Source organism: Cygnus atratus, chromosome 6 (assembly GCF_013377495.2).
Source record: "Cygnus atratus isolate AKBS03 ecotype Queensland, Australia chromosome 6, CAtr_DNAZoo_HiC_assembly, whole genome shotgun sequence".
NCBI classification, from domain to species: Eukaryota; Metazoa; Chordata; class Aves; order Anseriformes; family Anatidae; genus Cygnus; species Cygnus atratus.
The window spans coordinates 2,611,812-2,683,900 of NC_066367.1; positions in this window are offsets into that span (position 1 = coordinate 2,611,812).

Here is a 72,089-nt window from a genome sequence, read left to right on the forward strand (position 1 = left end):
GTGCTGAACCAAAGACAGAAGGCTAAGCAGCTGTGTAATCCACCACTTTTGAAAACTCTTCTTGTTAGGCTCAATTGTAGATATAATCCTTTTGATTTATGACCTCCATGGCAGAAGTCTTGCAAAAAGTCAAACACAGTAGAGCAGAGTAATCACTAACAAATTTCATTCTGATTTCTTAGACAACAAACCTGCTAATTTCCTATGGCCAAATGCAGCTCAAAGGATGAAGCTGTTTTATCCCCTTTCCTTATTATTCCTTAATAATATGATCTGCAGCCTGGAGTTCTGTTGTTAGTTTATCCCTACTTGCTAGCTCCCAAACTCACCAAACCGAACACTGTACTACGTCACCAGGCAGGCCTGCCACAGACTTACATTCAAGAAACAGACTACTGTCACCTTATTTGAACCTTTCTTGTGATGCTCAAACTCTCTGGAAACCAGGTCTGTAATAAAGGTGTTTGCATTTTTATTTCTGAAGTGACAGAAAACAGCTCTTTCTTTATGTCTTTTTCATGTCACTGTGACACAATTAATAAATGAAAGACAGATTATTAACTACATCCTTGCGTAAGCAATCATGGGCCTTCTGGAGCCCAGGTTCTCCTTTCCATTTTCAGCTGGGAAGGAGCAAAAAAGACAGTAGTTGTTTAATGATGGTCTGGAAAACAACTGAGCAAAGGAGGTAGTTTAAAGGACAGAACCAAGATAATACAAATACTACTTTGCTGTTTAGATACTGAACTGTATGACCATCAGTATGAAAATATGAAAATTGACTGATGCCATATTTTTCTCAGTCTACATATTTCTCAATTATATCCACTGTTCTCATTTGTCTGAAGCTAACCTTGAAAAAATTGATCTGCATGTACACCTTCTAATGTTATCTGTCTACCTGGCAGATGGAAGCCTGAGTTATGAACTGCCTTATTTATTTTGACGGATTTTTTTTTTTTTTTTAGTTTGAGACTTGTAACACACAATATCTCTGTTAGAAATGTCAAGACTTCATGGTTGATTACTTAAAAGGGAAAAATCAGGAAATAGTTTTGTCTTGTGGTCTAGATTATTTTTCTCAGCTTTCCACTACTCTAAATGCGATATCAGATTTATTCAAAAAGGCACTTTTAGAACAAACAAACAGCACTGTATTTATGAAGAACAAATATTCAAGAGAGCTTGCAGGAGAATTAGGTCCAGCTTCACCATAGGAGATAGTCCTTTATCACCCTGAAATACTGGTCATAGGCTTTTAGCCTATGGAGACTTCAAGGGCTTTAGAAGAAGAAACTCAGGCACGAATAAGGCTAGTACAATAGAAAATAAAAGGTTGAAGAGAAAATGAAGAGCCACTCAATTGCTAAGCATAAATCGTGATGTTTCCAGCATGCTTCCATTGGCCACATTGGCACCTCCCTGGATCAGAGGAGCTAACTAGACACTAACACTTTTCATAATTCAAAACCAGCTAAAGTGGCCAGGACAAGCATGTGCAATCTTGCCACTAAAACTACACAATGCATTTCCGTGCAGAGAATATTATCCTACAAATAGAAGACTGAAACAAAAATTTTAAGAATTGGTGGCAACTTTAAACTAAGAACAATGTGAAATCTCTTTTTTATGTGATTACTTACTAGATTTCTATTTCTATTTATAGTAGAAAATAAATATCAGTCTAGACAGTAGTTAGTGACAACATATGTAATTGTATTGGTTTCTGAGGGTTTCTAATTTGATCTTTCACTGTTTAAAAAGATTGTGTTGAAACTGTAACATCAGTTGTTACTATCATTCAATATAATACAAACTTCATAATACATTTAAATGATCTCACAGCCCTCAGCATGATACATGAAAAGTCAATGAAGTGTTACGAATCAGAGGCCGGTTCTTCACAGATGCACAATGAATACATTCATATTCAAACAGTAAAATTAAATTGCAGGTTACCAGGGGAATTAATCTTGATTTACAGCTATTTATCATGAATAGGATTTGGGATGCTGTTGTCAATGCACTTGCCCTTTACTAAAGGAAGAAGTGAATAGCAGCAGCAGGACTTCAGGAAAATTAGATATGACTAATTAGATATTAGATGAGACTTGTTAAAATAACTAAATAATGAGAGGCACCAATTAATAATTTAGGAAGTTCACATACAGTTAACCCACTAGAAGACCAGAGATACCTCAGCATTGTAGGTGTATTTCATCTCATTGAGGTATGTGATAATTAAAATGACCATTAATGATAATGGGAATTATCCACACAAATCTTTCCATTACTTTATTTGATGCAATAGATTCTGAAGTCTATTAGTTATTAGAAAGAAAATAGTTCACAAATGGTGAGGAAGGCTGCATGGGGACGTGGATGTGTCTGTGTACATATCTGTGTGTATAAATGCACCTGTCTGGAAAACAGCACCAAATTCTCTAATATTGTTCTCTGTTATCTAAAATAATTGAATGGCTTAATTAGGATCTTCTTACAGGAGATCAAGTTATTGACAATCACAGAGCTCTGTGCCTACCAGGAAGACAGTATGTTTCTTTTGAACAACCCCACAGTGGAAAGAAATCTGCTTCATTTTATGAACCAAATATTACAGTACCAAAGTTGTAGGCCAAGTTTAGATAAACATGCATTAATGAATAATATCTTAAAACAAGAAGCTGTAATAACTATTAATAGACAGAAGTATTTCAAAGAGATCTTGGTAAGGATGGCAGGCCTGAAAGCTTACTTTCATGCTTGAGTAAACAATATATATGTCTTCCATTTATGCCAAGATATTTTCTCTAGTCTAGAACCTATGACAGTGTTTGCCCCTCAGTATGACTATGGACAATATTTTACCATAATGCCATAAAGCTGAGGAATTCAAGAACAATCATAAAAATGTTCACCAGATTTTCTCCCATTTGTCTTTAGTTTTTGTGGAACAGGAAGAAAGCAGAAGCTGATGGATATATCATCACTAAACTAGCATCTTTAATTCCAAAGAACAATTTTAGCAAAACACATAAGGGCTGGAGGGTCAAGAATCTGTTTTATAGCAGAAAAAGTGTAAGCCATTTTCAGAAAAACTAACAGTGGTAAAACAACAGGAGAAAAAAAGGTAAATTCTCACATGAAGGAGAAAAGAATAACCTACAGATATTCCACTACGGAAATCCTTTCCACATTAAAATTAAAAAGCAACAATTAGTGAGCTGCCAGGCACCTGCCAAATGACAGTTACTGAAATTGCTTCCAGAATTGAGGTCTGTTGGACAAATACTTGGAAAATAAAGTTTGAATGATCACAGAATCACAGAATTGTAGGGGTTGGAAGGGACCTCGAAAGATCATCGGGTCCAACCCCCCTGCCAAAGCAGGTTCCTTAGAGTAGGATCTGAGGTTTGAATGAAGACCAAAATTTTGCATAGCATTTTCATTATAATCCACACCAAGAGACAATCTTTCCATAGTAACTGAGTTAATTCAGAAGTACGCTTAGGCAGGGCTGAAGGAACAGTGTCATACTGTATGTTTGTGGGTGCACTGTGTGTCCATATATGCTCAGGAACATTGTCATAAGACATATGGCTATATTTTAAAACTAAGCCCTTTATTCAGGCATCTAAGCAAGTTCCTAATATTGCCGAGTCCCCTTAAAATAACACTTTATTATTGCATCCCCTCTATAATTTTATTCTGAGTCCTTCTACCTCTGGTAGCTTTTTTGCAGGTATGCTAAGAAGAAAGAGAATTGCCTGTACAGAGTTTCATGGCAGAGCTCAGCCTGTGAATGCTGTGGCCTTTTGAACATTCACTAATTGCATGACAAAACTTGAAGTCTTTCTTCACAGGCGAACGGCTGACAGTTGCTTAAAGGCTACTTGAAAATACTAGTGGAGGGTTTGCAACTGAGTTAGCAAAGAAACACCCTTTACTTCCTTTACAATCAATAAAAAAAAATCTTCATTGGCAGTCTTTCCCTCTTCAAAACACACTTTGAAATACAGATAAAGTAGAAGTTAAAAATATGCAAGCATCAACAAAATCCAGAGGTAAATGAATCTTTGTTTAAAATGTGAAAGACCAAAGGGGAAATGCTGGGGCTATAGTCAAACTTTGTGCTCGTAATAAAGTAACGTTTAATAAATATAAACAACTTGAAGCAAATATTGGTGGTTCATGCTAAACTGCAGAGACGATTTTGTGGGGTCTAAGAGAATTATGCATAGAAAATAACCATTAAAGTAAGAGTAAGTCTTATGTAATGTGGAATTCAGAATAACTTTCCTGTGGGAGAAATCGTTGCCTTGATTTTGCATGTACCTTGAAAGACAACATGAAAATTTCAAAGTTAAATTTTTAAAACAGTTTTTATATAAAACTTGCCTCCACTATGCTTGTCACATGAACAAGATGCCACAAAGAACAAAGCAGATCCTGACAATTTGCAAAAATATATGTGCTTATTATACCCTTATTACATAAAGCTGTTAGTGAAAGGCTTTGGAATGTAGGTGGTGCTCTGCAGATGTTTGTACCAATAAAGCTGCCACTCAAAGGGAAGCTGATGTCCTAGTATGACACTAGGACTTTGTAGCATATGTAAAGTAAATCAAAACTTCTATATTATCTTGCTAGAGTTTAACAAAGAAACTGATTTCTCCAGGTAGGGAATATTTGACAAATCTGATGTCACAAATCATGGTCTTTTCTAGTCTGGTCACAAATCTACTCTTCTTTTAACAGCATGTACCCCAAATTAGATTTTTCAGAAGACCAATAGGCACCTCCCCTCATCAGAAACGGCAACAACTTGTCCCCTCTATTCCCTTTACAAAAAAGCCATGAAGATCAGAGGACTGGGTTGATTACAGGTCATTAAGGGATTTGTTTAGGTCAACTCCTCTCTCCTCTGCTTTGTATAATAAGACTGAAATATTTCTTACAAAAAACTGTATGTGGATAATTTGTTTTGAGACTTATGAGTATTTAAAACTGTCAGATCAATCCTTTATTGATTGATCCTATAATTCCTTTGTAAACTCGAATTTCACCAGTAAAACTCATATCAATTACAAATCTTCACTGTTTTTTTAACTTGTGCTAGAAAGCTCCTACCTCCTGCAAAAGTATTCCAGAGAATTTTGATGCTGCTGGCAACAAATACGTATAAAAGGATTCTAAACTATGAATTATGTCAGTGATATCTCCCAGTAATATGCAGCATAGACAAGAGACAATACAAAAGAATGTAATAATCCTAAAATAGTTTTGTTATTTTTTTGGTTTTATTCCTCACATACCATGATAATACTGCAAGCATCATTGTTGTTGTGTACAGTTGCCGCAAAGCTCTTTGGCTTCTGTGTGTTTGCATGCAGTGTAGTAGGCTTTTAACTTATCATACAGAGTCCAGTTTACATATTCTCTTCAAATCCTCATAAATATTTGGTGAAGGTATTAATTAAAAAAAATATATGTTTGTGGTGAACATAGTTACTAAACCAGAACCTCACGTTGCAACAACATAACAACAAGAAACTACCACCAACAACAAAACATGAAGAAAAACTTAAGTGTTATAAAAAATTACTATGTAAATATGGTCTCTAAGAAAACCAGGGAATTTCTGAGACTTGGGTTTGATGCTTCCCTCTGCTGCAAATTGTATTTTTTTTTATTCATTCCATGTATATAAGTCCAGTTTTGCATTATACCTCTCCAAAAAAAAAAAAAAAAGCTGAATTCTACATGGCATATGCACAGTTCTGAGGTACAAAAGTAAAATACTGTATCATGCTTCCATAAGCATATGGCAGAAACACCAACTCTGCCCAGATAATGCCCTTCTATGAGACAATGCCATGAGAACATGCCAGTCAAAACAAATCATTTAGTATATGCATGGTGTTGAACTTGGATGGGAATCTGTTAAGCATGGTCATATATATGTAACGTTAAGCACATGCACACTTTTTTTTTTTTTTTCCCCTTAGGCAAGATCTGATTAACAGGAAAGATTCATCCCTAATGCCCATAAGGGCATTACTGTTAGCAACAAGCAGTTGGTGAGGAATAGGTTGTCACCTGTGTTTCAATAATAGTTGTGCTTAAAGATCCAAGCTACAAAGAACTCTCCCTGATAAATGTCCTGTCTTTCCTGGAAACTTTTGTGTAAAGATCATGTAGCAACAGTATGGAAGTTTCTTGCAAGTGTACCACATCTACCTAAGCACATTGTTTCTGTACACTCACATAAACCAGTTACTGCAAAATGATCTGTTTCTGTTAAGTATGTCTCTTCAACAGACCGGATTTACAGTCAGGATAAATTGCAATTTTTTTATAGCTAGCATAAATACATAATGTAGATAATCACAGAACAACAAAGGCAAAGGAACATATATATGTATAGATTAATTATTTTCTTTAGTGTGGTTTTATCGACACAACCAGAGAAGAGAAAAAAATTGCATTTGAGTGACTTCATCAATATTGCAATGCCATGCCCCTAATGGTTATATATTTTAAAGATATTAATCATTAGTTATTCATCTAAAACAAAAAAGGAATAATTCCATTAAAACAACAGAAATACATAACCTGAAGAAAACAAGTGAAGAAACATGGACGTATTCCGTGTTCTGTTATAGAGTTACAAATACAGGATAAAATTTTAGTGGTCAAAAGTGCTTATATTAACTTAGCAGAGGTTGAATCTGTATCATAAAGACTATCAAGGTCTTTTTTTATGTGTATAATATATACACATACGTGTATATACATACATACATATATGTATATTTATATACACGTACATGAATATATAAAACTTTTAGGGAGTGAAGCCCTGTGAAGGAAATAGAGTATTTTTTATTCATGACATAAATGAGATCCTTTCCCAGGAGAAACAAGACTGGGGAGGCAACTCAGGAATAGGATGAGGTGTGCTTTGGATAAATTAACTTCCGATTAAAACCAACCAAGGAAAGCACAGGAAGGCACATAAAGCATACTAATATATCATTTCCATACATTTTTTTAGTTGAATTCATCACTTGTGAGTAGCAAAGTGCACTCTATTTTCTAATACATTCTGGTTAAACTCAAGAATCCCCCACCTTACATAATGTAATTTTATACATCTGCTTTAGGACTGCTTTAGTCATAAGCAGCAGCTTACCTACACATCCCATATCCCTAAATCTATAATAGGTATCTCAGCTACAAGGAGCCTGGCTGCACTGGAGCTCAGAAAGACCCAATGGAAAGCTCTAGGAAGAAAAAGAAATATTTATGTTTTACTTAGATTAAAAACAGAATAGTCTTATCTATACAGTAAGAAAATCAAGTATGTTTGCAAAGAATCTTATTCTCCTGCCAAAAAAAAAGGTTACACAGAACAACATGTACCACACCCATGTGTATATGAAGACACACAAGAAACATCAGTTTATGTACAGTGGTATAAACATTCTTCAAACCATTTTAGAACAAGTTTAGTGTAACACTTGAACTGGTACTACAAGACTCTGGTAATAGCACTGAATAAAGCACTACTGGTCATTAGAAGACAACAGAGAAACTTTCACCATGCAGCTAATCTCTTGCTCTAAATAGCAGTTAGGAGTGAGATCATCATGTTATTTTGTTGTGGTAGAAATGAAAGCTCAGGGTATGCATGCTGCATGTTAAATTGGATATATATAATCAGATTTCATAAACATAAATAGAAGATATGCAAATTTTAAAACAAACCTGCATCTGAATAAACCAAAATAAAAATGGAATGTTACTCAGTGCTCATCCGTTAAAACTGCATGTTAATATTGCTTTTCAGACATACTGAAATATGAATTGTAGCTAATGGTCAGACAGCATTCATTTTACTAATCTACTTCTATCCTGCATTCCCTCATTGAAATCTGAAGTGCGGAAAAGGTAACTCAATGTAACTTTGAGCTTTGGATGTGTTTCTGTGACAGACACTCGGTTCAGGGCAATTCCCAATGAACATTAAATCCTGAAGGACAGAAACAAAAGGGCTGCTAGTCCTTGTGGTTTTACTACATCAGCAAGAGACCCATTCTGAAACTGAATTAATACTGATTGCTGATTGGATTAACTGCTAACTCATCTCATCTTCTGTATTTAAGAGATGATTTCTTTAGAGGGAAATGAAAAGGTCCGTATTTTGCTATGGCTAGGGAAGCATGTGAGGGCCTTGCACAAAAGACAGGGAACTAATATTTTTTTCCATGTAGTGGATTTGTAAAGATGGGCCCCCACTCACAGCCAGGATGAATCCTCCTACTTTGACAGGGCCATGGCCATGGCTCTTTGCTACTGACTGTGCTTGTCTGGGCTCTGTCCTAGGTGATTTGATTGAATTTGCAGAAGAACGTTCTCTAATTCTTCCCTGTGGGACTTATTCTGGGTTTCTCATGTATATGCCCTGGAGAGAAATAATCTTTTTAAGGAACTGAGACTTTTTTTTTTTAAACAAAAACAAAAACAAAACAAACAAACAAACAAAAAAAAAACAGGAAAAAATACTGAGCAGGAATAATCTGCTAGGTGAAGTGATTGCCTGCATGAGTGCTGTTTTCATTACAGATGAGATATAGGATTTGGTCAGCCTTTGTCATGGTAGCAACACTGTTAGTTTACATCCAATCATGTTTTTAATTCTCGGTACTTGAGATTCATTCATTCCTGTTGTGAAAAGGAAGAATTAAATAGCCATAATCCCATTATCACCATAAAATGTAATCACACAAGAAGGGTCAGAGAGAATAATGAATTACTTGGAATTACTCCATGTAGAGGTAGACTCTTAAGGTGACCAGAAGCAATAGATTTATTAGAAAGTTATTTTAATATATGGGCGGTAGGCACTGGGAAGCTGAACTTATATTTAAAAAGTAAATCCACCAAATTAAATGTCCTGGCACTGATCATGACAGTGAGTGGGGGAAAAAAAAAAAAAAGGACAGAAAATAACTGTGGGCAACATTTTAAGTAAAAAAACATGCATTCATATTCTTACTATCATCTTCAGAGGCAACTTGCATCAGTAATGGCAAAGCAATAGGTAGAGAGTGCCAAAGTAGCACAGACAGTGTATTCAAATACAGACAGTATGCTTATATTTAATAAGCACAGCAGGTGAACAATTGGATTTGAAAAGGAAATTAAATGGGCTGACCTAAGAGCAGACACATTTATTGTCTAGCTCTGTGCTTTCTATTCCATGATTACTGCAAAGCTCTTTTGTAAACCAATATGAAGGAACACATTACTGTGATTGTACATCAGCTAAGCATGGTAGCCACAGTAGGAAATAGAAAAACATTTTAAAAAGTCAAATTCAATCAGCATTTACCTCCAAGCTTTCATATTCTCTTTTATTTTAATCTCCTTTCCTGTGTGATGCCTGCTTTGTGCCTAACATTGTTTGCATTAATGCTATTTCTAGATGCCTGATAACACAATAAGGTAGAAAAATTAGCAAAGACTAAGAGAGAGATGGAACTCATATTCAAGCCCTCTCTGAGCTGAACAAGAAACAACTCTTTACTTGGAACCGCAAACAACTGGTTAGTCTCACACTGCAAGATCAACTCAAAAGGATAATGCAAGGAACAAAAATATTCATGAAAGTTCTACAATTCTTTATTAATTAGAAATGAAAATTACCTTCATGAGTTGAGACCACCCCCATAACACTGAATATGAGATGTAGCCAAAGAAAACAGGTATGAAGTTTCCCCATCCTGGTGAACAGACTCCAGAAGCCAAGCAAATAAAAATAATTGATCTGGGAAAATAATTGTCAAAGTTCTTGTAAAAGTACTAGTGACTAGTTTCATTTTCTCTCCTGAAAAAATGATTTGCAGCATTTAACCAATGAACCTCACAAATTTTTACTACCTCTAAAGCAGTTGTTAGAGACTTTCGAGAAGCTTCCCAGACATCAGACCAGGTTTCAAAAGAGAATGCAAATCACTCAAACCACAAGTAAAATAAAACAGATTATCTAAGTGAGGAGCAGAGGATATGAAAGCAGGACAAAGGGTGTCACAGGTAATTATAAAGATGCATCTGGTCTCTAGTTACTTTTGACAAAGCAGTTTTTGTGATTTATGGCAGGTGCTTGTTTATAAACCTATTTCAGCACAGGCATACTGAAGCACATTCATCATTCTGCCTGGTCTTCATTATTGGATAAACGTCATTTAAACAGAACCTGAATTCAGACTTCTGCTACCTTGACATAAAAATCAGGATCTTCTATTTGCCTGCATTTATTTATTTATTTCTATTGACCTAAGGAGCTGGGTTGTGTTTGACAAAGATTCTTCTCTTACCCCACACTTAATTCAGCAAGAAAAACAAACGTAAGCATGCTACATTCAGGAAAAAAAAATCTGGCAAGCAGTACCCCCTATAATATTGACATCTATTTAGTTGTTATCTATGCAGGTTTTTTTTTGTTTGTTTGTTTGTTTGAAATGCAGGATAACCAATACATGAGTCTGATCAGTGAAACCAGAAATATGCTGTCTTACCTTTTGTGCATTTTCTATAGTCCATAGACTACAGTCCATTTACATAGTCCAAGAGTTTTCTCATCCCATACCAGGAAAACCCTGACCTGAGGAATCAGTCACTTGGGCACAAAGGTGTGCAGTCAGTTCCTGTCATGATCCATGACCCTTTTCCCCCATTTCATTTTTTTTTTCATTTTATCTTCACTGAATATTTCTTTAAAACAAAAACCAACCAAACAAACAAAAAAACACACAAAGAAACAAATGAACAAACGAACAAAGCCCACCAGAGGACAGAATGGTTAAAATACCTAAAAACTATTTTGCTAGGCAAGGTAAAGCTGCAGAATTCTACTGCCTGTTTTTTAAGTCTGTAGTGTCAACAAGCAGGTTGACGTAGGAAAAGGAAGTTACATGATTTAGAGATTGTGCACAACACGAAGGATAAATAGAGTGTTTTAGGAAAAGGTATGGTAGTAGAAAACTTTATTTTAATTGGAGCTGTAAGTTAAATACAGCAATCACAGGATTCTGCAAGAAAAAGAGGCATTAAACACTTTTACTGTCTTAGCATCATCTGTCAACAGCCGTCAGAGGCAAGTACACAGATTGCAAGTTTGAGTTGGCCACTATACATGCGGAGCAAGGAAAAGGAGGGTTTCTACTCTTCACTAAACTGCTACACATCCTTGAGATTGCTGGATACGCCAGCCAAATTTTACTGACAAATTCTACGTACCGAGCTCACTTTGACATTAATGGAAGCATAGGAAGGGATGATCTGATTTTTATGTTACAAACTAAAACTGTACACCCTCTGCAACATTTTAAGTACAGAACAGTAGCAGGATGACCCATTTTCTAGAATATATAAAATAAGCCCCAGAACCATACAGTTAGCATTCTCACCATGAAATTCTGGTATGCAAGCAATTTAGCTTTATGTTAAGAGTTTATAAATCCTGTTATATTTTTCAAAGACATATAGAGAGACAGTTATTTTCAATCATGAAAAAAACATCTCCAAACAGAATTCCTCAGTACAAAGGGCCACATGTGCTAAGAGCCATAGACCAAAGTCTCTATCTATTATTCCTACTTTATTTGTAATTATTCATTTTTAGGAAGCCTACTCTGCTTATTTTGCCGCATTTTTAAATTTCTTTTCACATCCTAATGTAGTGGGTACTTCTTCAGGGATTTCAGTTTCTAGGTTACAGAGCGAGCACTCCCCTTTCCTTAAGGTCTCGTGTCTATTTTTAAACCTAACCTCTTTCCAAATATCACATTTTTCACTTTCTGATATAGAAAGAACACTCTTCCTCCCAGCTTTTGCAATGAAAAACAATTCAAAAGGAAATTCTCTCATCTTTTAGTCATATTTGTGGTCAGAATCAAAGGTTAACTGAATTTTCAACTCCTACCTTTGAAAGCAGACTATTTGGCTTTTCACAGATAAGCTCATCTATATATACTTATTTCACTGATTACTTAATTTATGGACAAATTCACCAGTGGGTAATAGAGTAGGGTATTACAGTTTACCTTCAGTAGAGGAAGTTATTTAAAAACATTAATGCAATATAGAATAGAAACTCCATCTTGGCTTCCTAGTTTACCTTGTTTAAGAATTGAAAGGGACACAGAGAAGAATTAGAAGGTAGCTTGCCTGGAACTAACCTTACCAGATACTTGACATATGGACACATCTCCGTGCGGAAATAGAAAACAAAAGCAGGGCGCAGCACTGTAACTTTGATGTTTATAAACAAATGTTTTTCTTGTGCTTTTCAGAACTTTCAGCAAAGCAGAAATACTGTACAATATAACCAAATTTAACTCAGGTGTCTGCTTTAACAAGGAATCATCACTGTTGTAGAAGTTGATAGCTATCCATAAAGGAACTAAAGCAAAAAAAAAAGTGCCAGTAATTGAAATCGAAAATAGCCTGGAGTGTCTGATAAGAACAATGTTGCACATGAAAGCAGGGTTTTGTTCCCTGTCAAACATGGTAAACACAATGTTTCCTATTATTTCTTCTGTCTTTTCCCACCTTCTCACTTCCCGTTTACAATGAAGCCTTTATCTTTGAAATAAAGTACATTCAACACCCTCCATGCAGTCAAGAGGGATTCAGGTAGGAAGTTGATGAAAGAAGACAGTGGATAGGTGCTAAAATGGCCTTATATTGATTTAAATATTGCTGACTCAAAGAATGTTGTCTCTTTTCTCTGTTTTGTGAGTTTTCAGCTGCATACGCTTTCCATTGATCCTGACCTTGTGTTTCTGAACTCAATGGGGAGAATTATATCTGGCACCATCAGCAGTAGGTAACTGACTTCGCTGCTGCAGTGATGGACATGAAAGGACCTGATGTGGGTTGCCCTGCTGTTGCTTAGTTGAGTTCTGAGTGATAGAAGGTGGTTTAATACAGATACAGCCTGGACATACCACAGGGAATGGCCTGTAGCAGGTTTACGTGGCAAGGTTTTGGTAGCAGGGAGACATAGGGATGGCTTCTGTGAGAAGGATCTAGAAGCTGCCCCATGTTAGGTAAGGGCCCCACTGCTAATCAGAGCTGAGCCAATAAGCGATGTTGTTTTGCGCCTCTGCAAGAGCATATTTAAGACAGGGAAAAAAAAATGCTGTGCCACACAGCAGCTGGGAGAGTGAGAAGAGTGAGAAACAGCCTTGCAGGCGCCAAGATCAGGGAAGGAGGAGGGGGAGAGATGCTCCAGGCACCGGAGCAGAAGTCCCCTGCGGCCTGTGGTGAGGACCATGGTGAAGCAGGCTGTCCCCCTGCAGCCCATGGAGTACCACGGTGGAGCAGGGTTCCACGCTGCAGCCTGTGGAGGAGACCACGGTGGAGCAGGTGGACCTGCACTGACGGAGGCTGCAGCCTGTGGAAGACCCCTGCCGGAGCAGATTCTGGGCTGGAGCTGCAGCCCGTGGAGAGGAGCCCATGCAGGAGCAGGTGACCTGGCAGGAGCTGCTGCCTGTGGGGGACCCAGGTTGGAGCAGTTTGCTCCTGAGGGATGGACCCCATGGTACGGACCCATATCTGGAGCAGTTCTTGAAGAGCTGCTGCCTGTGGGAAGCCCACGCCGGATCAGTTCAGCAAGGACTGCATCCCGTGGGAGGGACCCCACAGCACAGGGGACGAGAGTGACCGAGAAGGAGCGGCAGAGAAGAAGCACTATAGACTGACAATAACCCCCATTCCCCCATTCTCCTGCACTGCTCGGGGGGAGGAGGTGGAAGAGGGTGGATGGGGGGGAAGGTGCTTTTGGTTTCTTTCCTTTGTTTCTCACTTCTCTAGCTTGTTAGAAATAAGCAATAAATCTTACTATCTCCCTATGCTGAGTCTGTTTTGCCTGTCATGATAATTCCTGTGTGATCTCCTCATCCTTATCTCAACCCTCGAGCCCTTTTCATCGTATTTTCTCCCCATTCCTCTTTGAGGAGGGGGAGTGAGAGAGCAGTTGTGGTGGAGCTCAGTCGCCCACCTGAGTAAAACCACCACACGGCCACGCAAAAATGCATTAGTCTGTGAATAGTCTATATGTAAGAAATTTGCTAATGATGAGTTTGCATGTTTTCTACACTTGAAAGATAAGAGAAAGAACAGCAGAAGCCCTCAGTGGGGACACGGACTGTACCAGGAGGGAACAGCTCAGATCAGGCCTGGAATTGTCTGGCCTTGAATTTCCTGTTTTTCACTGTGGCAGAACAAGGTACATCAGTGTGCTTAAATCCCAAACAAGCTGCTTGGAACAAAGGACACTGTACATTTACAGGAGAAGAAAAAATATAATATTAAACCAGATGGTCTTAAACCCTTCTGATAAACTGCAAGAACCAGAAAGTGGAAAGATATCTATTTTAAATAATCTGGTAGTCTTTCAGAAGTATTACCATTTACTTAAACAACGAGGAGCAGAGAACTCCAGACAGACAAACATAACAGATGGGAACACAAAAGTTTTAAATCCAGCAGGTCACTTACTGTGCTTGAGAACCTGATCCTCACCAGGATGTTGGTGAACCAAAAGTTAAAACAAAAACTTTCCCTACTCAGCATGTTATGCATGTGAAAAAAAAACGGTAGAGGCAGGGAATCCAACAGATAAAATGAAACAAAAAATAAAGGAAAAAGTAGATTTGCTGAAGAGAATGCAGCCTGCTACAACATATGGACAAAAGTTACTGTCAGAGCAGCAATTAATCTTTGTAACAGCCTCTCCCTCTGGGAATGGGAGCTCAAAAGTGCCCATATCATTCACACAATTGCTTGTTAAGTGAGATCGGATCAACAGCTCAAGTGCCCCCCCTCCTTTTTTTGACTGCTCGTGACATCTTACATGGTTCTTATTTTAGTTGTGAGTTTTAAATGGCAATATTATTTTCAGTTAAAATAAAAGCTTAGTTAAAAAAAAAAAAAAAAAAGCTTGGTCTTTTTTTGCCACCTTTGCTTTGAGACACAAACTCTCCTGTGTGTCTGTCAGGTTCCTGATTTGAATGGGCTGTTCTCTGACATTAGTCCAAATGGACAGCTGTTAAGCCAATGGACCAAGGTATCAACCATTTGCTGGAATACAGATTATCCTTTGGCCTGGACTATCAAAATGGTGGGGATCCTACAATAAAATCTTTCCCTTTGTGCAGTCTTCACAGATCATCTTGGTACACATCTGACCCATGAAACTGAAAACAGAAGCAGATAAGGACAGATGTGGCAAAATCCTTGTCTGACTTACACTACACCTAGAAGAACTTTTGAATATATTTGGAAGGATTAGAAGGAACTGAGAAAATTTTTCATCTATTGATGTAAAACATGATGAAAATAGCTGTGGAATAGTATTACTCAGAATAGTAACATTTTATTTGGGAGTAAAGAAACTAAGTGATGACGAGGATATCACAACTGCAGATTTGTTTTCCATGCTGAGAAAAGACACAAGCTTGTGCCTATGTATCTTAAGACGCAGACTGCCCTTATTTAGTAAGTTAGACCAGAAAGGATAATTAAAGTAGGCATAGTTCAATATTAATCCTTTTTAGAAAATTATTTCACTTCACCTTTGTTATTTCTGTTTCCAAGAATTTTACATAGGTTGCTGATGGTGTTCAATAGGAACATTCTTTACAACATGAAGAATGGCAAATATATTATCAGTGTTTAAGAAATAATAAATATGATGCCAAATAGGAAACAACTCTTGGAAAACTGCCTTGACATTCGCTGATGTCTTAATCCTAGTGTTTAGCAGACGATCAGCAAGAAAGCTGTGGAGATTCAGCTCTCTTTTCTGTATGAAGGCATTACATTTCTAGAACTCATTTGATTGTACTTTAAGTCTGATTATAAAATAAAAAAAACCTAATGGCTATTGATATTTCTATTGGTATGCAAATGTCAGCTGCCATGCAAATTATTTTACCAGGTAAGCACAAGTTTTCTAACGCAATTGATAGAATTTTAAGATGATGCACTAAACAGCATGCATTTTAATTAAACATGTGTGCCTCCAGTCTTGACCACATAACATGAAGCCAAACTGATGAAGTGGAAGATGTAGTCAATTTTAAATCACTGTGATTGAGTAACTATAGTTACAACTACAGTTTATCTTCTTACAGATGCAAATGAATCCTTTTAAGACTGCCAAAAGAGGATGGGTAATTTTATGCAGAAATGGCAGAAAATATCAACTACATTTGTGAAATAGGCATTCATAAAATTGCAAACCTGAGTATGCAAACCAGAGGAAACCTGCCTACAATATACAACCTATGAGAAGAGAGCTCAACATACACTAACCTTCACTGAAGTTTCTATAGCCTCCTCCAGTTCTGCAACTTAGCAGTCATTTTCGTGACAAGACTCAAACAACTTATAAACCTTCAAGGAGTATGGATATCTTAGCTGATCTCCAGAACTCTAAATATCAGCTATTATTTTGTACAGGAAACAGTTTTCTGATGCAAGTCACATTTCAGAAGGGAATATAAGTTATATTAATGGACGGAGTGAATTAAGAAAAAAAAAAAAGGAATACTGTTCATTTTAGATCTGTTTGAACAGATCTACAAAGATTTGACTCCCAAAGCTTACAGGAAATGCTGTTTGTGAAATATCTCTAGGTATTTTGTAGAAGCTTGCTTCTCTTTCTTTCCATAAAACCATGGGAACTATCCAGAGAAGTTAAAATTGGAAACTTAAGTTGTCTTGTTCATAAACTCAAGATTTTACAATTTTACTTGCAAAACTATTATTACCTGTTCAAAAAGCATAAAGAATGTAGACAATTATAACTGCAGGAATATTGTAAGATTCCTGCCAGGAAGGTCTTTCGTAGTCAGAATATCTGAAGTCTTTCATATTCTTATCTAGTATTCCTAAGTTAGCGTGATGATCTAAAGCTGTCCTACCCCAAGGTATCCAAATTATTCACCTTAGCCTGCTATACCAGTGTGGTCCCAGCAGGCCTGTATCCCATCCTAGCAAGCAGACTGAGCCCACTGTGTGCATTTGGTGTGGCAGCACTCCCAGCTCATCTGAAGGGAACTTGGTTGACCCTGCTCCTGCAAACCAGAGTAAGGTATCATACAAGACCCAGCTGGTGAGGTTAAAAAGCCTCTTTAATTTGAGAACTGCCTGCCTGCTCCAAACTGAAACACTAATGGAGGTGTGTTCATTGAAGTCTAAACATTTGCTAATGCAGAGTGGGATGTGAGTGGTTTTGAGCGAATAAATGTAAGCATGTGATAGCTGAACAGAGTCATGGAAATCTCACAATCTTATGCTTTGTCATAAATAGCTTTACACCATAGGATACGTAGGTCTTCCCAGCCAGCATACAACTGTGACTGAACATGTCAGGGTATTTCAAACTAGAATGTTCAGATATATTTTGCTGTAACAAATGTACATGTATTGTGGGTGAGTGAAAAAAAAGAGGAAAGCAGCTGAGCCATTTGAAATCTTTTCCCTAGAACAAGCTGTCACCATCTCTTCTCTTGTTTGTAGAGATGTACAAGGGAGACATATCTGAAAAATTAGTTTTCAGTGTCAACAGAAGTGAAATTGGAAGATAATCTCTGTTGGCCACACCAATTCCTGCCAGTCCCATTGGTAGGATCAAGAACTTAGGATCAAGTTGCCTTGAAGAAATAGGCATCTGATAAAAAAATTAATTTCTTTTGAAAATGAAGCTGATTGAACTTACTGAACTTCAGAATACAGTCCAAATCCTAGCTTCTTTTACAGCCGAGCTATCCTGGATGCATAATCTTAGAATCTAGATAAAACCATAGAGGAGGCGCAAAAGAGAAAGGAGGAGCTGGCTGACAGAAATCTCAAAGAAATATAGTGTAACTGTATCTAGGCACCTATTACTACAATGGTGTATGCTTAAACATGCAAGTTACTAAGGAAAACCCTCTGCAGTTATAAACCATAGATTGTAAACAGGCACTTTTAAGCTCTATGTGTTAGCTAGGTTGCTAGCAAGTTTGATTGAAATTAACAGACTGTGCAAACAGAGCCATACTGCCTTGTGCGCTTTCTGTAGATTGAATTGTTAGAAAATACAGCAAACTTTCTACATGTAAGTTTAGCCTGAAGAGATTTAACAAATGTGACTCCACGGCATCTTAAAGAGCCTATTAAGAGGAGAAGTAGATCAGAGAAAGCCTTCATGCCAAACAGCCTGTGTGACAGGCAACAATAGCATGCACATGCTCTGAATACTCATCTGGCATTATCATAAACAGCTTCAGGAGGAAAGGCAAGAAAGGTGGCAGGGTGAAATCTGCTTTATCCAAGCAGCCCCAACAACAGAAACACACAGAAAGCCTGTATCAAGTGAAAGAGTTCATGGAAAACATTATCGACAAGAGAGGGCATGGGAGTTGTCAGGAATGCAGTTCATGCCTGTATACATGTATTGTACATGGTATTAATAATCAGTGTAACATAAGAATTAACTCCAAACTAGCTGTCTACATTACCATCTCTGAAAGCAATCACAATAAAAAAGGTAACCTTAACTATTCTTGGGTTGCCAGAGAGCCCTCTAATTGCTCTATTTAAATGGTTCCGCTTCAATTAAATTGAGGAAAAAAATAACAGAATTAAGTGCTTCACCATTTACTGTACTTGAGTGAATACAATTTAAGTAATCTATGTAGGACCCCCATTAGCAGGGTTCTCGGTAAGAAACCATAGTGATTAAATTATTATATCATATCCAGGAAGAGTGAACACTCCCATTGATATTGGATGCTTTGATGAGATTTCAAACAATTAGAACCATCAAGTGCTTTTATGAATAGGAAGGATTCTGGAGGCAGAAAAGGTTTTAAAAATAGTTTTTTTGTTTTGTTTTGTTTTTTTAATGCAATAGACTATTTTTACCCTAATATATTTCTCTTCCTCTTTGGTTCATTAACACTGATACCAAGTACATCCACTTTCTGCCATCAGATCTCAGTTCAGGCCTTCAGTATTTTAAGTTCTGGTCATTCATCTGGATTCACACAACCTGTTCCCTTTCCCTACTCCCTACCTTTTCCTCAAAGGGTGTACCCTTTTCAATAAATGATTCCCAAACTGCTGTTTGGAAAGTCATTTCTAATTTCCATGGTTACATCTCCCCAAACTGCTGCTGATGATAAAAAAACCACACTGGAGAAGAAGATAGTATAGCTAGCCCTTAGCTTTCATTCTGTTTGTTTGTTTAAGTTTGGTTGATCAAAACCAAGGACTGCAAATGGATCCATCAAAACGCGGATCTCTTCCAAAACAGCTTGGAACCTTTGTCTTGTTCATTTCTTTCAACAGCTTTGGAACTGTTAGTGTATGTGGAAAAGTGGAAGTTTCTCAGTAGTATCACATTGTCCACTGCCTTGCCTCTTGCCTATACACCACCCTTGCACCCTATACGAGGGTGTCACTTGCATACAAGATAAGGCTGTGGTGTCACCCCATAAATGAGAATGGTTCCAATTACACAAACAGCCATGGTCTTCTTACAGACATGAGGTTAAAAGGAAACCCACAAAGCTGATAATTCTACAGGATGTATTTTGTAACACATTGATGTACTGGACAGCCATTACACATTTTAATACAGATTTTCCATTGCAACTTTTGTTCAAGCTGTTGTTGGTCAGCCAGCCTACATGGTAAAATATTGCTTAAGCTACCCTTTTAAAAGACCAAATTAATTCCAGGTTTGCCACTGAAATCATTCAGCTCAATATGACGTGTCACATTAAAAACTTTTTTTTTTTTTTTGGTTAATGCAACATTATTTCATATGTGTTTGTTTGTTGACAGAAAAGATGAGAAGCTACTCTGATGCCGTCATTGGCATATCTGTAAATCCCTCCTAGTTCATGGATCATTGACCTGAAAGATAAGTTTATCAGAGAAATACTGACACAATCTTATCCCCAGGAGCATAAACATGCTGCTATAATTTTAGAGGTACTTTTTAGTCTTTTGATAAATTCATGACATCTTAAGTCCTAGCTATAAATAAAAATCTGAAAACAGTGGCATTGATGATTTTTTTGCAAAGAGGAATAGTATTGTGATTATATAAAATGCAGAACAAACCTATTTTAAACCAAATACTTCAGAAATTGTATAGAAAAGATGTCTACAAGAAAATATTTTATTGATGATTTATTTTCCAGCTGAAGAAAATTCACACCTCCATCTTCATATTTTTTCTACGAGTATGAATTAAATCTGACCAGCATTTCCTTTTGCTTAGCAGAACAGGACTAAGGAATTTCTGAATACTTTCTTTCATGTTTTCTTGATTTTCTGTGGTGTTGTCTTTTTTAAAATGGTCAAAGAATTAAGTGCTAACATTTTCTGGTTATAAATTGCAAATGGCTGACTGTAGACATTTGTCTATTTCTCACGTTCCTCTTCTCTACTCTTCATGATATCCAACTGATTCTTTTCAAGATGTTTAAAAGATTAGGATTAGTTATCTTTCTTGACTTTAGATATGTTATAGACTTTCAATGGATAAAAATTCTTCTTGCACAACATACTTTCAAAGCTTAGCATTCTTACCATTTTTCTGAGGACCCTGAAAGCTGATATTCAGACTTTCCATCTAGAGACTTTGCTTTAACAACATGTGTTCAATGTCTACGTGATCTCAATTGATGCTCGTCTGTTATTTTTTCAGTAGGAGTTTTTCATCTTATCCCTTAAGGAGAACTGTAAAGTGTAAATTTGCCACTCAGTATGGTTTGTTTGGGGTTTTTGTGTTTTGTTGTTTTTGTTAGGGTTGGTTGCTTTGTTGTTCTGGCCTGGTGTCAATGTAAATCCATTCCTGTCTTTAACACATTCCTCATTAAGTCAGAGTAAGCTGACTTCATTCTCTGAACTGGCTCCTTGCCAGCTGCAGAATTTAGAAGTTTAACTATAGATAATTCTGAAGTCCAAAAGTTGGGACTTCAACATGCATTTTCTGTGCCTATTTGCTTTTCAGAATAAGCCCAGTGAGTTCATTAAGACTTGCAAAAAATACCCTGTCTTTTAACACTGACAATTTTCAGCCAGCTTAAAAGCTGGAAAAGTCTTGTCCTTTGATCAGCTCCAACAATAAACTTTCCTTGTAATAGCGTAGTTCTTTTGAAAGAAAAAAAAAAAAAAAAAACAGGTCTGCACTCCATTGTAAATATTTTCTTTAGAGCACGAAAATACCTAGAATGTTCAAAGCATTTGCCTTTCAAGGGGAGTTTCACAGAGACAGATCTAGGCAAAAAAATACATAAATGGCAATAGAAAAATCACAAATACTAGGAGAATTAGAAGTATTTTTGCTACAGTTTTGAGAAATAGTTTTACATCTCTTTCTTTAGGAGAAACTAGCTATATTAATGAGGACTTGTGCCTCCAGTACATGATTAAAGTTATACTAGGTTCCATGCACTTGGTAGATAAATGAGATCTCTGAGCATTTCTATAGCTTCTTAAATGAAACTGATGCACGTGGGAATGTTCAGAGTGACTCTTTGTAACAGCTTTTTACAGGTTATAACACTGCATTCAATAATGCAGGCTTGCATACTACAATGTCCCAGCTGTAAACTTAAGAAACCTGTGAGTTTAACCAGACCAGATTGCAGTATCTGTCACTTGTTGTACGAGGAAAGAACAATGGGATTCTAGCAAGACTACCACACAAAAGCATGTTACTCCAAAAAAAGTTACTCCAAGAGCTTTGGATTAATTTAGTTATTACATAGGGTTTGCAGCAGTCATTTTTGCTACAAATGACTATTTTTTGTCAGCTGTTTAAACATATTACAGTGGACAAAATATATTTTCCGCTCACTACTATCAGCTACTGCAGTTTCAAAATATTGCTTCATAAACAATTTAAGGTAGAAAATTCAGAACATAAAAGTAAAATTGACACTCTTTTTGACTTACACATTTATCTCTTATAAAACATTAATAGTTTTGTAAATATAGTTATTACTAACCTATTAAAAAAGCTGCCCCAAACTGAAAATAAATCCTGTATAAAAAAAAGTAGATGGGCATTCTGTAGAGATAGTACTCATTGATCTTCCAAAAAAAAAATGCGCTTGCCTGCATAAAACACAGCAGTTAACACTGCTTTATATGATTCCTAAGAGACTACGTAGGCATGAAAATAATGCTTGCCAATGATACTTTTAGGGATCAGTAAGTTGGAGTATAATGGTTCCTGCTAGTTTAGAGGACAGTAAAGCAAATATTATCATATTCTCCACATTTGTCATAGAGACACCTTGAAAGTTAATCCAAATTAACAAGAGGTATCAATTTAAAGTGCATTCATTAAACAGCATTAAATCTTGATATTGACACTCTAAGGATTAGACATATGGTCATTTTATCACAGCTTAACAAGCTGAGCCATAGTAACAAGCTTTCCATGTATTCATTGTGCGTTATAAAATGTGAGGTAAAATGATTAATTTAAATCTCCTATGTAAACACATTTAATATCACGTTTGCTGTGTAATAAGAGCATATGCACGAATATGCACTGCGATTAAACTGATATCTAGAAACTAATTAGTAAATGCCTTGCTATACATATTTAATATTTGATTGTGAATAATATTGATTATTTATTATCGATTACTGCAGTTAACACTTTTTGGCCTTAAGATGATGAAATCATACCTAGCCTCTAGAAGATACTTCAGGCACGAGGACTCCAAGGAAATACCTTCATATTCCTTATCCCAAAGCTTCATTCATCTGTAACAGTAATGTCCTCTTGAGGTTTAATAATGGTAAATACATGAAATGGCTGAATGGTCTCACCGTCTCTGCTTTCCAGCATCCATGTTTTGATGCTCCTTGAATCTACTGGCCTCTGGACCAGTGTCCTCTGCCAGAAAGATGTATGTAGTTACCCAATGCTTAATTCAGTTGATTCTGGTATAGTTTTAAATAGCTCATCATTACACAACATTGCTCCTTCTAGAAGTAAGCTACCTTACAATGCTATATTTACACTTTGAAAAGAACAAAAAGTAAAGAACAGCATAATGATTAGCAGTAGAACCAGCAATCAGTTGAGTAAATCCATTTTTAAAATGATTGCACCTACAGTATCTCTCAAATGCAATGAAAAGTGGATAAACTAGCACTGTGAACCAAGAACTGTACTTCACTTACTGCACGTCTCAGTCATTAGTGGGAAAAAGATAATGTTTTATGTATGAACACCCAGCTGAAATAAATCTAAGCAGTCCTTCAAGCAGGTGTTAATTTTATAACTCCTTTCTTTAAAAGTAGGGGGTTATTTTCATTAAAACATATCTAGAAGAAAGGAAATGCCTTTTTAGGTCTCAGATTTACTCTTAGGCATACAAAGTTATAAATACCAAGTGAAAAAATCAGCTCTGAGTGACAGTTTTGGTTTGTACTGATTTGTGTGATTAGCTCAAAGTCTTCCTAAGCCTCTGTTTGGAAAAGGGGTTGAAATCAGGCAGGTCACAGAATTAAGCCCTTTCCTGAAAACTGACTCAGATGGTGACCCACGGAACCTGTGTGTTGAAATGCATGGGCTTCAGATGGATCCAAGGATCACCCCCATATTCAGAAAATCAATAAACAATATTAATTTAGGGTTTAGGAGGGCTCTGAGCAGATCTAAATCCTGCAAACTGATGAGCATTCACTTAAGTTGAAGATTTTAACCTTTTGTTCCTTTGAGGCTAGGGATAATTTAGATCTAAACATGCACTGTGGCCTCGTTGAGGACCAAGATATTCAGTATCTTGTGAAATCAAGCCATTAGATAAGCTTCTGCAGTAAGATTAATTTATTAATTACTTCTCTTTGCATAATCACTGTCTACTGAGGAAACAGGAGACTTTTCTCTTTTAAATTTTATATATTCCAGAAGATCTCACCCTCATAGATACACTATATGCATGTATAATCTGGTGAAATATAATTATTTGGAAGTAGCAGAATCTAATATTTGAATGTAAAATGTTTAAACAAGAGAAATGTGTTTCATTTCAAAGGCTTTATAAACTATGCTACTGTTATATTAGTTAAATCAAAACATATCCTATCTAGCATTCATACTGTTTGAATCCTGCAATACTCTATCTGCTTTAATCCCATACCCTGGTTGAAAAGCACGCATATAATGCAATAAACAGATGATAAAACAACCAATACAAAGAGGCATCCTGGTCATAAAGAAGTTTAATCTAAGCCATTATTTAGAAATCTGAAATTCTTTTCAAAAAAGCTTTTCCACTCCTTGGTTCTTCATCAAAATGAAAAGTAGAAATTAACAATTCACAGACATAAAACACAAATTACCACAAAATTTAGTACATTTCACTGGCTGTGTATTTTTTTTAGACAAGAAAGTACTGATGCAAGAGCACTGGGAAAATTCTTTATCATACCTGTTTATTTAAGGAATCATAAACTTTAAAAATATCTAAGTGTAATAATTGCTATAGAGTATAGGAGATTTTAGATTGTAATTCCATGATAAAAGTAACCAGTTGGACCCAAAGCAATGCATTGGTTCCCTAACCAGATGACTTGCTTCTGCAGACAAAAGAAGGACCTGAAAAGACCACTGATAATTGATTCAGTCAAGCAGAAAATTAGTCCATCAGAAGAAGCTTTAGGGAAGGGTAAATGCAAACCATTAAGAACAAATAAGTGTTCATACTAGTATAAGTTTTTCACTCCAAATGTAAATCATAGAATCATAGAATCATGGAATATCCTGAGTTGGAAGGGACCCATAAGGATCATCAAGTCCAACTCCTGGCACCGCACAGGTCTACCCAAAAGTTTAGACCATGTGACTAAGTGCACAGTCCAAACGCTTCTTAAATTCAGACAGGCTTGGTGCAGTGACTACTTCACTGGGGAGCCTGTTCCAGTGTGCAACCACCCTCTCGGTGAAGAACCTCTTCCTGATGTCCAGCCTAAACTTCCCCTGCCTCAGCTTGACACTGTTCCCATGAGTCCTATTACTGGTGATAATGGAGAATAGGTCACCTGCCTCTCCACTCCCCCTTGCGAGGAAGTTGCAGACTGTGATGAGGTCCCCCCTCAGCCTCCTCTTCTCCAGGCTGAACAGGCCAAGTGACCACAGCCGCTCCTCACGTCTTCCCCTCTAGGCCCTTCACCATCTTCGTCGCCCTCCTCTGGACACTCTCCAACAGTTTCATGTCCTTTTTGTACTGTGGTGCCCAGAACTGCACACAGTACTCGAGGTGAGGCCGCACCAGCGCAGAGTAGAGCAGGACAATCACCTCCCTCGACCGACTAGCGATGCCGTGCTTGATGCACCCCAGGATATGGTTGGCCTTCCTGGCTGCCAGGGCACACTGCTGGCTCATATTCAACTTGCTGTCAACCATAACCCCCAGATCCCTCTCTGCGGGGCTGCTCTCCAGCGTCTTGTCGCCCAGTCTGTACGGATAGCCAGGGTTGCCCCATCCCAGGTGCAGGACCCGGCACTTGCTTTTGTTAAACTTCATGTGGTTGGTGATCACCCAGCTCTCCAATCTGTCCAGATCTCTCTGCAAGGCCTTTCCACCCTCAGTCAAGTCTATAACTCCTCCAAGTTTGGTGTCATCGGCGAATTTGCTCAAAACACCTTCTAGTCCTACGTACAAATCATTTATAAAAACATTGAAGAGGACTGGCCCTAAAATGGAGCCTTGAGGGACCCCACTCATGACCATCTGCCAGCCAGATGTGGCCCCATTTACCACAACCCTTTGAGCCCTGCCCATCAGCCAGTTGCTCACCCATTAGATGATGTTTTTGTTTAGCTGTATGCTGGACATTTTGTCCAATAGGATCCTATGGGAAACCGTGTCAAAAGCTTTGCTGAAGTCCAAAAAGATCACATCAGCAAAGATGATCAAAAGATCATCATTGAGAGAGGTCCCGCAATGACGTCAGCCAGCTCTTTAAGCACCCTGGGATGAATTCCATCTGGACCCATGGACTTGTATGGATCCAGATGGAGCAGCAAATCCCGCACACATTCAGGGTCGGTTGACCCTGAAAATCCATGCACAAAATGCATCCTGCAAAATCGATGCTCTTCCTTGACCGAAAATAAAGACTAGTAAAATGGTGTTTACTGACTGCCAAAATAAATTTTCCCTTCCAACTTCCACACAGAGTAACTTTGCAGGTATATGTGTGTGCATGTAAAACTACATATATATATTTTTAAAGAGTGTTTCTTGTAATTGCATATCACTTTCTAATTTCAAACTCCAGTGAACTGTTTGCTTTTTAAAGGCATTTGACAGAACACTTGTTTAAGAGATAATGACATATATTTCCTTGAACCTCTTCAGTGTGTTGGGAGAAGAACCTCTATACCTGTGTACACATATATCTATGATCCCTTCTGACTACCTCTGACTACATATTTAAAATGCACATTCACATTGGTCCCAAGTCCTCTATTAGTAGCTCTGTGTTCATAAAGTTTAAGTTTTTCTAGATCTCTTATTTGTCAATTTTTCTCCAGTAATGAATAATTTCATAATTCCTATAATGTAATTTTATTAGCTATTAAAAGGAGTCAGATTTAGAAGATACATCTTTTCCACACGCTTTCTTAAATTTTGAATCAAGTGATGAGATTAATTGATTTGTGCTTTTTGATATTAATGTACAAAACCAATTAAGCAAAAGAATCCTAAGGAAACCAATATACTATTCTTTCACACACACACACAAAAACAACAAACAAAAAAACCCTCTAACCATTAAACTAAACTTATGCAAAAGAAAAAAGGAAAAGGAAAAGGAAAAGGAAAAAGAAGAAAAAATTGTGGGGGAAGAAATAGGAAGCACTAGCAGCATCACTATTACAGAATTACTGAATCATTTCTGAACTGCTTTGCTTTTATGAACAGTCAGTAATTTTCTTCCATATATAAACAAAAATGGGTTGCATATACTTTGTAACCTCCACACTTACGGAAATCCACTTGTCTAGCTCAGTTTTATCAAATAAAGAGACTTAGTTATAATAGATTCAAATGAAGCTTGAAAATGCTTAGCAATTTGCTTGTCTGAACATTGAGATCATTTCTTCATAAGGCTAAAAATTAAAACTGTGGGAAGTCAGAGAAAAAAAATTTCAAAATTCAGTACCTTAGCAAAAAATACTGAGAGAGGTGAAATTTATAGTTTGAATAGAGCTTGGTCTGCAGAAAAGAAACCTGAATTCCACTGGAAATAGGCAGTAGACTACATATGGACTCAGAAATTAAAGTGAAATATCACCAGGGTGAAAGGAAGGGAGTCCACAAGGACAGACACAATATGGTCCAGAAGAAAGGTCAGACTATACCATAAAGGCAGAAATGAAAGATCAAGTGTTAAAACAGCACGGACAGCAAAACACGTGCTGTTTCTTTGTATAGAGCAGATCCCTGCACGTAAGTGCCATTTTGTGAAATTTCAGCTGTTGCAGCTTTAACCATGGAAGATACAAAGTAATAAAGAAGGCAAACACTTTTGCCTGAAAGCCTTCTATAAGAATCACTTTAAATTGTGAGGAGTAGTTCATTGCAAAAAGTGTCAATATTGAAAACAGAAAAGGATTGCTTTGTTGATGTTTTGTTAATATTTGCAGGTATGTATACCAACACTAGTTTAGATTTCCCAGAAAAAGGTCAAACCTCCATCAATAACAAAGAGCAGCTGTTCTGGAATGAGACATATGGAAAAGTGGGCTCATGTTTGCTGATCCCTGCTCTCAGAGTGACCAAAGCAACCCCAGCATTTAACAGGTCCTGTCCATTGCCATCACCCCCTGTGTACACAGCAAATGACTGGCCCTGAACCTGAGAGCATCTATCACCTCTCAATAAGCTGAACAAACATCACAGCAATTGTAAACCTACGCCAGGTCAATATCTAGGCAAACCATAACCCTGTAGAAACTGCAGTTTTGCTGTAGTCACAAAGCAGCTTCACTATGAATAATCCTCTGAATATGAATGTTTTTGTATTAAGAATTAATAACCAGTCTAATAAATATTTTCAAGTTATTCAGAAAAAAAAAGAACCTTGTCATTCTACCAAACAAATGGATTTCCTAAAGCAAAAATACAACCAAACAGATATTCACAGCTGGCATAAATCATTATGTTGTCATTAACATTAATGAAGAAACTTCAACTTCCATTACTGGAATCAAATATAGTTAATATACTTTTCATACATAATATTCTCCTATATACCATTCAGGCAGAAATAGCTAGCCCATACTTCACGTAAAAACATGAAAATATCCAGTCTGCAATTATAAAATCAAAAAGTAACAGTGTAAATGAAGCACAGGATAAAATATGAATAGCTTTCAAAGAGCAAAACTCTTTTAGTGCAACATGTGATTAATATATGTCACATTTACAAATATAACGAGCAGCAAAAGCAGAGAAAACATATGGCAATCTCTTCTTTGATAGATGAGAACAAAGGAAAGAGTTAAACCTGAGCCTCTTTTTCCCCTGCTCTCATCTTCTCTCATCCAAGGTAAGACATGACTTGCTTGCCTTTAATTACCACAACACCAGATGAAAAATCTTCCAGGAAAAAACAGAGCAAAAAGGCAAAAACAGCAAAACTGTCAAAGCAGCTGCAAAACCCTGCGAAAGGCTGCAGGAGCCATGACTCACCCAGAGACCGGCTGCCATCTTGGGGTGCTCCAGGCGGGAACCCGATGCCACTGGTTGCAGGAAAACACCTGGAAAGAGGAATAAATAACAATAAACAAACAAACAAAATAATAATGAGGGCATGGCTATATTAGACTCTGTTCTTCTGTTAAAACAAGCTGGTACTCTAAATGGCTTAGCTATTACTAGGCAGAGCAACGTATGAGCTTTCTTCACACAAAGTGGAGAAAATAACTTATTTTCATTTCTCAGTTCCTTTCTAGCAGTTTTTAACCTTGAAAAGACCTTCAGGTAGCATTTTAAGAAGAAATAGGAAGAGAGAGCAGAAAATTCCTGTCAGGACTCAGAGCCATCAGCACCCTGACAGAGGGGAGCCACAAGATGGCTGACAGTGACTTTCCTACAGCACCTCAGTGAGGGAGCAAGGCCGATGGGAAATGGTGGCCCAGACTCCTGACCCCCAGACACCTCCATGGGGTTGGGCCAAGGCCAGGCGGGGATGTCCCCCTCAGGTGGGGTCAGGATCAGGCCTGGTGGCAGGAGGGAGGTCACCTGTGTCAACACATGCCAAACAGAAAGGGTAAACATGTAAATGTTTACCTAAACATGTCAAAACATGTAAATGTTTACCTAAATATGTCAAAAACATGTCAAAACAGCATCACAACCAACACTCACATCAGCAGACCTGCCTGTGAGACTGGGGCGGAGGTGGCTCCTCATCTGGTGGCTGTTTTAAAAGCAAGCCATACACTATTTCCATCACCGGTGAAAAATGAAGAATGCCCGTATCAGGGGAAGCTGGCAGTCCATGAGCACTAAATGCATTCACAACAGAGGACATTTTTTGGCTGTGCATGCAAAATCCAAATGCAATGGCAGCCTCTGAAGCTACAAGGTACCAATACTGTGGGTGTCAGCAAATGTCAGAAATGGAAGAAAACGATGCATGTCTCTCAGAAAACCGAGGAGAAGAATCATAGCCAGGTCAACCCAAGCCAACGGAAGAGATTCCCCCCTGCTCAGGAGGGAGCAGCAGGGGAGGCTTCCTGTGTCACCACAGCAAAGGCCTGTCCCCAGCCTATCCCCCAGCTAAACTGCACGGGGAGAAGAGAACCAGCAATGAAAAGTTTCCAAAAACTTTATTTTTTTTTTCTGAAAACATTTCTTTGTAAAATTGTAAGCATATCAAAAGAATGCAAGAGAAAAGCACAATTTGTTAGAAGCTGACTTCCATTTTATAAGAGGAACAGATGTTTTATTGTAATTAAAGCTCATCTTTTTTTGTACAAGGTGACTCTTGGACCACACATATACTCCAAGTAAACACATCTACTATATTGCTTTCATATGAATGTTGGTGATCCACAGTTTTCTTGTATATCTAGCTTACACTCAAAGAATTACTTTAAAAAAAAATCTCCATTTCAGCTCATATGGCTTTTCATTCCATTGCTTACTCTCCCAGCTAAGTCCTAAATAATTACTTTTACTTGGTATGTCTTGAATATTTATGGAAACTTCCTATAATATAAAAATGAAGCACAGACATCTGAGATTAGTAACCAAATGAACCCAATGTTGAATTGATTAAAACCTGCTTAGCAGCAGTGTACTGCATTGTCACACTCGTATAAGCAATTTTACATAGTTAAAACTATCCAATTACTTTTTAAAATATATTAGTGAAGCACTGTAAACAGTGCAATGTGCTAGTTTAAACAACACACAGTAAAATCTGTATACAGTTAAGTAATCACCATATCAAGCTCTGACTCTCTTCTAGCAATAATAATGCCAAAGTCAGACTGAGGTCAAGTCCAAGCGGGGACAGTAGGATGCTTGCAAGTAGGAACCCACTGGGTCATATTAGTGAAGACAGAAACCTTGGGCAGCTGCAGTGCAAAACAGAAACAATGAATGTCAGCTTGTAGGAAAACCCTTCTCTCCTGTCATGCCAGAAAATTTAGCAAGTAAAACAAGGTGCACATTCAAAATGCTTATATATCTAAGGGTTTATTTCCTTGGGGCTTTGAGTTTTCTGTTGTGGAAATCTTTATAAAATGATATTCTGTTCAGGCTTTGGATTAACATAACTCACTGGGAATTTCCGTGTTAACAAAAACAACATTAACATGGGGGTACCCTTAATATGGGTCACATACTGGTGGCAAACTAACAAGACCAGTTAGGCAAATTATAAATAACTGTATCAGTAGACTACCGTGAGATATCAATTTTCAGTCTCACTGATGCCTGTACAGCAAGATGAAGGATACTTCTGTGGATGACACTAACATGAGAGCTACTAGGGAAAGGAAGCCTATAGTTTACCCTTCACCAGAACTGCTAGCAGTATCCTACAAACCTACAAATTTCTGGAGCTATGGCATGCTGTGGTACCTTCCCCCATCTCAGGACAGCACTGATTATAGGCAATTTGCTACAGAGGATGTCAGTCTGTTGATTAAAAACTACATGTCAGGGAAAGTACAAGCTTGACTGTGAATGTGTGAATGAGTCATTATGTAGATCAAAGGAGAGCTGTGCTTGACTAGGTACAAACATCACCACGATTTTAGCAAGGAATAGCATAACAAAAAGGAGTGGCTTTCTTTTTTTCTTGCCTTCCATTTTCAGCTTGAAGATGCTATACATGACTGTCAGTTTTCAAACAAAGTGCTTGTCATGTTTAAGTCTAAGTAACAATCAAGTCAGAACCAACTTGCTTTTGTGATAACCAAAATGTTTACTGGTGGAATAGGAGTGCTACCAATTTTTAATATGAGAGTTTATTTGGAAGAAATAACACACAGACCATTACTCTCAAGAAGTCTGCATCTTAAAACCTTCCGTTTCTGTATTAGTTGTGAGTTTGAATTCTACACATCTGAAACCACCTAAATGCTAGAAAACCATAAATATATGTTAAATCATAAATACTCACATAGTTCTCTTCTATGTGCCTCAGCCCTCTTTTGTATTGTGGACATTGATAAGTCCATGACATCAAGACAGGAAGAATTTCTGCTTTGGCTTCAGTGAATGCTAAGAATGCTCAGGCCGATACTTCAGCAACTGAAGTGATTTGAAATGGTTTTAGTAATGAATCTTTACCAGGTTTGGTGGAAATGTGAATTACAAATTACTCAGTTCTGGGATTAACATTACAGAAATAAATAAATAAAATTATTGAGTCCCGAGCACAATAACAAACCTGATCACCATATTTACTTAAAAGATTAAAAGATTAAAAGAACTAGTGAATATGTAGAGCTCTTACTGAGCAATAATTTAGGGGTTATGATTGTAGTACAACTTTTCAAAAGCAGTCTCTGGAGAGCATAAAATATAAAGGAAGTCAAATGAAGTATTTAAAGCAGCTGAAGCTAGTAGTGATGGGGAAAATCGATCAAAAAATTTGGAGAGAATGCCATGAAAATAAACCTGAGCATGATCTCTCCTGTGCAATATTCTTCTAGGGGAAGAAAGGAGAGAGAGAAAGAAACCCCACAGAAATGAAGCTTTTCAGAGTAAGTGTGAAATAAATTATAATGAAAAATTCCCCTTTAAGTGAAGGTACCTATCACATCCATACCTAAATTCCACTGCTGAATATTTAGCAGCATTGTTATTTTAATACCATTAGTGAGTAGTATATCATAATGCCTTCTGTTGTGGTGTCATTTTTGAAAACACATTTTTTTCGAGTACTTCTGGGAGTAATAAAAACAAAAATGTTTGCATTTTGCAATCTAACTTAGACACAATAAAAAAGTCCTTTATTAAAAAACACAGTGTATCTTTTAAAAAGGTTATTTTCCAATTTAAACTTCAGACTGTCTTTCTTACCCTATTAAAATATAGAATCATAGAATCATAGAATATCCTGAGTTGGAAGGGACCCATAAGGATCATCGAGTCCAACTCCTGGCACCACACAGGTCTACCCAAAATTTTAGACCATGTGACTAAGTGCAGAGTCCAAACGCTTAAACTCCAACAGGCTTGGTGCCTATATATCTAGTTCTTCAACTGCAAAGTATGGTGAGGAAAGTTTTGGTAAAAAAGACAGCAATCTGCTGTATCTTTTAGTGAAACATAAATTTTAATCACTCGTGTTTGCCATTTCATCAGCAATTGTATAAGCACATCTTATTTATAGTCATTCAGATCAACATCATCTAGATAACTGCTTTTAGCTTCCAGATCAGCTCACTGAAATACAGAATAATCTCTTAAAATCTTAGGCATTCTAATTCTGCATTTATACAAGTAGCATAATGCATGCTGTAGGCTGACATGATAGCTACTGTAGGCAAAAATTTTACCACCAAGATGTACTATATAGAATTACATCTCAGATGAAAGTATTTTACAGGTAACTGCTTATTATGTGTCCTCATTAATGCTAAACTGTAATGGAATCCTTACGGAAACATGTAAAAATAATTTTAAAATAACTGAATTCAAAGTTACAGGGCACTTAACGTATTCTCTAGTAAACAAAAATACAGGGAAGGATAAAGATTAAACAAGTATCTTTTTCCCACCTTAAGAAGTGATCACCTCTGAACTGGCTAGGTCCACTTAAGAATGCTTTTAGCTTGATAACTGTAAATTGCCAATAATTGCACTAATACCACCATTTACTGGTAGGAATTCAGTTACAAATAGCTGACTCAATGCCTAACACACTGCACCATTCAAACTTTGTTCAATTTCACCTATTTGTGTTAGAATGAAAGAATGGGACAATACTTATAACAATATTAAAATGTAAGCTAAAATTTAACAGCTGTGGTAGATATACACTCTTAGGTTATATTCTAGAAACAATGTCATGAATTAAGATTGATGAAAGTTGAAGAATTTGAGCTATCATTTGGAACTTAGATTAAAATTAACTTTTTCCAGATTCTGATTATTTTTCCTTAATTATAGATAAATGGAAAATATATGTTAATGACTCCTCGTTGTAGCGTAAGGTCTTACATATGTCTCAAACACAGAGGGACAGTACCTCCAATCTAGTTATTCTCTCCACAAAAAGAGGCATTAATAACATTTTGTACTTGATGAGAACACGAAGTTATAAATACACAAAAGTAACCCTCCCCTTACAGAAATAATAAAAAAAAGTCTTTTTAGGATCAAAGTGTAACGTCTCCCCATGAATGTTTTTAGAATTCAGATCTGCTAGTGAGAATAGACGCTGTTTTTTAGCATTTGTGTCTATGAACTTTTGGAAAGTAGGAATAAATTATTACTAAATATTCAACCTTTCAATTTTTTTATGTGATTAGACATATGGCCACATCATAAACAGAATATTTTGAAGGAGTATCCCTGTGTAGTTTTGGTGTGTCACGATTAGGGACAAGGAGAACGCTTAAAAATGCGTAGGTTCATACTGAAATGCACATTGAACAGTAATCTTACTTTTTATTGTTATTTCAGCATGTGGAGTGGGTGTCAGAGACAAGCACATGCTTTGCAGCTCAGTGTTCATCTGCAGAATAATGGCCTCTGTGGTCAGCAGCTTCACTGTTGGATCATAATAATGGATGGTGTCTAATAATCATCTCTTATCCACTACCCAAATGGCAATTATGGCCATTTCCTCACTGGAAACTGCAATCTCTTCTTTATTTGGCACTAAAATTATTAGCTCTTTTAAAGAGTTGTAACATGGATTAATCAATACAAATGCTGTTTATGTAGTCCTGATAATGATCCATTATCTCTTAATCTGATTCTGGAGCTTCCTCAGGGTATGAAGTTGGTTTTTTTTTTTTTTTCTTTTTTTCTTTTTAAATGAATATCATATCTTTAGTAATGGGCACATGGAAAACCTAAGTAGGCTCTCTCCCCAAGCTATATTACTCAATTCATTTTGTCTTTCAAGACAAGGATCATTTATGGAAAATAATTATATTCAGGAAAGGGAAGTAATAACGTAATAATGTACCTACCTAATACAAACAAGTTTAAAGTGAAATCTGACCTAAGTGTTTGCTGAAATGCTGGAATTAAAAAAAAAAAAAAAAAAAGTGTGCCTGAACATGATAAATCATACCATTTACTAATATGCTGAAAATAACCTGGGGAGTGTTAGAATGTATTCCTAGACCTAACTGTGTCATGTGTAGGTTGCAATCACTATTATACGTGTATTGTGTTAACTTGAAAATGATAGCTTGTCATTCCAAGTGTAAAAATCAACCCTTGGTAGTAGTTTGGTTTGTGAGTTCAACTTGATGTTTTTTTCCTTTGCAATTGTGATGAATAATGTCATATAAAGCAACAATAGACTAACAAACAAATAAACAAAAAAACCCCACAATCAAACAACATAGCATGAGAGGAAGAACAACACTGTTAACCAGACAACCATGAGAGAAAAGTCACACAGCAGTGAGCTGAGTGTACAGTGAGTTAAGGGGTTCACTGATCTGCAGTTTGAATATCTAGGGATGGATGTAGAGAGCAAAGTAAGAAAATGTTGTCACTTAAATTGTCATTTCTTTCAGATCATTCTCATACCAGTGGCAATAGTCTGCTAATTGGGAAAACTATTTAGACTCTTTTGAGCACAGAAGAAATGGACTTATCTGAACATGACTCTTACTATGATTAAACATTAATCTAGAGACGAGGGAAGCCAGCATGTAAGTTATCAATTCTTTCAGGAAACTCAGCTCAAACCCAGTGCTCAAATCATAAAGAACAGTCTACTCTTGAAGAATTAATCCAAATAGGAAATGAAAGTACCAGAGCAAATTTTCTTTCTCCTCAGATTCTCATAATTCAAGGTTCAATGCCTCTACATAAAAGCATAAATATCTTTATCTCAGACTGCATAATTTGATAAACAGCATTGGAGGTTATACATCATAGTGTGTAGGCCCTGCTTCCCGGGATGTGGCCAGTTATTGCTCATTGATGGGAAGTAGAGAATGACTGTTTTTTTCTTCCCTCTTTGCTTCCACACACCCTTTGCTTGTTTTTCTCTTTCCTCTTTCTTTTCCCTTTAATAAAATTATCCTTATCTCAACCCATGAGCTTTTTTCTTTTTTTTTTCTTTTTCTTTTTTTTTTTCCATCATACTCTCTTCTCACCCTCTTCTTTTGAGGAGGGGGAATAAGGGAGCTGTTGGGTAGAACCCAACCCAGCAGGGTAGAACCACTACACATGGAAAGTGGGGTTAATCTGATGTAACATTAAAATGTAAATGTCTGTAACACACATTTGCAGCCAGAAATAGTCTTGCATAATGTGACTCAATGTCCTGTTTTAGGTGACAGCAATAGGTCACAGTGGGCAGTATTCAGGAAGTGTGCTTCTCTACATTCATGTAAGCAGGGTGTAAGCGACTTGCCCAGATGCATACATTTACCTTCCAAATACCTAATATTAGACAAGCTAAATATACAACAACAGTCAAATGAGACTGAAATAAGACAGTCAGTCACCTACGGCCTTGCTAAAAAACTCCAACATTCACTTTAATACTGTTACGGAGAGCCTATATGTTTATAGGTCCTTATCGAAAAGAAATTACCATGTTTTATAAATGGTATGAACACGCTTTTATGAACATGTTTTTATGAATCGAATTAATGAAACACTTCTAATTTTGAGGTTGTTACCATCTTCATACTAATACATTTCTTGCCCAAGAACAAGACAATAGCTTCTGTTATAAGTAGCATTTAAAGGAAATTTATGAAGCACGTTTCTCCACTAGTGCAAAAAAGAAAGTGCTGTGTGATTTTACATATTTATCTACTTGTGCATCACATTTAAAATAGCAACAACATTACTATTGCAAGCCCAATAATCTAACATTGACTGCTTTCCTTAAAACACCTTTACATGATAAAACATCATGATTATTATGTTCAATTATAGAACCCTTGCTTCTTTAATCTAGCTTCATTTGACATCCACCTTGTACTCAAATATATTTTAAAAAGACTTTGTGAGAAGCCTTGATTTATATATTTGAGGATTCAGCAGTGTAGAATTATTTTTAGTGATGATAATCAGCTGTAATTATTGACCAAGTCTAGCCATGATGGTGTCAATAATAAACATGGTGAGACAATTAAGACCAGAATAATATACTTTACAGCAGGCAGGATAATAACAACTGAGTTAGTATCTCAAATCAATTTTTACTAATAGCCACTTAAACAAAATAATCAAAATTGCTTTGCTCATATTTGGGATTCCTTTCCATTAATTTATCATAGATGCTGTTGTTTCATAAGCAACATTTAACACCACCTTCAATGGAATCATTTTCATTTTTCATTTAGCCAGTCAATGTCCATAAGAGTTCACTCAGAAACAAACTTCAAAAGACATCTTGTTAATTGGTCATGAACTAGCTAAAAGGATAGCTTGCTTGAGTAAGGCTCTTTGTAGGAAAAAAGAAAACAGCAACTGAAGGTAATAAAATAGATCTTCCAAATTCAAGGCAATTCAGGGAGAAGAAACCATGACACTCCCGAGAACACTCCCAAGAGATTCAGCTCCCACACACTGCACTCCTGTGCCTCTAGGTGCCTTTCTGACAGGCAAAAAAATGGTTCAGGTGTCCTAAATATGTTTACATGAGCATAAGTGAAATATTCCCACACTTCTAATTTTGTACTCCTCATACACAAACATTAAATATGAAGATGCACAGCAGAGATCTAGGTCCTTTTTCATTTCACCATGCTGTCTCTGCTGGGGTCTTTGTTTAGTGAGACAGAACAGTTTGGGGTGTTTTCATTCATAACAAAAATATTTATTTGTTGTTCTTATTTCCAACAACATGCACCAAAAAAAGAACATATACATAGCAATAGATGGAAAATTTCTCTGTCAGTCCCCATAACTGAAGTTCAGTAATTTTTTTAAATGTCTGGGGCTCCTTTGTGAAGGTCCCTCACTGATTCACCATGGCAGTATCAACTCGCATTACGTGTAGGACACATTGAGGCTGCTGCTGCACAGGGGAGGGAGATGCAGAGAGAGCAAGGGCAAGCAAGTAGAAAACAGCATTTGACTTCAGCCTAACTGTTTAATTTGGCTTCAGTCTAACTGTTTAGTGGAAACTGCTTAGTGGAAACAAACAAACAGGAGCCTATTTGTGTATAGCAGATTCATTGATTTAGTCTTAAGAGAAGAATGATCATTTGCAACTGTGCCTACTTTTTCAACTTTAATGAATCATTAAGTGGTGTTTCTGGATCTCCCTGGCCTTTCAGTGATCAAAGAGCTGATCTTGTTGCACCATAAAGTATTTAATTCCTTGGAGGAAGTGATGTTAGAGATGTTAAAAACTGGGCCTTGTGTGTTTTATATACATTATATTTAGATAATATATGGATTCCCAATAAATGGGGGATGAGTCTAAGGCAACATTGCTTATTCAGGTTTCCAAATAAGCAGCATTTGTCAACTGGCCGTAACAGAATGATATGAATACAGTGTGGGAAGCACTAATTACAATAACTCTAAGCTGACAATTTTGCAGTTAAGTTCTTTTCAGGATCTTTTCTCTATGTAAATAGAGACTATTTCCCTCTCATTTCTTCAAAACTGAATTATTTGGAAAAAAATAATATATTCCTGAAGTATCTTTCCCATCACCATGCAGATCATTGCATTTCAGAATCAGAAATTTTCTTATTTTATCTACATTGCATCTAATAAATAAGAGATGCTTTTGCCCTCAGGTAAGTAAAATAATATTTTTTTCCATGCTAAAATTCTTGGTAAAATGTTTGGTGATATGTGAGGAAGATAAAACTGGACAGAAGCAAAAATGTGACCTTCTGGTCAATCACTTCTGCACTGAAAAGAACACAAGCAAATACTCCAAATTGAACGCATACACATAATCCCAAGAGACACTATCTAGAAGGTAGTATAGTCTGAGTGAGGTCTGCAACTGTCTAACTATACATTTAAAATTTACCAGAGTATTTTATTAGGAAATGATCAGCCAAGACTTTGGAAAAGACCAGCTGGAATTAGAGAGGACAGAAGGGAGGGAGGAATGGCAAGTTAAAAGAACAACCTAACTGATAAAGTCTGGGAAAAAACACCCAGTAGAGGAATGCAATTTTATAGACGTAAGTGTTGGAGATAACACTGATAACACTGGTTATTGCTTTTTGCACAGTGCATGTAATGGGACAGAAGGCACAGACAGAAACTGGAACTTGGAGCAAGACAAATTCTAGGGAGAGGGGGGCTTCTCATTGCCACACAGAAATCCCATTCTGGAAGGAGGAGGTTGCTCTTCCAGATTTCTCTTTGTCTCAACAATTAGATGGTGAAAAGTGTTGCAAATGCTAACTGAAGCACTCACAAAATCACAGTACTAACTACCAGCAGCTATCGACCTGCTTTGAATACAGTTATTTAAATAAAATTATCAAGATTATTTTTATTCTCCTGAAGGGTATTCATGCATGAGTACTCCTAAACCATGTGCACAGTGTTACATTTAGTCCAGTCCAGTCTTCCCTTCTCTGCTGCTATCTTTTTAATTCAGCTTTTTTCTCTGACAGAGATGCTTCTGGCAGAGATTTCCACACCATTTGACCGAGTCGAATGTCTACAGACGTGTCTACTACATGTAAGAATAATTTTTACCCACTTTTTTTTTTTTTTAATATAATCTTTCTTCTGAAAGACTGTACTTCCAGTTCTGATTATACCTGAAGACATTGGCAGTCAGGGTGAGGTTGAGATGTTCAGGATGGAGCAGAGGTAACACGCATGGCATGGCAGTTCTACTTTCACAGGATGTTAAAACAAAAAAAAAAAAGGGGGGGGGGCGGAAACAAACAAATTCGGGGGTCATTGCGTTTCTGTGTTTGTAAGAGAGCAGGAGTTTTTGGCATAAGATTGTCACATATATATGTGAGTGTGGAGCCCATTTGACTGTACACCGTAAGCAAGGAACCTACCCTGTCCCTGAAACCGCATGTTACCCTGCCATTGTAATTTCACAAAAAGGTTGAACTTTCATATGTGGTTTATCTCAGCAGTTATTTACTTCAGTGGGATGCGCCCAAGTTCTTTTAAAGGCACAGGCTCAGGTTCATTTAAGTAATTAAAACTTGCAGAATTAAAACCATGCACCTTAATGGGACTTGGATCTAGAGTCACAGTAAATTTGGAAGCCTATTCCCTAAAAATCCTTTCCACATGATTACATCTGGATTTAGGTCACAAGTTACTGGGTTAGAGATTTTTTGAAACAACACCATAGGAAAAAAAACTTAAATATGCATACAATGCCACATGACTATGTACATTACATGTATTTACTGGCTTAATACCCAGAGTATGCTAGACATTATTTGGACATATTGCAAAATGCCACCTCTGTTTAGAAAAGTTCTCAGCCTGATGGGAATAAAGAGGGATATTACTTATTCCTTGAAAGCCCTTTAGCTGTTCTCCCTGTTCAGCAGCATGTTACCAGCCAAAATATATGCTGTGTTTGGAACTGGACACTACAGAAAACCCACTGTTTGGAAGATGTAGTGATGGCCTCCCTGAGTCAGCTCAGTGGTTACCAGCAGTTTCTGACAAAAAGGAAGAAATTGCTCATTTCTAGAAATTACTCTCCTCTGCTGTTTTCTCAGAACATCCAATAGTTATAACTCAGACCCTAGAGCCAGGAAAATCTAATTTTCTTTCAGAAGTCTTCTTTAGTGTTTTAATATTTACCATTATAACTCCAGGTTTTCTTAACATCAGTTTGTAAACTGCTAGGCTTGGAGCTGTTTAAACTCTTCTCTGTACCTACTTTTTTTTTTTTTTTTGCTTTTCCCCTTTATGCTTTTCTGTGCAAACTTTGTGCCTAGGTTCAATATGTAAAATCCTGTCACAGATCCCACCTGCTGTAGTTGTCGATACCAATTGCATTGCAGGGTGTATCTGCTTGATAGCATGTATCCCCAAAAGAACTAAGATCAAGAAGACTCAGATACTGTATGCTGGTTTTATAGACATAACCACATTAATAAACACAAGATAGAAAACTAGCATATATGAGTGCTATGATTTACTTTGCTCTTCATTCATCTTCACTAAAACATGTGAAAGAAAATAAAGTAACCAATGAAAAGGATGCCCTACTATCCTGATGTACTTGCAGATCTTATGTTTCTGTTGAACTGGCAATAATATTTAGCTGCTACCAGCAGTAACTCTGGGATGATGAGCTTCATATTTTGTACTCTCAATCTGTTAACAGTGTTCTTATAAAAAAAGTTGCCAATCAGAAAAAAGGCCAAGATAAACTTTTATTTAGCATAGAGAATTTTCTGAGTTATATCAGACAACAATCTGCTTTTTTATTTACCCCCCACTATCAAGCATATTATTTCAGAAGTATTATGCAACATTCTGTGTCTTATGCTTTACACACAGGAAGGCAAAACACTGGATGATGCTGTGGTTTACGGTGTAGAGGTCAAAAGATTAGAACCAGTGATTCTTGAACTATCTGTGCAACTCAGGATTTTATTTTTTAATCTTCTTTTAGAAAGTGAGACTTCTATTTTTGTTTGCATTTTAACATGGAAGTGTAGCTCTGTTTTTCCTGTAACTTTACTGAAAATATTCCAACTGAATTAACCTCAGAGGATAATCTTGATATCCAGGAGCTTGATATATAGATGTTGTAATTAAAGTTTCGTATATTTGTCTTGCTCTTGGTGTTGAAAAATCTGCTCTTCTGAAATCTGATATACATTAGCAATTTAAGATTTTCTTTTATTCGTAGTCTTATGAAGAAAAATGTGGTACATACTAAAACAGAAAGGAGGCTTAAGATGAATAGTTGCAGATTTTTGCCTTCAACTTCTTTCACCCTTTGTGTAGCTAAAACCACAGAGATGCATCGGAGAGATACCCTAAGTACCACACCAAGCAAAACTAAGTGGAAGAAAATTGAATCCATCAGGTTCTTGATAAACTTGCAGAATCAAACAAAAGACAGATCTCACACTTGTTAAAACAATTTTGTGCTATTCTAGATGCCATAGGTTCTCGCAAATTTAGTACTTTAATTGATTACTAAAAGCATAACCTGATACATTATATTATCCTGTATAAAAAGACCAAGAGGCTTGCCTTCGAGTAATCACTGGATAACATGCTTTATTTCTATCCTCATCTAAACAAATATGGCTCTAAAGCCCATAATAATAAAAAACCTAATACTTATGCCATGCATTCTGCTTACAGTAAGAATTATCAAACTACTCTTCTGTGAGAAACCGCTTCTTTTATTTAGTAACAGTGTATTTATAAAACCATACAGCTAAATCCACAGGTCCTCCTACTCGTGGGATGTCATCCTGTGTTACTACTAACTTTTAGGAAAAGTTTATATAAAAATATCTGAGTCATCTCCTCTATTTCTTCCTGAATGTAGGTGACAGGGCTTTCCACAACTTATCCATTAAAAACAGCATTAAGATTTTCTGGATTTTTCTGCAATTTGAATTAAGGGCATTATCTCACACACAGAATATGCCTGAAATGGTACTTCTTCAGGTTAGCTGCCCTGTAGCTGAATGCAAAATAAAAGCAGTTGTTCAAGTCTGGATTTTTCCTAATGATGGAAAAGATTTATGGTTATCACAGAGCTGTCCCAAGTCAAAAGTTCGTTCCTATATTAACAGCTTTAAAAAAATAAGACTAATGCATGTCTGAATGATTACATCAAAGCAAAAAATTATTGAGGTCCTCAACCACTGAACTTTCTTTTCAATTCACAGAGACATTACTTTAGGGTGATAATGATGAGTTCTCTAAATAGGTCACTGGGTCTCAGCTGATCAAGTCCCTTCTTAATAATTTACGCAGGGGAAGGCTGGATCTTTAGAAACTTTGAATGAAACAGCCAAGCTGTGCTAAGCACAGCAGTCTGCTCTGAGAACCTGAGCAGAGGTGTCACTGCTGCCGCTGCTGTTTGTAGAAAGGGCTCGAACTCATGAAGGCAGGAGTATGAACAGCACTTTATACTTAAGTCTCCACATGGGTCTTAATAGTGAGATAGACAGCTCAGTATAAACAATATAAATATAGGAGAGATCTTTCTGTCTCAGGTTTCTACGAAGAGGCAGGCTGGCGTGCAGCTCAGATCCCCAGCTAGGCAGCTGTTTGGGGGAGATTAAGCCACAGCATTTGATTAGACAGTAAGTGGGACTCCTGAATTTATCCTGGCATGTGCAACTCCAGTGCTGGTTAGGGGCTAGTTGTGAGCTACTCTACACTAGCTACCTCTTATCTCAGGCTGACTCAGTGTCCTCGCTGATAAAACTGGAGGTGAGGGCAGACCTCACTACCCAGTAGGTTTAACACAATTTTAATAGCAATTAGCTGTCACTGGCTGTAGCATCCTGAAGGTGAAAATGCCCTAAGTGCTTAACTGAGATTGTGTGAAATGCCTGTACTATATATATAGAGAGAGAGAGTTGCAGGAAAGACAGCAGACTGCTCCTGAAAACTCCTAAACGGATTTTTTTTTTTTCCAAACAAAGCGTTTTTCCTTGCTTTTATAATTTATTTATTTTTTCTCCTTCCTGGCTGGTAGTCTCCCATTTCCATTTTTAGATAAGCTTATGGGGAAAAGGTTTTGAGGAATTCAGTCACAGGGCTCTATTTATATATGAAACAATTCTTTCTAAGCTCTGAAACACACAAAAATGTTAACAAATCACTTTACAGCTTTTAAAGATAACTCAAGGGCAGCAGAACAGGGAGGACCTCAAGGAAATAATTCACATGGGGGAGGGCATTCATCTTAATAGTGCTTAATCAGGAAAACCAGGGCAAGCTAAGATTATTCTGCTTTACAAGGTCTTTTTTTTTGATCTGGTTCACCAGGGGAGGGTAATTTAATTTTAAAGGATCAGAGGTTCGGTGAGATAAGTGCACTCCTAGGTATTTAATAGAAGTGAAAAGCCAGGTGAAAGGAAATTTACTCCTCAGTTTATTCAAAGTGTCTGTAGAAAGTCACCAGGGAAATGTCTGTGTTGGACTTCCATTTACTCTGAAACCAGAGAGGCCATCGAACTGAGGAGTAAGCGTCCTTGCCAGCAATGAGGGCAGGACAGTGGCTTGGTGGATGGTGCTGATGCCAATGAATGTCCGCAGTGGCCAGAACAACTCAGTTTGGTGCAAGCATGGAGCAAGCTTGCTTTTTGCAAAGTCAAACCCTTTTCAATGAAGGCACTCTGTGCAGTAAGGAGCCACACGTGGGTTCACAAAGGTGACAATTTTCTGTGTCAGGCTGGATGCAGGGGTCTCTTTGCCCACCTCTGGGAGTCAGCAGCTCCCGGAGCGAGTCAGTGGGACTCTCAGACGACAGCAGTCTCAAAGCGAGGGGAAGGGATTTCACACAGTTAATTACAAACTGACACTCCCTTGGACATAGGGGTACGGATCAGAATTTTTCCTTTGGACAGAGTATCTGTGACAGTCTTGGCTTAATGCTACAATGGAGATTGTTTTCAAGATTGGTCAACCTGATAAAAATTGGGCTATTTCCTTCAGATCAATATGTGTTAAGCAGTAAGTGATGCCATTTCTGTTCTGCTGAAATCTTCCCTTTCCTTGTTTTTGTTCCTACATAAGCCCTTAACACAGCTCCCTTTTTGCCAGTATTAGTTTCTCAGTTTACCCCAAGCCATGAAAACAAACAAGCATCTTGCTTTGCCACTGTATTCAGGGAGAAACATTTATATTACAACACAGTTTCTGAATACAAAAGCTGCTGGACTCATGTCATAAATCTGGTAGTTTCATGTATATAGCAGTGGGTTAGAGAAGCAATTGCCTATGAAAAAGGCGAAGTGCTAAATGACACTAGAACAAGGCAGAGTAAGATGAAGGCAGTACTTCAAGGAATTTTGAAAAGGATTACAAGGACTGTTGCCAGAGCCAAAATATACATCTTTCACAGGCTTTTCTCCCAGATCCTCAGCTATGCAACTTCAGCTCTCACATATAAAGTAAAGAAGATATTAGGAAAAACTTCTTTACTGAAAGGGTTGTTAGGCATTGAAATGGGCTGCCCAGGGAAGTGGTTGAGTCACCATCCCTGGAGATCTTTAAAAGACGTTTAGATGTAGCCCTTAGTGATATGGTTTAGTGGAGGACTTGTTAGCGTTAGGTCAGAGGTTGGACTAGGTGATCTTGGAGGTCTCTTCCAACTTAAATGATTCTGTGATTCTGTATACGAACAGCCTGTATGTACCTACTCCCTACGCTATTTTAGGATGAGAAAAGGGGTCTGATTCAAATACCACCTACCAAGGAATAAGGAAGTCACAACAGTACTGCCTGTTTTTACATTTAGAGATTTTTAGAAAAAAAATAGAGAATTTTAGAATCTCAGTATAAGATTGCACATACATTGCCCTCTCTGTGAACTTAGAACCCACATCAGTGTGAAATTAGTGTTAAGCTATTTACAGAAAGCTACTGGCCCAATTTTAAAACTAAACACTCAATAGATTCTATCAGTCAGAATATTTTCATAAAAGGTCTTGAGAAAAACAAAGCTATCTTGAGAAGTAAGCTCAAGAATTTAATGATAAACATTTTGAAAGAAATCTTAGTGAAATATATTGATTCATGAAAATAGAAACTGTCAGTTTTTGAAATATTTTCATTAAAGATGAGAATTTTTTATAAGTTTGATGTTAATATAGAAACAAGCATTTTGGTTTCTTCATTCCAAGTTTCACTTCATCTCAGTCATCTTTTGTCTTTCCTAAGCAAAGACAACATATAAAGAGTACAAAAACTGAGATGAGAAGCTAAAGAAGAGAGCCAGAAAGCACTGCTTCATTGTGAACTGAAGACACCTGAGCTATATCATTTTCACCCCAAGTTTCTTTTGAGATGGTACAGCCCCAAAATCACAACCAAAGAAGTTGAGCTCAGAAAGTCTGATTGTTTAAGACAATACATTTTCCCTGCATCTAACTGCAAAATGATCATCATTTCCAACTCATACAACTGGGTCAATAGAGCAACTTTATATTACCCACATGCAAGCTGAGGAATATTTTCTCGGTACTTTTTTTTCCCATCACTCAAAATGAAAAAGAAAAAAACAGACCTTCACCTACGGTTATATTTGTAGCTGCAGAAAAGCTAGTAAACATTAGATTACTACTTCCTATCAATAACCAAAACCATACATAAGTAATGAACATATTTTATGACATTGCTGTTGTTGGATTTGTCTTGGGAGTGTTAGAATGTCTGTATGAATTTTGTAGCCACGTCTTCATGTGAAGAAGTAATTATGGCCTAGAGAATAACACGAAAGAGTTTAATAAGTTCTGGAACTGGTTTAAACTTCATTGGAAGAAAATGCTAGCATTTAGTAGAGCTTAATCTATCGCTTTGTGGATACACATATGTATCACTCATTACAGAGGAATTGGATGTGTTAGATTTTTACTTTCAGCTATACATGCATGTTTTTCTTTCTATGGAGTACAGAGAATGTGATTTTGATGATGAAGCAGTAATGTTTAAATATATGACTTAGAATGAACCCATGAACATATTCAATTTATTTTTAGATAAAAGAATTAGAATGTTTTATTTTCTATAGTCTTATTGTTAGTCAGGTTTATGTTCACTGGCAACTACATGCAAAGAAAATGCATTTAGAGGCTATTCTGTGCTCTGATTTTCTTATTCCTACCACTTTGGCCAAATGGTGCAAAAGGGATTTGGCTCAGCTTGAGCCAAAAACTGTAACAATAACTGTTTTTGCTTTCTAAAGATAATTAAAGCCTTCCAAAGTGACTATCACTACTTTGTTCAATTCTCTGTTTTACATCCTGCATAATTCACTCACATAATTCCTACTTACAGCAGCTTTTGGGGGATGACAGTCCATGGGTCACATACTATGCAGCCAATGCACCAGTTGTCTCTAAGAAACATATCAAAGCAGTTGTAGGACAGCACTGCTCAGGCTGGTGACCCCTTCTTCCCCCCCCCCCCCCCCCCGCCCCCGACACTCAAACACACCACTGCATAGCACAAACTCAGAGGGGGCTGCAGTTGCTCTAGCTGCATGAGGGAGATGAGTGTGAATAAAGTTCACCATCAACAACACTAAGGTGCTATTGAGACAGAAGTAGTAGGATTTTTTCCTGCAAGATCCAGTGTAGAGCACTGGCAGATGAGAAAAACATCAATAGAAATATCAGGGGTTGCCATTTGATGTTTTCACTTTCTGAAAATAAGTAATCTTCCCCTCAAGGAAAACACTATAAAAATAGCCCCTCTGCAAATCAGTAGAAAGTGAATTTGCACTAAACTATCACCTGTATTATTCCTTAATTGTAGCCAGCAGTTGACAGGTTTCATCAACTTGTGCATACTTTATCTGCTCTGAAAAACATGCACCTGTACCTTTGCACACATCAGTTTAGCTTCCCAAAAAGACATAAGGTGACCACAAGGCTGTTGTCCTTGTCCCCACCCCAGCATGGCCAACCCTGTGTCCCACAAATAATCCCATTCCCCCAGCATGAGGCTCCCCTGAAGCATGGAGAAGGGGAAGAGCTGGCTTCAGATCACAGATGCCTGGTTTGTACACCAGCCGCCAAAGTGCGGTGGGAATAAAAACACAGCAAAGAGCCCAAGTGTAGCAATGAATTAACCAGAGATAACATCATATGGTCGTACTACTGTTTCCTCCTGAAACACGCCATTCTTGTAAGTGCTACTATTTTTCCTAAAGCCAGTTGGTTATCTCCAATTAGCCTCCATGGGAGATTTTGAGGCAGAGCAGCAGTGGTCCTCTAATAACCAATTTTCTTCAGTTTCATTTCACTGACTGGGGAATATCAAACCACTCAGCTTGTGTTTCTGTTATTTTAGGAATACAACAGTGACTTTTTGGGCTATCTTCCAAAATTTTCACTGTATAGTAAATGGTGAAGGCAGTGGGCCAATAAAGTCAGATGTTAAATGAAGCTTGAGGGTTTTCTTGTCATCGTGGTGAATTATTATTTTTAAACATGTTTCATTATCTCCATCATTTCCTGTGGAGCATGCTGAGAAAGAAAAAGAGGTTCTATAGTAATGATCTATCATTGTTTTTGTTTTCGTTATTGGCTGTTGCATGCAAACATAATTCCTGACCATGACATTTTTTTGTGAGAGAATAGATCCTACTCTCTTCTGAACATCCCTGGTGAGGGACCCAGAGGAGCACAAGATGTCTTCTTCCCCTTGGCTACAGTAGAAAGAATTAACAGGGGAAATCTACAGCTAATGACATTTGCAAAAAATTAGATTTTAGAGTGGTACAAGATTTTTTTTTTCTCTAGATGTAGAAAACGTGGAGTTTTAGCAACAAAAAGAAAGCAGAGTTTAACACCAGCAAGTGTTACATAGAAAACAGAAATTTCAGTCAGCCCTGCATTCTCATAGCTGTGCTTGGGGGTTAGGGAGGGGATTTCTTTTCCCCATGCCTGCTGTTGTTGAAGATTTGCCTCATCCTTTCACCAATTCATGGGGGAATGCTTTCAGATAGCAGCAGGCCCAACCATCAGCACGGACACTGGGGAGTCAGGTTGAGTTCAGACTTTTCATGAGGCAGATGGCTCCTGCGCTCCCTGCATTTTGTTATCTGCTTTAATATGATATAACACTAACTTTTTACTAACGCTAATGAGTTATAAAGCTATTTTATAATAACATATTTTTTGTAACTATAAAATAGTCAAAAAGGTCTTAATTACGATTCCTTTTTTGAGCCAGAGGAATTTGGGTGCCAATTACTTTAATCACCTTATGAAATCCTAGGGTCAAATATAACAGCTTGCATCACTTTAAGAATGTAAACTAGGACATTAAACACTATTAAGTGTGGTAAGTGTGCCATCTTCACTGAGACCTAATGGTGAAAGGTGCCTGAGAAAACCTGTGAAAGGACACTTCAGATGACCCTACCTGTTTATTTTAAGTTAATATTCATTGTCCATAGTAATGAAATGGTACAAGAAACTGAGCAATCCCACTGTGTTATAATGCCTGTTCTAGAATTTAACATATTGCATTTCATGGCAGGAAGTTCACGATTCTCATCATTTAATTAACAGTAAGAACTCCAGAAGCAATGACTGTAATATGGCACAGTTCAAGGGTTTGGGATTGATGAGCTCTACCAGGTAACAGAAAATAGGAAGGAGAAATCAAGTCATGTCACTGCTTGCTCAGTGTTTGGAAAGTGGAGGCCATAATACTCATTGCAATGTGGTGGATTGTATGATGGGAAGTATGTATAAATATATCATATTCATATATAAAAAGTTTTAGCTTTTTGTCTTTGCATGTGACACTTCAGCAAAGTTCTATTAATTCACAATTAATTGGCTGACAGCCCTGTGCTTTAGGTTTTGTGCTCATTACTACAGTAGCTATGAATTATAACAACAAACCATAGGTCCTGTCATATCATATTACTTAGGTCTGACATCCAAATCATAAATCAGAGATTTTTTGCCTATTGCCACATCCATGGCATATGTGGTTTGTGTTGTTACTTGGGCCTGGCAACAAGTTCAAAGATGATTAACTCTTATCCTGTGGTTAATTCCTCCAGGTTAGTGAAATGTTTGTTCACCTACCTGCAACAGAGCCTTTAATGGTGATAAAACCAGTAACCAAGTTTCCTCTAAATAATGTAGTCAACTGTCTCTCCCAAGGAAGTTGTAGAAGAGCCTTCTAATACAACACCATAAAGAGCATGCGCTGTGGTCGTATGGGTATAACACAAATTAATATAGACAAACTAATGAATAATTAGGATGCTGGTAGAGGGTGGCCGCAGAAGATACGAAGGAGATGTACAAGCCAAACAAAAGGCTAGCCCAGCTATGACAATCTGGAGACAGAGTTGCTGTGTCACCCGTGCACTGCCTATGGCTGCAGAGCACCTCTGGCTGGGGCTTTTCCAACTCCGTGACGAGCCCACTGGTCTCCACAGAGGCTGAAGAGAAGAGATGAGGATGGGCTTAAAGGTAGACAAAGATGAGGATAAAAGAGAGAAGGAGGAACAAAGCAAAATAAGAAAAGAAAAACATAAAGGCAACACTTTGATAACAAGAATAGAATCTGTTTCCAGATAGCTTATTCTGTAATTTTTATTTCCCACCTGGATTCACATTTAAAGTATATGGATAAAGCTAATCTTGCATCCAGCATCCCTGGAGAACACACCGTTTTTTATGAAAGGGAAGGTGCAATAACTCTTTGGAGTCCTGCTCCCAAATTTACGTCATAAGAAAGTCTGTTTGCTACCTCCATTGCTCTCAGTCTTGAGAGCACGATTCAGCTAAGTCTACAATTAATCCAATGTGCTCTGCAGTAATGTTCATAAGGTATTGCAGGGTTTCTATCACAGAAGAGCAAAAAGTAATCATATTAACAGAATGAACTGTGCACATCTGGACCCTATTTTCACACATATCTCTGGAAGAAGCCAGAGCACATGCACACCTCTATGACACACAGACTTGTCAGAACTGTCCTGCCCAACATTGCCTGCTAAAATGTCTTTTCCCTCAGCATGGCTTTTCTCAAACAGACTGGTGTAAAGAATACCCCCTCCCTGTGCCCTGCTGAAGAGAGGTCTCATGCTGTGCACCACATGTGGGGCTCGCTGGTCTCTGAGGTCTAGAGGGGCACCCATGGTGCAGACGCACTGTTACCTGGGTGTCCCACACAATCGGATGCTCCACTGTGAGAGAGGAATTGAAATATCTGTGAAAGAAGTCTGTGATAAATAGCTAATCTTTTATTCTCCATAGCAGCAAGACAAACCTTTTGGCACACATCACTTAACATTTGCCTAAATGGTCCTGCAGAATCTGTATCTAACCAGCTTGTACAACAGCCTAGAGAAATCTGCACAGGAAAATTCATTTAATATATGTCTGAAGGATCCATGGGTCCAAACAGTCAAGATCCTGTGCACCAGAATTATGAAGCATTGCCTTTAAAATATGGTTTAGAATTAGAAAAGAAAGAGCAAAAGAGAAGTTAGCCCAATGCAATCTTATGACACTGAAAAAATATGTATCGTGGTTTGAAAGTTCTACAAAACAGAGCAGACACAGCAAGTTGTTTGTTTACAGCCTGGGGGAAATGGCACTTTTAGAAAAAGATGGAAAACTTCTGTATTGCAAAACCCTCTTCTCTGTTAGTCCATCCAAGGATATAAAACTTATTTGTTGGACTTTTCTGCTAACCTGTGTTGCCAGGTGGCCAGAACTGGCACAACTTGAACACCAAACAGCATTGATCCCAGGACCCAGGGCACAACAGCATCGGTAGGGCAAACAATTTCACATGCAGCTGGACTTCATCCTTCCTTCCTCACAAGAGAAGGCAGGCCCATAGGTTCAGATGCTTTCTGTTTGCCCCGAACTTTTCTTTAACCCACATGATTTTATTACCATTATTTATAAACTATTTAATAGTTTTCCTATACATGATGCAGCGTGGTACCTCATATACAGTAAATATGGGAAAACATGCAAGAAAATTGCAGTGGTAATCAGACTTCCAGACTACTTTCTGACACATGCAGGAAGAAATATTTGTCATAGCTGTGTGGGAATAATTGCCCTTAGCTGACTCTCTAATGCTTTTCTTTACTTGCTGCTCTAAATGTTTGTCAAAGAAATATGTTGGTGTCCCTAGGTTAAACAGAAAAGTGATTCTTTCCCCCACTGTTTGCAAAGGAATATTTAAATTACAAAGAATGACAGACGTTATTTTGAAGGAAATATATGGAGAAATACAAAGGCTTCCTTGTCTGCACTTTCATTTCTTTCCTACCGTAATAAAAAAAGTGTCAAACCTTTTTGCCTTCAAACTAGACAGGTAAATGCATGCAACTGCAGCCTGTAAGTGGCTTAATCATACAATAACAACTGCTCGATACGCTTGAGCTTCAAAAATCATCATTTTTTCACCTATTCAAAAATACAATTGCTTGTGCATTTATAGTGTTCTTGAGCAAGTATTTCATCATGTACCTTTGCTTTGGAAAAGACTGTCCAAAATCTATATTTAGCCATCACAAACATGCTAGTCTTAATCTTCTTGGCATAAATGTAGAAGGCTGCCATCTCCTGAGAATAGGCTCGTTTTTTGTCTCAATGTTTTTTGAAGTGATAAAGCAAAACTGTGGAGTCTTATCTAGCACTGAACTAACAGAGTGTTAGCCACATGGGGAAAAGACTTTAAACATTCATTAATGCTTTTAAAAAGGGTCATGAAATGGAGTCAAATAACTGTGCCTGGGGTTAATTTATGCTTTCACAAGTATATACAGCAGGGTGACTTGATAGTTTGTCTTCATGTCCTGGTTGTGCGAACAAATCTGGTGTTTCAGTTTGAAAGCAAACTGTTTGTTCAAGGGCAGCTAAAGTATTCAGGCAAAATGCAACAGTGAGTGAGCACATCAAGTGCCCAGTCAGTATCACTGCCTCTGAAACAAGAACAAATGAATACCTTTTGCAATTTTCCTACATTTACTGTTTTATTGTAAAGTTACAACAAAAGAATATAGAAAAAATAGACTCTCAGCTGACATAAACTGGTGCATATCCATTGACATAAAATAATTACACTGAGTTCAGGTTTGTAAGACCTACATGACAGCTCCCATGCTCATTTCCAGCTATGCTTTGGCCCACACCTGAAGGGATCATTAAGAAATACCCACTGAGTTTTTAAAAGTGCACTCTTCTCGTGGCAGCAATGCCTAGGAAAAAGTGGTTGCACGTGACCTTTTCCATCAGACAGGAGATCCAACTAACTCAGGGTAAGCAGACCTTGAAAAACCTCAGTATTTTGGGGGAATGGAGAGAGCAGCCAGCTTGCGGGCTTACTGTTCAAGTCATGTGAATGCGTACAGCAACTGCTCCACCTGGATTTTCTTTTCCCCACACAGTATCCCCTTTCAGTCTCCTGCACTGTTCAAACAAAAATGCAGAAACACTGCACGAAGGCGGATGCTCAGCTGACAGCAGGTACAGAGCTCTGCTGCTGCTGCCAGAGAGGCTCCTCCAGTTTACAGCAGCTGGAGATGTGCCTCTAGGCTCCACATAGAAATTAAAAAAACAGCATATTTGGGGCCTGAATTATCTGATCATATGCATTGCAGGATGGTGAACTGGTTTTGATAAAGGAAAGAAATATAATCATTGCTCCTCCTAAACACCCTGGAGTCATACAAGGTCCTACACAGCCCTGCTTACAGCCATTTGTCTGCCCTTTCTTCTCCGACCAGTGTGCTCGCAGGGGACAAGCAAACAATGCTCAATAGCAACACTGGTAGTGAAATAAATGCATTTCTGAAAGCATAATCAGAACCAATCAACACCCCATGATATTATTTTCCCCTTATCTTTCCCTCCTCAACCATGGACATGAAAATAATTCTCTTGTATATAGTTTGTTGGACAGAGAAATACATATAACATTTCCCACACTTATTAGCTGCATGCTTACAAATTGCATCTATATTTCCGAGCAGGAAACCTCCTTTTCCAGGTCATATAATGCACTAGTCCACCTTGGCACCTGGTTGTTTTTCACCAGGTATTGCAAAATGCCCAGGTTGCTGAGGCACACCTGTGTTGTCTGGTCAGAGCTCAGTCCATCAGCTACTGCAACGCACAACCATCTATAATACATCCCAAATTACAGGGACCTAAAATCTGTTTGTGCTAGAAAGTCATTTTTCTTAAAAGACACATTTTCAATTCACACAAAGCTTTCTGAGGATGTTTGTTTTTCAGACAGAGTAGTATTTTTCAGTTTATCTTAAACTTGATCCTGATCCACTCAAGCTAAACCATTCCTAAAATCACACCGAAGCTCAGCTGGCAATAAAGACACCACCAGAGCAGCCGATCAGTAAGACAGTGCAGTCTCCTTATAGTGGTTAACTGCATTCTGGGGAAAAGACCTTCTACAGCTGTCAGCATGTCGGAGGTGATGATGACAATATCTGTATTCGGGTAAAATTTTAGAGACAAAAAAAAAAAAAGGATATGCAATAATCTGCAATAAGCAAAGCCAGTCATGACATGGCAACTAAAATGACAATGCTTTAATGCCCATTTACAAGAAATAATGATTTCCTTTTCCTCTCCGAAGTTTTCCATTCCTTTGATGTATTTTCTGAAGAAATCTCAACTTCAGAGAAATGTAATACTTTTAAGTACATCACCACAGAACTATGACATGATAATTTATATGGAACATTAAACAGTGCAGAAGTTATAATGGGAACTTCTCCCTACTTCTCTTGTCATCTGTTCTGTGAAACTGGAAGACAGTAATTTTAAAAATCCGTGAAGGTAAATACTTTTTCCACTCAAAGCATAATAATCCTATGAGATCTTATGGAATGAGTATCCTTGAGACCAAAAATCAACACTTTTTTTTTTTTAAAGGGAACAGATGTTTATTTCAATAAAAAGAACTTCTAGAGGTCCTATAGAAAGAGTCTTAAAGTAAAATTTTGGAAAGGATTTGATGCATTGTATCTCAAGATATGGTAGCCAGAAATACAAGGATAAGAAGCAGCAGAAAGAAATATTTCCTGCGAAAGCAATTATCCCAGTTTTTCTCATATGTTCTCATGAAGTACCCAGTATGGGCCACTGGCAGAGAAAGATATTAGATTAGATTGATTTCTGTTCTGCTTTAGTAGAGCAATTTCTTTATTTCATCCTCCTCACCCCTATCACTATTGTGCTTTTATCCCCAAAAAACATCTTACTTGCAACAGCTAAATCTAACTCTAAGCTCCTGTTACTCCTAGTCAAAGGATGTCACGACTTTGCTGGGTAGAACACTAATGAACTTTGAGTTTCACAGAAAAATGCATTAAAAATAATAAATCAGATACTAAGAATTACAAATACTAGGGCAGTTTAGCATACTCTCCCTTTTCTGATTTGTCATATGATTAATGGCTTGTGTGGATTCTGAATTTGTCTGTGTGCTGTTTTCTGGGAACTCAAATTTTATCCTTCATAGCCCAGCATTTCTGGCAAGAAGTGTTTGTACAGCAGCATGATAAATTGGACTGGGGCACCGAGTTTATTGTTGCATTATTTTTTATCCTGATGATGTTGCTCACCTGGGCCCTGTGAATGCACTGGCAGCGGGAGGACGTCACAGGAGGGTGGCTCTGCTCTTCTAGGGCTGGGGAAGGAGAGGACGGCACCTTTCCGTAGCAGGTTTTTGTGGTGGTGGAACATCAGGTAAGATGTCACCTGCATGTCTTGGTCTTGTTTAATAAAGTGTTGGCTTCAGTGGGCATTTATTTGCACAGGCAAACACAAGGCAGCAGCTGCTACCTTTGAACACCTCGTGTCTAAGTGCCAGCCAAGGGACAGCGGCTGCAGGAGCCACACAGGCTGCAGCCCTGCAGACGTGCGCCTTGCTGCGGGCAGGTTACATGGCAGGGAAAACACATTTCGCTCCCAGTTGTACATGTGCTGAGCCGGTCCCGCAGAAAAGAGCTTGAAATCTCCGGTAAAAACATTCCTCTTCCACAGGTTTGATACCCAGGTTGTTTCCCAGGATGGGGTTTTGAAAACAATTGTATAAACAAAGCACAATAAAAATATGCCACTTGAGCTAGGACAAAACAAATACTGCTCTCACTGCTGCACCCTCGCATACCATTACAAGCTGGGGTTATAACAATCAGACCTGAGACTATTAGAAATTTCTCCAACCCTGTATTCCCTTGGGGCTCCTTTGATATGAAGCCTTTATATGGTTCAGTACAGTAGCTGAAACAGCTGAAATCACTCAGACCACAGAGAATAATATATTTTTTTTAATCTTTCAAAAGGTCAGTAAAGCTGAACAGCAGTAAATTACATTGCTAAAAATGCACTGTCCGTCAACACAGCACACCTTCCCAGCTGCCTTCCTGGCTTGCTGTTAAGTCTGTGTTATTCAGTCCAGGAATTTTGCTGGGTGGGATGTGTTTGGTATATTTTTTAGGCCAAATTTTAGGGTACATGGAAAACAGTTTTGCCTCTTTGGAAAGGAAGATTTCCCTCCTCCTCCAATAATATATAAATAATTTTATTTACAATAATTATGGTAAAATATTCAATGGTAAAATATTCGATTTCCAGCCTGCCTCCCTACCAAATGACAGACAACAGTTTTCAGCAGAGAACCACATCCGTATGGAAAAACCTCTGTGATCAAAACAGAATACAAACTGGTTCCAGTCCAATCTGCTCTCAAATACCAGAGCAGCAGCAGGGAGGCTGGACCTCCCAGCACTTACTCTGCAGAAAGGAGTTTTCACTCTGAACATCTGGTTACTACAGCTTGCAGCATGGGCTCCACATCACAGCAGAAGACTCAGCATAATTGTCCTGCAACCCACTGAACAGACACCTCCGTCCTGCTCCCACCACCTTCTATCACTCCTTCTCCCCCGAACCTCGGGGTCAGGATCTCTGCATAGCTGGCTGAGCTGGTAGGACACTATCCTACCCCTGCCCAAAACCCCTGAGACCTTCCCACCAGAATGCTGAACTGGTATCTGGTAACATATTGTTATATCTGAGACAATTTCTACATTGTTATGCAAATATACAGTGCCAAGGCATGCAGTAATTGGAGCTTTTAAAGAAAATTAAGAAAGGATCCATGTCAGCTCTTGAAATTAGAAAGTTTATAAGAGCTTTGCCTATTTTTCTGCAAACTTATACAGAATACTGCAGAGGCAGAGGTTTTTAACAGGCCCCCCAAAAGACCAAAGTTAGCATGAGAATTTTGTCCATGCTAAATTAGCCATATAAATGGCATGAGAATTTTGTCCATATAAATCAGCCACAATAATGTGCATTCAAATGCATTTGCTAATTAACTACTTTTTGTCCCCCTAAGCTGCTTTGTTTAAAGGCTGGTACATCCTTCAGACACAGGCAAATTAGGTGATTCGCATTTTCACAAAAAAGTGTGCTTGCATCCCTAATGCCAAGGAAGTAGATTGGGTCTCCTGCTGCTTCTGAGGCATAAAAGAGCATAAACCCTCTGTTTAAAAATATCATTCTATTTTCTGTTGTTACAGATACTACTTGAAGTAGAAAACTATGGGTTTAAAAAAAAAAAAAAAAAAAGGAAAGAGAATTCATCTATGATCCTTGTATTCATCAGCTTTCATACCACCCTAGAAATGATTCAGTGGTTCTGTTAATTCAAAATTTTAGATTTTGCTAGACAATGCAGATGCTCACAGTTGCTAGCAGAAGTGTATAGAAGAAGCAATACATGTGTCTAATCTGCACTGAGTTCACATCCCCAGAAGACAGTATGTAGTAGCTGTATAAGAAGTTGGGGGAAGAACATTAACATGAAGGGAGAAGGAGAAGGAGACCAGCAGAGTGTAGTGGGGATGATTCCAGCCTGACTTGCAGTTCTGGGAAGGTCTGTGCCTCTCATGCTAGTGGAAATCACTGCAAGCTGACTTCTCAGCTCCAAACCACCTACTTGCTTTTGCTTTTGCCAGTAATAATGTCCTCTGACATCACATTACTGAAACAAAGAAAAAATTCCAATGCCCTAGTTGTGGCATGAGAAAGCAAAGCTGTAGGGAATGTATGTGCCTATTTGTCTTTTTTTTATAGTGCTTTTTTGCTTTTTTTTTTTTTAAATGCGTGCATGAATGAATACTCTTTCTGCAGTATATTTCAAAGATGATCATATTTCAAGTTTAAAAGGTGGCTAAATTATTTAGTGATAAGCAAAGACCAAAGGGAGTACCTGACTAGCACTTGCGAAAATGAAACTTCTTTCATTTAGGAGCTTAAATAGAAAGGAACACTCAAAACTGGATCCTTTCTTAGCTGGAAATATTTTATGATGTTCTGTATTTTGTGTTACCTACTAAGAACTTACATTGCCATCAAAGATATGTGTAGGTTGTCTACATAAAGTCCTTCTCTATGCAGGTATTTGTTTTGCACAGTAAATTAATATACTTTTCAGTTTCCGTACATGACAGAAGAAGTGCTTTTAAGACCTAGAAAGGTTTGCTTTTTTATTATTACTATTACTTTTCTTTTTATTACTATTACTTTTTGTTTGTTTGTTTGTTTGTTTACCCTCTAACATTTTTAGTACTGAAGAAAAATGACTTCAAGAATAACATTAAAATATCACTAATCTAATGCTCACATAAATAATGTTTCATAAACTGATGTTGTCATAAATGCTTTGGTATCTCTTTGGCTTCTTCAGAAAATAAACCTGAAATTCTCTAGTGCTGTTTCCTAACAAACAGCTCAACAGTGCGATGGCACAGCACCACAGCAAGCAATAATTAAAGTACATCATCTCCTTCATGATAAAAACAGTAATTGTGAAGAAGCAGATAATTCATTTTGTAATCCTCATAGCAACAGGACTCTTACAACCAACATGAGTGGGATTACCAAAAGAAAAGCAAGGTTTAGTGAAAGGATTTGCTCAGATGGCAGGTGAGCTGAGGGAGAAGTCCTGTCCTCTAGCAGTGCCTAGTGAGGGCCACACTAATGCGGTTAAACTCGCCGATGTGCTTGGTTTGCTGCAGCTGCAGCCTGCAGAAATGGTCCATTGGTCCATTGTCAGTTTAAACAGAACAAGCAAATATACCTTTGAGAGGTTTATTCATCTTTGCTTAAGACTACGAAGTTAATAGAAAAATATAGCCATAATATTTTTATTAGAGAAAGCGTCTGAGATTTTCTATTAATGTATAACATTTAGCTCTTATCTATTGAGTAAAGTAGCAAGATCCTCTTTAGATTTTTTTTTTAATAGCACTACCACATTTTAACACTTAATTGTTTTAAAATTGCATTTCACAATAGTTCACAGAATTGTTTAAAATTAATACCACTACCCTCTGACGAATTGGTGCTGCTAAATTAAAACCTGTTCTGACAATTCTGTGCTGGCCCTAGAAACTGGCCTCCTTCTTACTTGGGAGCAGATGAGGAATAACTTCATTTAATCAAGTTACGCTGGTGTAAAAGAAAAGAGAAAGGAGTTCTAAATAATGCTAAAAGCTCACCAGCTTTCCCTCCTCCAATTCCCCCTCACTCCTGCAAGGTAACTGCTTTGTTCTCCTTCCCCGCAGCCTTCAGCCAGAGCTCAGCATTCCAGGTTCTTGCCCGCCTTCATGAGTACGAGGCTGACACTAGGACACCATCATGCCCACTCAAACCCTGAAGTGCTGTTAAAGATAAGTACTCCATATCAAACACTAAATATACGTGTTACGTACAGAACTATGAGAAAGGCCTATCAAGCCACATGTTGAGGACACATGATCTAATGCCATTCCTCCAAACGTACGGCTAACCGGAAGGAGGAACAGACGGCCCAAAGACCAAGTAGGTACTAAAAATAACAAAGATGTTAAAATGGCAAAAGACTGTGTCTGTGTGTCAGCTTTCACTACTGACATTTATATATTGGAAAATTGGATCTAAAACCCACACTTTAATGTTAATGTTTTGGATTTTATTTTTTTTTAAAGTATGCCCATCTGGGCATCTATGCCCAGTGCATCAAAGTATCTTGCAGTACAGGCACAGCTCCCTGTAAAGACACGGTGATAACAAGAAGCATGTTAAAATCTCGTGCAGATCAGGCTCTAGTTAGTTTTCCACAAACCGCATGCTAGCGTTTAGTAAACAAGAAGACTGGGAATAATTTGTGCCAGCTATTTATCTTTCAAGTAAGCTGCATAACCAAGTTGACCACCAATTTCTCATGGACGTTTTGCAGTTTTCTAATAAACTTTTAGGATATTTTTAAAGGTTGCAAAACATTTTATTAAATCTTCTGTTCCATTGCGACCTTCAGAACTTTTTTTTTTTCCCAATTCCTTTTTATCTATTTTTCAATGTAGCATTTTAAAATGCAAGTCTAATATATGGCTGCCTAATCTGTGCAAGTCTAATGCAGGGTGCTAAAATGACATAAAAGCTAATTTTGAAAGTTGGTTTTCATAGCTCTGATGTCTTCTCAAGACACTTTTATTTAGGTGAAATCACAGCAAACCATAGAATTCATCACTGGTATGCAGTCTTAGAGTTGACTGGTATTACGGATGGGTTATACTGATTTTTCCAAGCACTGCAATAAAAGTGTTTCTTCTTCTTATTATTATTATTATTATTTTTTTATTTAGTTGGAACAGGAGTATTTTTTTCTTAACATCTGTGGACTTCCACTGCCTCATGAGAACCTGGCCCAAACACACCTGATTTCCTAGGGATGGAGGAACAGGGTTTGAAGTGTCTGAATAGCTTCTAGATAAAAGGTTTGTTTATTTTCTTTCCTATATAATTTGTTAACAAAAGAGCAAGTGCAGAACAGCATACCACACATATTGTGGCCATCAGCTCTGCCTGTAACATGAGTTTGTTTCACAGAGCGACACAGACCTGGACAGCACTGGTCATTCCAGCAGTTTTTAGGCCTGCACATGAAGACCATTCATCTTCCCATGGAAGTGCTCAGTGTGCTGACAACTTTCCCATCCCTCCAAGAGAACAACCTCTTCCTCCCCTACAGTGAACTCCCTGTCTCTGAGCAGGGGGCAAAAACAGTGCCAGAGAAGTGAATTGGCCTTTTCTCTCAGATTTATGCCTTGCAAGCAAGCCGCAAAATGAAATGAAGTTTGCTAACAATGACAGCACCTCTTCCCTTTCAAGGAAATGTGCATTTCCTCTATATCAGGAAAAGTTTCTCAGTGCTTTGCATCGTTTTAGCAACTTTGCACCTACTGAACAGTTGAACAGCTGCTCAGTACGGGCAATGCTTGCTAATACTGCCTTGGGTACACACTTATGTGAAGGATAAGGAGGGGTTCAGCCAGACATACAATAGCTATGCTATTTGCTAATTTATTATCATTATTGTTATTACTATTATTATGCACTAGTGACATCTTTTCCAGACACCCAACCCCCCCCCCCCCCAAAAAAAAAAAAAGCCTTTTCCTACATATACCAGCCTGCGTACAGGTCATATTTTACACAGGCATTCATATTAATGTCTAATTCTCTATTGCACCTATCTGCTTTGATACTTTTGATCTTCTCAGGGCTGATATACAGGCTCAAGACTTTTCCAGGGTATTGCTATGATTTTCAGTTGCTCCATCAGCTGTACTTGCATACTTATGCAGATGAGAGTGCTTTTTATGCTTTCTTGCTCCTCTTTATAGCTTTCTCACTTCCAGATTGCAGGCAATTGCCCTGTTGTGTGCCAAGCATTCAATCTTGATAGATACCAATTTTGTGTAATATACACAGAGGGCATCCGTCATGGTTTCTCCATATAAATTACATCTAAATTGTGTGTAGATGGAACATAAATCATTCATGCAAAAAGTCATAGGTGGATAACTGCACAGTAATTGACAATAATATTTTCTTTTTGCTGAAAATTAAAAATATATATCTATAGAGTCGCACCCCCCCATGCACAAGTGTTTTGGTCCAAGCTGACAGTGAAGCATTTATTTGGAAATACAGTGGTTTCAGATGTAAATGTAGTGCAATAGAACATTAACTTACTTTAAGCACTGTGGATTTGACTGACTGTCACTGTACAAAGGTGCTTTCGGGAGCAGTACATCACCAGGAGAAAGGCAGAAGGCACCGTTCAAGAACAAAAACATTGCCTGGTACAGGAACTGGACTGCTACCCAGGGCAGCCAAATGCAGTGGGTTGCACACTGCAGGAGGAGGTGCCCAGACTCTGAAATGTGTGACTACAATGACACACTGTGCACAGCCACCTAGGCAGGGCAGCAAAGCAGCAACTTGGTGCCATTATGACACATCTTCCACCATCCCACCCTGCCATCGTCTCCCTGTCCCTCCTTTGCCCAGAGATCTGCTGTCTGGTTCAACACGGGCCCAAACTTTTACACAACAAATGCTGGATTTCCTCTGTACAGAAATGCCATGCACAAGTTCTGCAGGGAGCCTATCCAGCTCTTGACTTCAAAGGGAGGAAAGTGAAACCCACATTTCCTTGGTGTTTGTTTTGTACAGTTAGGCACCTACTTTTGAAGGACTGAGCCATAATTAACAGAATTTTCTCTGGTCACTATCAGTTATATTACCTTTAAAAGCCCCAGTGGTCAACTAATGGAATCAGAAACTATGATTGAACATGAACCACCACTTGCAAATGAAGGTATTGCAGATGAACACCTAAAAAGAAATGACATGGCCAACATGAGTACCAAATACCTGACACCACAAAACAAATACATCTCTCAGAGATGCCAGTTATTTGCAACAATCTGGTGACCTGGTTTCCATTGCCTAAATGGGTACAAAGATGCCAGACAATGGTTACCCAAAATTGTTTTGAAGGTGAAAAAAATATATATACACATATTACTTCAAGATGTAAAATAGTTCTAAAATACTTAAGCTATGAAATTAATTTAATAAACAAAAAGACAGGTATTCTGCTCCCATTCTTTCTCCACATTCATGATACATCAAATAGGTCTCTTTGGATAGTGCATTCTAAACAATATGCTTCATTTTCCTTTCATCCTTCACCTTTAACAAAAGAAAAACAATGAAATGCCCCAAACTTTACATATATGTAGGTTTCACTAAATCATCTCATTATTGACCATCTCACCAATATCCATTGCAGTTATTGAATCAAGCTTTAAAAGCAGATGTAACAACCTAGTGCTTAGATTTGTCATGTGATCTCATATTATTACAGCTTGCATTCTTCCTTTCATGCCTCTTCTAAAAACTGCTATTTCACACATAAAGATTTAAAATGAGAAAAATACATGCTTGATCTTGATTTCCAAAATCAAAAGGAGTTACGTGCACTTTATAACTATTCTTATGGTTAAACATGCTTCCCTGATTAATGAATAAAAATATAATTCTAAGATAGTTATAAAAAACATTGTAAGGCTTTGCCCATATTTTATTAACTTTTTCATTAAAGACATGAATAGTCTTCAATTTTAGAAGCGCTGTGTGCCACTTCACTAAGCTTACATCCTGCAAGAGGATACACTGTGCATGACTTAAGTACTACTTTTTTTTATTTCTAAAGCCATCAACAATTATTCAAGTCTATGAGAATAAATGTCCTTATTAGCATGAAGATTAGAATCTTAGGTGCAGAAAAATGTCAGCTGCTTGTCAGAAGTCATTTCAAGTATGCTATCTTGACCCATTCCCAATTTAAAAGTCTGTTCCTGTGGAACAAGACAGATAAAGAGTGCAGCATGAAAACAGCCCGTAAATGAGCAATACAAGAAATTTGTCTTACTAATTGAAAGAGCATAAGCTAAAATTATAGTACATTAGCTAAGTATCCAAAGTGCTAGAAAATGTCATGAGAAATAAATAACTTCATCCTGGTCTGTCTTTCTCAGAGATGTGGAATGCAGCACTGCAAGAATAAGTTCAGGGAAAAAAAAAAAAAAAAGGAAAAAAAAAAGGAAGAGAGAAGCTGCAGTGAACTAAGATCACTTTATTTCTAGATGAGAAACCTACATAGGATGCTAATTTGGTTTGATTTGTTTTAAGCTTTCCTGAGTCCTCACAGAGACAAAATGATAATGATTCTTTCATCCAAACAGATTCAGAAATACCAGTTTTATATCAAAAAATCCTCCATAATAGAATTCTGCCAGGCTTCCTTTTACATAGCCCTGAGGATCCAACCTCTCAAAAACGGCATAAAGGAACATTTTTAGCTTTGTTTTTGCTTGTCTTTTTTTTTTTGTTTGTTTTTAAACTTCAGGCGGACATAAAAGTTAGGAAACCAAAACAACATAATGTATCAGAACTTTTGTAATAGCAAACCTACTAATGAGGGGAAAGTGTAGGCATACTCATGAAATATTGTAGGGTTGCATATGTTAGTGTAGCCAAGGGCAGCTGTAAGATTTGGTGCGTATATTAAAGTTCTATATGACTGTTGGAATAATTATTCTGCCATTTTCTAAAAATGAATACATGCCTTCTAATAGCAATCTTTAATATATAATTGAGATTAAAACAAAATAAAAATGTTGTTTAAATTCAGTTTTGAGATTTTGATTTTTAAAACAGCTGTACAGAAAGAAATGTGACTGATACTGCAACCTTGCCACATGTACCTTTTAAAGTGTTACAAATAAATAAGGGAAACACTATTAGAGTTACCTCACAATTTGATTTAATAAGGGGATAAGATTTTGACTAAGACTGCACTGTGGTCACAATAGTTGCAAGGATATGCTGCTGTCAGGAAGACATGCTGATACCATTATCTTTAAAGTAATCATCTATTTCACAAATTTCAAAACTGGGAGGCTCATTGTTCTCTGACGGAGATTACAAGGGAGCCTTATCACTCTAGCCTTAGGGATAACCCTCAAGTCTCATCTTTTCAGATTTCAAATAGTCTTGGATTTTATGTTTTTGACACTCACTTTCTGAAATTGGTCTGAAATTATTTCCCAGGTGTTTGCACATTGCTTTCACAGGATTGTGAAATCTGAAATATGGTTGTGCATTTCATATGTATTCATACCAGCACCTTACATAACAAAGAAATATTTTGTTCAATCCCAGAGTCATGTTTATGTTGAATGATGTTATGTTTATTTTTAAGCTGCCAGCAAACCTGAAAGATCAGTCATTCACACAGCTGTACGGCTTTACTGCCCTACCTCTTTCCTGCTTCCCATTCATTTATGCGAGGCTGATAAACGTGTTTCATTTCACAGATATTATCACATACTAAATAAAAATAAATAAATAAATAAACCAGGATTCAGCTCAAACAGAAAACAACAGACCAAAAAAAATAAATAAAACTCTGAAAAATCAGTTAAAAATGAAGCTTTATCTCTAGTCACATTCTGAGCAAACACAACCTAAAAGACATTGGAAAGAATGATGTCAAACTTGCATCTGACAGCTCTGACAAGGCTGTCCAGGATGCAGAAGCTTTTCTAAATTTATTGTCCAATAAGTTACCTCTTTGACTACAGGTTCTGAGGAACCTCAGAGGGATTTCATGGGATGGGAAGACTTCAGTTCTGCCATCCTTTCTGTAACACACCTCTTCATCCCTTTTTGAAGACTTGACACTTTTAGAAGGAAAATTTTCCATAGTAATTTATTTTTCAAATGTTTCAGAAGTTTTCTTTTTATTTTTCAGTACATTTTCATAGTGCTTGCTAATTTAGCTACTGTCTCCATAATTAAAACACAAACTTGTTCTTAGCTGTTAAACAGCCTGAGATGTTATCATTTAGACTGTAACAGTCATATTGCTATCCCAGCTACCTACCCAGACATTTTTTGCTCTGGCATGCATTTCTCCAGAGTATGTCTGTGGCTGTAATTTTGACTGTTAAGATGCAGGAGCTGAATACCAACCTGTGCTGAAATGGCATTGCTGATGGCTGCACACCACAGCTGGGGCTCCCCTCAAGCCCTGACTGTCAAAGCAATCCCTGAGCAGGCTCTCAGCTCTGTGGTCTCCCTCCCCCTGGCATAAGAGCAGAGTGGACAGGAGGTAAAAAACACAACCGGAACATGAAGGCTGGAAATACCATCCCTCTCCAAGACTTCAGTGACTTCCCATCATAAGGGGCAGCAGAAAAACACCACCTTTTTGGCATAGTTGGAGCCCTGAAGCAATAACCAGAGGAGGCTGAACATAGAGGGCTTTGCACAGTGCTCTTCCTACAGGAAAAACACAAGCACTCTGTATTATAGCAACTGGAAGACTAGTTTACATACAATTAAGCAAGTTTACATACAAATTAAGCAATCCAAGAGTAAAAGTATTAGCTAGCAAGGCATACCACTTAGGGATTAGACCATGTAAAGGACTGGGTATAGATTCCAGAAAGCAGAAAACGATGACCAGAAGGCCTAGAGAGGTGTTTCTCTTCACCTACTCTTTATAAGCTGTGCTTCAGTATTAAGATACTCCTCTTTTCCCTGCATTAACTCTGACAAAAAGACCAAGTAATTATAAGCGCATGTCTTCACATCTGACATCCTCCTCCACTGCAACCACGTTTATTGTCAAGCCTCCATGACAATATTGTAGGAGTAATTCAAAAAGGCAACATAAAAATAAATGTAATTTGAGGAGGTTGTGCTGATATGCAGAAATTTACATATATCCCGTTCAAATATAAACACATATATCTGTGCTATATTTGTTAGTATTTTAGTTAAAGAAATACGCAGGGATTTTTCCCTTTGCATGGAAACTAGGAAAATATTAACAAAGACTTGGAATTAGAGATAGCAATGATAAAACATGTGTATGCCCTCTGGAGCTTCTGTTACTACTTCAGTCTTTAAAATTATCATTATCCCTGCTAACATACTTTTTCTTTTTAAAGTTATAAAAGCAAAGGTCCCAAATAATTACAATTTTGTACCATTGTATCTTCAGACATTCCAGAAACATGGCCAAAGAAGTCCTCCCAGTACCTGTGTACTGCCAGTTCCTAACATGAGAAATCACCATAAACAAGTACTGCCTCTTTCTGCTGAAAGTACAAAATAAATGCCCCTATCCTATTTTTAATTATTTAATAACAGCAGCACTACTATACAACCTGCAATTCTTCTGTGGTGACTCTGTTACATTCTTTGAAGCCAACCAAGCTTTTGTAATCAAAACACCTGACCCACCTGCACTGCAGCATGATCTTCTAAAACTCAGTCCAACAACTGCAAGGAGTACTGTCTGGCCCATCACCTTCTGGGTGATGCTAATGTGACTGAAAAAGGGAACTGTCATGACCAGCCTCTCCCTCCACGGTAAATTCATACTTACTTGAGATGTGCTTTAGCTTCAAACTAAGCACATTTCTTTGCATTGTTTGCAGTTCGTCTCACATTAACATGTATTTGTTTCAGAAAACACCATTCCAAAATCTTACATCAAGAGTAACATCTACATTTTACTACATTTTTGATTAACCATAAGCTTCTATTGGTAGAACACTGTATATAAGCATTCAGTAAGGGAAATGTAAAATTGTCAAACATTAATTGAACGAGTACTGCATTATATTACAGAACATTACTAAATGCCAAAAAATCCCAAGGAAATAATAAGAAATGAATAACTAATGGTAATTACAGTACTCACACCACCATTAAGCAGAAATGTATGAAAAAATTGCAACATAATTATTCATTTATGGCATACACTCAGTATTTTAATGTCATAGTAAGCATATAGTAATTATCCTACCAGTTAAGGTGAATTTCAGTTATTGTATATCCGTTAGTTAAAAATTGTAATTGGAACAGTTTTAAAGCAAAAACAATTAATGTATCACCTAAACTTTCTGTTAAAGAGTTGTCAGGAGAGGAACGTACAAAACACATGTCCTTTGAGATAATATGGACAGCTTTGAAGTAATTACTAGGCCATTTTGCAAAGGCTAGTGCTTTACATTTAGAGAATGCATTACATTCAGTTATGCCAGAACTATAATTAGAGGTGATTTTGCCATTGTTTGTTTCATTCCTCAGACCGTGATGGCACTTAACGTAATTATTCACCTAATTACATAACATGGTTGTAATAAAGCATTTGGACTGCTCAACAAGGACAGCTGAGAACATAGTTGGAACATGTGTGTATATACTGCTATAATGTTATTCTAGAATAATGGATTTTTTTTCCTATTTTAAACTTACCGACATTTTATTCATAATGAGACATTTGAAAATGATTTAAAGGTTCTTTTTTTTTTTTTTTTTTTTGTCCTACTTGCGTTTTCCCATGTTGACTGATTTAGGGACTGAAACCTTACAGCTAGGGCCTAAATCCCCAGGCAGGGCCATGGCAGATGGCTGAACTCTACCAAGACCTAGGAAGTATCACAACTCTGTGTGCCAGAGGGCTACAAAGGTTCAGCTTAGAGTTTTGAAATGTGCTATATAGTTATTTTCATCTAGCATCTCACAAATGCTAATTCTCAGCTCTGGTGAGAAAGGAGATGTTAGACTGGGCAGAGTGCCATCGTAACGTGACTATTGCTTCCCCTCTCTGTGCTAACTTGTTTATTGCAAGTTATTCATCCTTTCAATAGCCCCACAACAGTCAGCAGGAACAGGATCTCTGTTGGAGAACACGTTTTTGTTTCCACTTAAGAGGAGGAAAGTTTGCTGGTCGCAGGACAAGCACTAGAGTACTCTTCTGACTGTATTCATGTGTTTGTTTTCTAGTTTTAGAGATTGAATATAACCAGAGCACAGACCAGGTTCTGTTGGTTAAGCAGGATATAGTACTCGGAGAGCTTTCTGAACCGCAGTGTTTGTCCTTGATATGCCAAGCTCCTTTTAGAGATGGGAAAAAAAAAACAAAACAAAACAAAAAAAACACTTTGCAGGGCCCTTCTGGTTGCTTACCCTTCTTCCCCCCTTAAAAATTAAGGCACGTTATGCTAACAAGGGCTCAGAAGCTGTGGCTTTGTACACTACAGGGTCCTTTGGGTGGGTTAATCAAGAGATTGTAAACGGAGTGTAGAGCTCATGTGGTTATTTCATGCATTCAAAGAGTTACTAAGCATTTTTAATATGGTTAAATTACAATATCAGATTCTTGTATGTGGTCTCAGTAGAATGAAAGCTGTTTAATCGTCTGCTCAGATTGAAGTCAACCTTGCTGTTTTGCCTCTAGCATGATATTCTCCCATATTGCCTACTGTGAGTCTATTGTTTCTTGCATTTCTTCATGAAATTAAGAGGACTTGCATGGTCTTTTTGCCAGTTCTCATCAGAACCTTTTATTTTGAAATTTTCATTGATTTCAAGGAAAAAAGAATTCCCTCAGCCTGCCAAAATGCTCCTCTTCACAAATTAGACTTTGTACTCTTGCTACTGAAACTCATGTGTTTACCTGGAATCCTCTAATTGAAAAGTGAAGGCCAAGAAGGGCTGCAGTGCAACATCCCAAACCAATGCAACTCACCTTACACTCTTCACCACAGAAGTGTACATGAGTAGTCACAAAATTCTCAGTGATCTTAGTATATCTGTATGTAAGCAGGGTCAAAGAGCAATTTCACATAAAAAAGGGCAAGAATACATAGAGGAAAACAATGCAGGCAGGGCACTGAAGTTCAAAATTATCATCTCTGAAGCCTAAATATCAAGAGCGTCTTCTGACAGTAGGGAAGATTTTATTTTATTTTTTTTTCCAATAGGTGAAGGCCAAAATACATAGTTATGCTGACTTGTTTGGGGTTAACACAAATTTCCTCCCTCATGAGGCTGTTTAGTTCATAAGGATAAGCAATGGTAAGATATTGTCAACCGATAGGCAAATTAGTCTGCATGAAAAAAAGTCTATTGGTTGGAAACATGAGATAACTCATGCACATTCAAATAAAACTAATTCCTAGCAAAGCACTGAGCTCTTGGATCTGCTCAAAAGAAATTATTGTGGCCAAAAATGCTCTGAAAGCAAAAAGAGAACATTCATTTGCAGCTCAACACAATTGATTTATTCCATGAATGTCCCACTTCTTTCAAGAATTATTTAATCCCAAATCAAACTTTCATTTTGGATGTCTGACATGAGCGTGTTAAAAATTCCTGTAAGAGCTAAGCACACAGTGGCTTTTCATTATGAAATCACACAGAACCAAGACATTTACAACCTTATCTGTGAAAGGGAGTTGCCAGCTGAGGAGAAGTGTTTGAAACATAGTGCAACAGCATCCAAACAGAAGGAAAAACAAAGCTCCCACCCCATAGAAGATTTCATAGGGTTTTCTGAATCCAAGAAAGAAAGGATACCTCTTTCTAATTAAAAATATATTCTGCTTAATCATGATAAATGGGAAATAAAGTGAGATGAAATGTATTTAATCAAGTTAATCATTCACAAGAGAAATATAAAGCTTCACACCAAAATGATGTTTTTCAAGTCAGTGCTATAAAGGAAACCATATCAAGTATTTCTGATGAAGATAAAGCATTCTGCAGAATAAACCAACTATTCATCTACTCACAAAGAAATATTAGAACAGGCATCCATTCATTCAAAGCTGTATCAAAGAACAGAACAACTAGTTTCTGTGCTGCTGATGGATTGCAGCTTTTCTAGCTGGGCACGTTTTCCAACATTCTCTGTCCACAACTTCGCAAAAACAATCTGCTCGATCAGTTTTAGAGACAATTTTAGAGACAAAAACTTTTATCTAGAACCATAAACTACAAGTGTTCAGCAGAACATTAGGCAGGTACTCCAGATCATGTTCTTTCTTTTAGGACAAAATGGAAAAAGAAAAAAAAAAAAAGAAAAAAAAAAAAAGAAAAAAAAAAAGAAAAAAAAAAAGGAAGAGACATTTCTAAATAGCCCAATTGTACTTATAGGACTCTCCAGGAGGATCCTGTGAAATCGGCCCAGAGACCTGAACATGATTCTCCTGCCTTTCAGATTACTGTTTTTAACCCATGTAAAACTTCTCCCTTTTTCATATATATATTTTGGCTAGAAATTGATATATATATATATTTTTTAACCTACTCTGTATACTCAAGAATTTTTTTTGTATAACCGATTTCCCGACACAAGAAATCTGTCGGGAGGTTCCCAAGATAACAGCACTAGAAATGTAACTGATATTCAGCTATGTATACACAAATAAATACACACACTTAAGCACAAGAGAGCACTGAAGCATCTCTGAGGGTAGAAGTCCATGGGCTAACTCAAAAGCACTTTTTCCTCTAGTGTTTAGAGAGAGAGAAGCTCTTTGAAGCCTGCAGAAGGTAGCATACAAGGAGGTGCCTCCAGTGCTGCAGCCCCAGCACTGGAGGCAGCCCCGCAGTGCCCTTCCCTGCCTTTGGGCAGGGTCTGGCCCTGCCTCGGATGGGTTTCATCGCACTTTCCGAGGAGAGAAAAGTAAAGTTACACTGAGTGCCTGCAGTGACTCTGCTCCTCCCTTCCCCTGCTTGCCACGTTTATCAGTAAGTGTCATTGCAGCAAGTTTTTCGAGAAAGATCCTATCTTTTTCTCCTGCAGACCGTATTGATTTTTTTCTAAATTCTCATTAAAAATACATTTGTAATGGAAGCTGCAATAAATCTATAAGCATGAAATATAGTTTGATACCATCATTTTGGCTAGTTTTGAATTCCTCATTTGTTACTTTAAAAAAATAAATAAATAAACAATCACACAATATTTTCCAGAACTTTTTTTGAAGCAAGTTTAGAAGTGTAGTTCAAATGATAGGTCCATCTGGCTCCAAGTTTACTACTCCAGGACAACAGTTTTAATACAAATATCATAGGGGAAAAGGCAAAGAAACGTGAATTACTGGTGTTCAGAGGGAACCAGACCATCTGCTCTTCTCATGATGGCAATACAGTATCATTTGCATGCAGTGGCATATGGACAAAGGGTACTAAGAACTACACAAATTTCTTAATCACCTTTCACTATATATATACACACACACACATACACATGCACAGAAAGTCTGAAATCTTAAAACTTGGATTCTGCCACAGGCAGGATGCTGCCTGATGACAACACTGGGATGAAGAATAGTGTGTGTGGTCTATGGTTGTTTTAGTCTACTAAGACATGCAGCAATTGAAAAAGGAGACAGATGTGTCTATTCATACAATAACAAGGTTTCCACTTTGTTTTCATGCATTCCCATTTTCTTCATATATATATATAGATAGATAGATAATTACAAAGAAACTAGAAACTTTCAGCTATTGTCTATAGTATTTTTTGTAAACTTCATGACTTGGCTCACATGCCTAGCTTCAGATGTGAAAAAAAGCTCAATTCCAATTGTGTGAATGTGATCAGAAGGAAAAAAAAAAACTAATACAAGCTCCAGTGAATGTTGTGTTTAAACAAGTAATAAAGAAAGAAATCCTTGACAAGAGAAATCGAACATAAACAATATCTCCTGTTCAGCCGGGACAGAACAGGTAGGTTAAACGCCAGCATGGAATTTCCTTTGCATAACAGGAAAGCTTTCTTACACAAAATCCAATTCACATTTCACCGATTCACATTTCCAATATACTCTAGACATAGTAGAAAAGAAAGTTTGATTGTTTCCGACTCAATATACTCTGAATGAGATGATCTTGT